At 49.4% G+C, this 70,220-nt stretch overlaps 2 protein-coding genes and 1 pseudogene across 5 annotated transcripts; 2 read left to right on the forward strand and 1 right to left on the reverse strand.

Annotated features, from left to right (window-relative positions):
• The first annotated feature begins 926 nt into the window (after nt 1-926).
• ZNF768 (zinc finger protein 768) lies at nt 927-3,497 on the forward strand. The gene is made up of 2 exons (XM_020281343.2): nt 927-1,226; nt 1,510-3,497. The coding sequence occupies exons 1-2, from the start codon at nt 1,139-1,141 to the stop codon at nt 3,147-3,149; spliced, it is 1,728 nt and encodes a 575-aa protein (XP_020136932.1). The 5' UTR covers nt 927-1,138; the 3' UTR covers nt 3,150-3,497.
• A 4,606-nt stretch (nt 3,498-8,103) lies between these two features.
• Nucleotides 8,104-46,502, reverse strand: ITGAL (integrin subunit alpha L). 4 transcript variants are annotated; one of them, XM_012764226.3, is made up of 31 exons: nt 46,304-46,502; nt 45,165-45,267; nt 44,498-44,592; nt 44,317-44,384; nt 42,576-42,693; nt 42,336-42,466; nt 41,165-41,310; nt 37,683-37,815; nt 37,371-37,521; nt 34,231-34,304; nt 34,000-34,132; nt 31,090-31,241; nt 30,587-30,724; nt 29,573-29,770; nt 29,303-29,433; nt 27,637-27,797; nt 27,380-27,531; nt 25,075-25,164; nt 20,697-20,750; nt 20,528-20,601; nt 20,030-20,171; nt 17,884-17,994; nt 17,392-17,471; nt 17,195-17,281; nt 15,658-15,733; nt 13,299-13,412; nt 13,019-13,075; nt 12,830-12,928; nt 12,355-12,450; nt 11,546-11,656; nt 8,104-9,417 (listed from the first exon to the last, which is right to left on the reverse strand). In XM_012764226.3, the coding sequence occupies exons 1-31, from the start codon at nt 46,356-46,358 to the stop codon at nt 9,235-9,237; spliced, it is 3,513 nt and encodes a 1,170-aa protein (XP_012619680.1). In that variant the 5' UTR covers nt 46,359-46,502; the 3' UTR covers nt 8,104-9,234. The 4 variants fall into 4 exon arrangements, with proteins under 4 accessions (XP_012619680.1, XP_020136933.1, XP_012619678.1 ...); XM_020281344.2 differs by having other exon boundaries at nt 20,697-20,753; XM_012764224.3 differs by having other exon boundaries at nt 44,498-44,652.
• Nucleotides 46,503-69,005: 22,503 nt separating this feature from the next.
• Nucleotides 69,006-70,220, forward strand: part of LOC105871083 (UV excision repair protein RAD23 homolog B pseudogene) — a 1,417-nt pseudogene continuing 202 nt past the window's right edge.

Raw genomic sequence — 70,220 nt, forward strand, 5'->3', positions numbered from 1 at the left:
TCTGGCTGACAGTGGAGGTGGAACCGGCCTGAGCGCCTCCAGCCAATCAGAAAGGTGCCTCGCGTTCCCTGGCGACCATTAACGCCTAGTAGTCCGTGGAGTTGGAGGAGGCGGGGCGGCGAGAGCACGAGCTCCATCGGCCAATTGCTGAGCTCCCTGGGAAGTTGGGGCGGTGCCTTTGGAAACCGGAGGCGGGGCTGTCTCCTTGGCAACGATCCCAGCCCTCCCGGTTGGGGGAGGGGTAGATTAGGGCAACCAAAGAAGGGAAGGGACCAGAAAGAGTAGGGGTGGGTGCGCCGGTGTAGGGGAGTGGAGTTCGAGGAGGGGGTCCCAGGCTCTAGAACCTCGATGAGGCCAAGGGGTAGTCCGTCCAGGTTCCCGAGGCGCGGCCGGAGCTGACCTGGAGGCCCGGGAGGGGAGGGGAGCTAGACACCGCCCCCGCTGGCGCCGGGAAGCGTCGCTCCTTCTCGCTGACCTTGGTCTCGCTTGTCGCCTCGCCCTTGGCCACACGCACTGACGGACGCATGGCTGGGGAGACGGACAGACAGGCCCTGGACTGATGGAGACCTAGGACATAGGCACATAAACTGCCCAGCCCCTCCCGCGGGCTCTGGGGCGCCTGGTCCTCTCCTACACCCAACGCCGGGGCCATCCAGCCCAGGGTTAATGCCAACGAGTTTCCACCTCCAGCGGCTCCTAGAGAGGCCGCGGCGCTAGCCAGTGGGGGGAACTGGCCGCGGACGGACACTTCCTGTGAGGGGGGAGGGGGTTGGACGCCGCAGCCCAGCCTGGGGCTGGGGGGCCAGACGGAGGGGTCTCGGGCAGGGAGCGGTGTCCTGGGGCGGCAGGGCGAGTCGTGAAGCCCCTCATCTCCGAGGCCACGACGGGTGGGCGCCCGCGAGGGCCACAGGGCAAGCCAAGACCTTGGAAGGGGGGCGGGGCCGCGGTAGGGGAGGGGCCCGGCGGGCCGGAGAGGCCCAGGGTCAAGACGTCCGGCCTCAGGGGCCGGGGCTGGGCAGCTGCGTCCCCTTGGTCGCGCTGAGCGGGAGGGTGGCGAGGGCCCGGGTCTCAGGGCACTCAGGCCAGGTCGCAGGATCGTCCGCCATCGCCGCCGCCGTTGCACTGGGAGCCGGCGGGGATGGAACGGGAGGCGTCGCCGTGGGTCCTGGAGCCCCAGGATGTGCAAAGTCCTGACGAAATGGGGAGCCCTGAAGGGTCCCTCAAAGGTGAGGAGGGACTGCCCCTCCAAGGAGTGTACCTGGGAGCGGGAGAAGGGACTTTGGTTCTTGGGAGGGAAAGAGGGCCCGGAGCTTGGACACCTGGGACTTGGAGGAGGTGGAGGCCAGGGACTGGGTGTTCTGGGTTGGCTGAGGTGGGCGTGGGAATTTCAGCACCTGCCCAAGGGCCAGCGACCCTGCTTGAGGGTGGGGGAGCTTTGTGGCAGCCAGTGGACCAAATGACCTTCCAGGCCCCCATAATCTGGGTTTCTGTAATTCTTTGATCCTGCAGGCAACATGAGTGAGAATGAGGAAGAGGACATTTCCCAGCAAGAAAGCACTGGGGACTATGAAGTCGAAGAGATACCATTTGGGCTTGAACCCCAGAGTCCTGGGTTTGAGCCACAAAGCCCACAGTTTGAACCCCAAAGCCCCAGGTTTGAGCCTGAAAGTCCGGGGTTTGAGTCCCGAAGCCCTGGGCTTGTCCCCCCGAGCCCTGAGTTTGCACCCAGAAGTCCTGAATCAGATTCTCAGAGCCCTGAGTTTGAATCCCAGAGCCCAAGGTATGAACCCCAAAGCCCTGGGTATGAACCTAAGAGCCCGGGTTATGAACCTCGGAGCCCTGGGTATGAACCCAAGAGCCCTGGGTATAAACCCAAGAGCCCTGGGTATGAACCCAAGAGCCCTGGATACGAATCTCAAAGCTCCAGGTATGAATCCCAGAGCCCGGGATTTGAACCCCAGAACCCTGGATTTGAGTCCCAGAATCCTGAGTTCAAAACCCAAAGCTCTGAATTTGAAGCTCAAAGTTCCAAATTCCAGGAAGGTGCAGAGATACTTCTGAATCCTGAGGAAAAGAATCCCTTGAATATCCCCTTAGGAGTTCACCCCCTGGATTCCTTCACTCAGGGGTTTGGGGAGCCGCCCACAGAGGGCCTGCCCATAGGGCCACCTTTTGAGATGCCCACAGGGGCCCTGCTGGCTACACCCCAGTTTGAGATGCTTCAGAATCCCCTGAGTCTGACCGGAGCCCTTCGGGGTCCAGGCCGGCGGGGTGGCCGGGCCAGGGCTGGGCAGGGCCCTCGGCCTAACATCTGTGGCATCTGTGGGAAGAGCTTTGGGCGAGGCTCCACCCTGATCCAGCACCAGCGCATCCACACGGGTGAGAAGCCCTATAAATGTGAGGTCTGTAGCAAGGCCTTCTCCCAGAGCTCTGACCTCATCAAACACCAGCGCACACACACGGGCGAGCGGCCCTACAAGTGTCCCCGTTGTGGCAAGGCCTTTGCTGACAGCTCTTACCTGCTTCGCCACCAGCGCACCCACTCTGGCCAGAAGCCCTACAAGTGCCCACACTGTGGCAAGGCCTTCGGGGACAGCTCCTACCTCCTGCGGCACCAGCGCACCCACAGCCATGAGCGACCCTACAGCTGCACTGAGTGTGGCAAGTGCTATAGCCAGAACTCCTCCCTGCGCAGCCATCAGAGGGTGCACACCGGGCAAAGGCCGTTTAGCTGTGGCATCTGCGGCAAGAGCTTCTCCCAGCGGTCAGCACTTATCCCTCACGCCCGCAGCCACGCTCGAGAGAAGCCCTTCAAGTGCCCTGAGTGTGGCAAGCGCTTTGGCCAGAGCTCCGTGCTGGCCATCCACGCGCGCACCCACCTGCCAGGCCGCACCTACAGCTGCCCCGACTGCGGCAAGACCTTCAATCGCTCCTCCACGCTGATTCAGCACCAGCGCTCCCACACGGGCGAGCGGCCCTACAGGTGTGCCGTGTGCGGCAAGGGCTTCTGCCGCTCTTCCACGCTGCTGCAGCATCACCGGGTCCACAGCGGTGAGCGGCCCTACAAGTGCGATGACTGTGGAAAGGCCTTCTCACAGAGCTCTGACCTCATCCGCCACCAGCGGACCCACGCAGCCGGCCGGCGCTGACCTGGGGCCCCAGCAGGGCTGGGAGGTGCGGGCAGAAGAGAAGGGGACAGGGAGCTGGGGAAAACTTTAGGGAGGATAGTGGAAGAGCTGGAGGAGAATGGAAGCATAGAGGATTCTGGGAAAAGAGGGCCAGGGTGGAGGAAGTGACATGCCCTGGAGACTTAAGGGAAATGCCCTATGAAGTGGGGTTGGAGGGAAGCCAGACAGGCAGCAGAGGCTCTGGGAGAGATCCAGAGAGAGGTCAGTAGAGAGCTGGCCTCAGAAGCAGCATGCTCCTTGGTGGGTGCCTGACTGGGCGGAGTGCTAGTGGGTGGGGGGAGGGCAGGGAGGGTTACTTAATTAGAGTGGGTAGCTTAGACTGGTAGCTGCTGAGACCCTTGTTTGAGTCAGGAGCAGGCAAAGGGGTAAGTGGGGTGGGGGAGTGGGGCCATGGGGTGGGCCTGGGCATCTGGGTGCACACCCCAGCCTCCCGTGTCTTCCTTAGGCTTTGGAGCCCCTGAGTTTGAGTTCAATAAAAACCTTTATGTGGTAAAAGACTTGTCCTTAAAATGTGTGTGTGGACAGTGCTGGGCAGCAGGAAATGCTAGTTATAACCATGATCAGCCAGTGACACCCGGGGTCTTATCTTGGAAGTGCTTTGTTTTGGTTAGAGACGGGGTCTGACTATGTTGTCCCACACCACACACGGCTGTGCCCAGCTGGAAATGTTTTTATATTCAGTGTTTCACTGGAATCTTACAGATTGAGGCTCAGAAGACATAATTTGCTCATATCTTCCCAAGTTCATATCCCATGCATTGAATCCTGCACAAACACAGAGGGGGCCCAGCGTGGGAGGTGTGAGAAAGCCCTCAACTTTGCAGAGATCCAGCTTCATAAACATAGAGGGTCTGTCCTTGGGCCAGAAAACAGACTGTGATTCTCATAACCAGGCATACAGCTCGTTTTCCCTCTCTCCCTGGCTCTTAGCGCCCAACTGCCCACCCCACCCAGAACTCCAGCTAACCCCCTGTGCAGATCCTAACTTGCTCTCTGAGATGGGAGGCACAGCGGGTGTCTGCAGTTCCAGCCCCACCCATAGCAGGGTGCATATTTGACCAGGCCCTAGGACCCTCCCCCAGACTGGGCCTGATTGCCACAGCTGTTTCCTTTCTGGAATCCCTGTCACTGTTTGTGGGACCACCTTACCGCACCTTAGTCTTGCTTTCCTTTCCCATCCAAGCCTTAGCCTTCTTCCCACCTGGCCCCTCAGGAATGGATGGGGAGTTAGTGCCATCTGGGGGATTGTGGAGTTGGCCTGTTGTGACCTTAGGTGAGGACAGGCCATCCCTTGGGGAATCTGCCCAGCACATTTTGAGATGAATGCCTACTAAGGGCCTGACAGTACCCTGTGGAGGTTTATTCATTGTATTTCACAGATAGGGAAAATGGAGTTCACAGAGCTAAGCCACTCACTGGAAATCACTCTGTGGCAAAGAGGCAGATGCGACATTCAGATCATATCTGCCTGGCTTTACCTCTTCCCAGCAGCATGGCTACCCAAGCATATAAGAGAGTTTCTTGGGTCTCTGGATCCTGGCATCATCCCCCGCCCCACACCCATCTTCAGGGTCTTATAACTTATAAAAAGCAAATAACCTCTCTGACCACATTTCAGTGCAAACTGTCATGATCTGCAAGCTCTGGAAGGGGCTTTATGGATCATCTAGTTTAATACAATTTGGTTGATTTAGTGGTTTTCAAACTTTAAATTATTTTTGGAAGCAGAACATTATTTTTCAAGTGAAATCTTACAGTGTTTTAAAGACTTTTGTAAACTTTATGCAGATTTTTCTACAGACACCACACATAATTTCAAATATTACAATACCCCAACTCCTACATTTAATGGAGTTTATATAGAGAGAGCTATATGTATGTTGACTATGTGTGCAATTGACTACCTGACATGATGTAACATATGTAGACATTTACTTAATCATTTTAATTTTATTTAATTTTCATATTTTGGAGATGATTTTTTTCAGTTCCCAAATAATGTCTCTAGGCTTTTGAAAGCTGAGAGGCCGTGGGCACAGTGCCCGTGGTGCTTCACTGATAAAGTGGCCTGTGTGCACAGAACCTCAGTGTACTACACCAGAGCAAATGAGAGTCGGGGCTCCGCTGCTTGAACCCACTCTTCTTTTCTATGATGCTCCTGAGGTACCTCCAGCACCCAGGTGGAGCAGACTAAATCCGGAAATGGCATGTATCTGCCCCAAGGTCACCTGAAAAGATAGTGGAAGAGCTACCCCTCCAACAGTAGGTCTCCTGATGGGTGGTCCAGCATGCTGCTCCACGCCACACCGTCCTGCACAAATGAGCCATGTCTGTCCACTACCCTTACCCAGCGTTTATGCACTAGGAGCAGTGCTAAGCAGTCTACAAGTGTTATCTCATTTACCGCTCAATGCTCACAACAGCTCTGACACACACACAGTTTTGTTTGTTTTGGTTTGGTTTTTGGAGACAGGGTCTCTCTGTGTTGCCCAGGTTGGACTCAAACTCCTGAGCTCAAGTGGTCCTCTCTGCCTCATCCTTCCGAGTAGCGGGGACTGCAAGTGTGCCAGTTTTTTGTTGTTGTTTGTTTGTTGAGACAGAGTCTTGCTTTGTTGCCCAGGCTAGAGTGAGTGCTGTGGCGTCAGCCTAGCTCACAGCAATCTCAAACTCCTGGGCTCAAGCAATCCTGCTGCCTCAGCCTCCCAAGTGGCTGGGACTACAGGCATGCGCCACCATGCCTGGATAATTTTTTCTATATATATTAGTTGGCCAATTAATTTCTATTTATAGTAGAGACGGGGTCTCACTCTTGCTCAGGCTGGTTTCAAACTCCTGACCTCGAGCAATCCGCCCCCCCCTCGGCTTCCCTGAGTGCTAGGATTACAGGCGTGAGCCACTGCGCCTGGCCCATGGTGCGCCAGTTTTTATCCCCATTTTACAGGTGAAGAAACAAGTCCCAGGGAGCTTAAGTAATTGGCCCATATCACACGGCTAGGAAGCAGAGCCTGGATTCCAACCCAAGGCTGACTGAGTTTTGACCATTTTTCTAACAGAACTAAGATGTTATTTACTTTTTTTGACTCTTTCTCTCACAAATACAGTGTTTTCTAGAGGCCACATGACATGTGATGACATATGTCATTACTCTGTGGGATTGGGTGTTCTTTTTTAATTTTATTTTTATTTAGAGACAGGGTCTTGCTCTATCGCTCAGGCTGGAGTGCAGTGGCACAATCGTAGCTCACTGCAGCCTTTTTTTTTTTTTTTTTTTTTGCGACAGAGTCTCACTTTGTTGCCCAGGCTAGAGTGAGTACCACGGTGTCAGCCTAGCTCACAGCAACCTCAAACTCCTGGGCTCAAGCAATCCTGCTTTCGAACTCCTGACCTCAAGCAATCCACCCGCCTTGGCCTCCCAGAGTGCTAGGATTACAGGCGTGAGCCACTGGCGCCCGGCCCTCACTGCAGCCTTGAACTCCTGGGCTCAAGCGATCCTCCTGTCCCAGCCACCACACCAAGCTAATTTTTTAATTTATTTTTTTTGTAGAAAAAATACAATGCAAACTCTCGCTATGTTGCCTGGGCTGGTCTCGAACTCCTGGCTTCAATTCATCCTCCAGCTTTAGTCTCCCAAAGTGCCGGGATAACAGGCATGAGCCACCATGACTGGGCTAAGGTAACATAGATTTTAGTGGACAGAAGAGATGGAACAGGGTTTGCTGGCAAGGGCAACAGCAAGTGCAAAGGCACAGAGGTGGGGAAAGGCAAGCAGGCATGTGAGGACAGGAGCTGTTAGGCGTGTTGAGATTCCTGGACACCATGATGGCAGCTCTCATGCTGGAAGGAAACTCACTTTTTTGGTTTCAACTTTGATGAAAATATTCACAATTTTTCTTTTTAGTGTCACAAAATATCACCTCATTAGAGACAGTTCCCCATCACCTATCTCCATCACCCCCTGAGCGATGATCCTGCTTTGTTTCCTTCACAGCCCTTATCACTACCTGAAATCACATTGCTCCTTGGTTACTGTTTTCCTTCTGCAACAAATGCGTCCTGAGGGCAGGGACTGGTCTCTCTTGTCCATCTCTGTGTCTTCAAGAGCCTAGAGCGGGATCTGACACAAAGCACTGAAGAAATACGAATGAATGAATGAATGAATGAATAGACGCTGACATGTTTCACGAAACCTACCAGTGATTTCATGTCCTTTTAGTAGTTCTGTGATATTCCTGACAGTTAAGCCCTTTTCCTCCTGTCTGGGAAAATGGGCCTCACTGCTTCCTTCTCGATGTGGCACTTGTGTGCCAGCCACACGATTCCCTGGCGCTGACCCAGAAGAGGGTCAATGAGGCTGGGCTTGGACACACTGTCTGTGGCTTGCATGCTACGCTCGGGAATGTTCCTGTCTCTCCTGGAGGCAGAAGGGGGCCATCAAAGATCGCTGCTGGGGACACCAGAATGTTGCTTCTCACCTCCAGCCTTCTCTCCTCTGCCAGAGCTGGACTGGAAGGTGGCCTTAGAGTCACCCGGGAACACTCAGTGTTCCCGGGGAGTCCTAATGACCACAAGAGGGCAGCAGTGACTGGCCCCCTCTATCCTAAAGGGGGGCTGAGGGCTTTGCTCCTTCAATCATTGTTTTAAAAACATGATTTGGAGGATCTGTACGCCCAGGATAATGAATTGTCAAATGTCCCCTAACCTTTTCCATGTTCTGTGCTTCTCTTTTGAGTGAACTCACAATGTCACACATGGGTCAGTACGTGAGGGTAGTCATCCCCCGAAGAAAAGAAAAGGAAATGAAGGAAGAAGAGCTGACTATTTGGGTGCCATTTACTGAAAAGGTTGAGAGGGAAATGTTCGTTTAATGGAACCAGGCTGGAATGTCGCACCAGTGCAAACGCATCACAAAACTAGATGGAGTTTCACATTTATTGGTTAAATGTGTGCAGGTCCTGTGCTTGGTGCTGGGGCTCCAGGTAGACAGACATGGTCTCCACTCTGAGTCACAATCTCCAGTGGGGGCCCCTGCACAGGTGTGACAAGTCCTGTGGGAGGCTGTGGAGCCTGAGAGGACTAAGCCCCGAAGGATGGGGACACCATGGGGCCATCCAAACCTTTTCTGTTTTCCACAGCCTCCGTCATTAATTCAACGAAACTGTGTCAAGCACCGACTATGTGCCCTGCCCTTTGATATCACCAGGGATTCCATGGTGAACAAGAGAGGTGTGGTCCCTACCCTCATGGAGTTCACGGTCAGAGGGACAGGTATTAAGTGCATAAATCATTAACCAGAGCAAATGTGACCTGTGGCCTGAAGGACAGGTGCAGGCTGGTGTACGTGTGAACAGTGTGGGAGCCCGGCTGAGTCGGGGTCAGGGGCTGCCCGGAGGAAATGACACGTGAGCTGGGCTGAGTGAGGGTGAGCTAGGAGAGCCGGAGGAGGGTTCCAGAGAAAGGCTGGTTTCATTGGAGCTAAGAGAGGGAGGTGGGATGTCTCTAGAAGTGGCTGTGAAGGCCATGGGGCCCAGTTTTGCCTTGGAAAGCCTATTAAGGAATTTGGTCTTTGGCCAGAGAGCAAGGCGTTGGTAGCAGTCGTGTAGTGACACCGATCACATTTGCTCTCTGGCAGCAAAATGGCATTCTGACTGCACCCCCGGCAAGAGAGAGTGCAGGGACAGGTTCCAGGAGTCTGTGACATCTGTGGACATCTAAGGGCAGGTGTGACGTCCGGGAGAGTCGCTAGGTCCTGAGACTACGGTTTCTCCAAAATTAGATCAGACATTCTCTTCCAGGGGAGGGAACTAAGAGAGGCTGGTGGAAGCCAGGACCATCTGATAATTACAAGGCCTCACCTCTGTAGCTTTCCTGGCCTGCTCCTCAACAGATTCCACTGTGAGCCTGCAAAGGGGGCAGGCAGCAATGAGCTCCATATTCAAGATAGGGAAACTGAGGCCTAGGGAGGGGCAGGCAGTGACTTGCCCAAGGACACAGTGAAATGCAGGTTGAGGCAGACAGGCCCCAGGCGTCCTGAGTCCAGACCCAGGCCTCAGTCCTTTTCATCCTTGCCACCTCCATCCTGGGCCTCCTCCCCATGCAGGGGCTCCAGGCAGCCTGGATCAGCGGCCTCTTCCCCGGACACCAGCTTCCCAGCATCTTCGCCAGGGATTCCATTTGGAACACCTACGTCAGCCTCCATCTTCTCCTTCAGGTCCCGCTTGAAGAAGCCAACCTGTACGAAAACAAAAATTGCATGAGCAAAGCGTCCATGGCGCACTTTGGACTGGTCAGCCCCAGGAAAATGTGAGGACACTTTTTCTGTTAATAAGCCCGAAGTGCCATAGTCACATGGTGTCTGCTCAGGCCATGGGGTTAGGGCATCTGCTGCTCTTGGTTCTTGGCAATATTTTCAAAAGCTTTAAGTTTAATAGTTCATTCTTTGGGCTCATCAAAATGTCATGTACCAATCTTTCAGGCAGGTGATTCGACACTATCTAATAATACTAATAGTAAAAGCCAATGCTTACGTAGTGCATGTTATATGCCGTATCCTCTCAAAACAAATAGATATGTAAGCTCAAAACATATCTATTTGGACTGGGCATGGTGGCTCAGACCTGTATTCCTAGCACTTCGGGAGGCCAAGGTGGGAGGATCATTTGAGGCCATGAGTTCAAGACCAGCCTGAGCAAGAGTGGGCTGTCTCTACTAAAAACAGAAAAAATTAGCCAGGCGTGGTGGTGCACCTGTAGTCCCAGCTACTCAGGAGGCTGAGGCAGAAGGATTGCTTGAGCCCAGCAGTTTGAGGTTGCTGTGAACTAGGCTGATGCCACGGAACTCTAGCCCAGGTGACAGAGTGAGACACTGTCTCAAAAAAAAAAAAAATATATATATATATATATATGCATGTGTATGTGTATATATATTCTTCTGCCCAGCAACTCCACCTCTAGGAATTAATTCTAAAGAATATTTGGACAGAGTGTACAGAGACTTGGGTAACAAGAGCCATTTTTTTGTCAAATTGTTTGACATGGATTAGAAACAATCTAAATGTTCAGCAATAGGGAACTTGTTAAATAAAAGATAGGGCACCCAAACAGCAGAAAACTAGTGAAATTAAAAAGCAAGATGTAGAGAGCTGATTGTGCTCACACAGAAAGATATCAAGATATAGTATTAATAAGCTGGAGATGGTGGCTCACGCCTCTAATCCTAGCATACTGGGAGGCCGGGGCAGGAGATCGCTTGAGCTCAGGCATTCAAGACCAGCCTGAAAAAGAGTGAGACGCCATCTCTATAAAAACAGAAATCTCTATAAAAACAGAAAAAATAGCCAGGCATGGTGGCATATGCCTGTAGTCCCAGCTGCTTGTGAGGCTGAGGTGAAAGGTTTGCTTGAGCCCAGTGTGTGAGGGTGCTATGATGATACTCTAGCAAGAGAATGAGATCCTGTCTCAAAAAAAAAAAAGAAAAGAAAAGAAAAGAAAAGAAAATTATATAGCATCAAGTGGAAAATACAAGTGCCTGAACAGTACATATATAGTATTATCCCATTTATGTTTTCTATATAGACACACATAAACTGACTTTCTATTTTTCTCTCTCTCATGCTCACATGTGTACACATATGTTAACAATAAAATTAGAACCTGGAGGAATATAAACAAAATGGTTGTTAATGACAACCCTCTAGGGGTGCAATAGGGAGAAACTTGGATTTTCTATGTTCTCTCTCTCTCTTTTTTTTCTCCCTAAGTGTTGGGATTACAGGTATGAGCCACCGCATCAACCTGTGTTCTCTTTTCTGTAATATTTGAGTTTTTTTATACATGGAATATCTGCCTTCTGATACTCTTCATCTGTAATTTCTACTTGTCCTTTAAATCCCAACTCAAATGCCACCTCTCTTGGGCGGCCTTCCCGGGCCCCTGCAGCCCCTCTGTTCTGGGCTCTAGTGCACACGGCTGGGGCTGTAGCTCTCATCGTGCTCGTCCCTTTCTGTCTTCCCCATTAGACTGTGAGCTCCACAAAGGCAGGAACCCCGTGTGTGGCATTAGCCTCTGCCTCCTGGTGCCTGGTGCCATGCCCGGCACCCAGGAGGCCCTTGATATGTGGCTACTTCCCTTTCTCTCTCCTGTCCCGGGACTCTAGTCCTGCCTCTGCAGGTGCTGGGCTGTGTGATGGGGGGAGTCTCACTTGCTCTGTGGGCCTTGACAGCCTTCTCGGTCACAGGAGGGAGCAGCTGAGCCCCCCCACCCCCAGCTTTAACGTTCCCTGGTCTTGGTGTGCTCCTCCCTGGCTCCTGCAATCCCCGGTCACCACCCCAAGCCATGCCTGCCACTCCCAGGTGCTCCCACCTTGTACAGCGCTATGAAAATCAGCAGCAGCAACAGCAGCCCCCCGATGCCGCTCAGCACGTAGAGATATAGCATGTTTTTCTCATACATGATGTCAACCTTCATGGTGACCTGGGAGAGGAGGGGGAGGGAGTGCAGGGAAGAAGCCTTTCCCAGCCCTAAAGTCCCTGTGTCCATCTCATCCCCCATCTCATCGTGTCCATCTGGACCGCGCCACAGCACCAGGCTCTGGCTCCAGCCCCTCTCGATCCAACGTGTTACCTGCTGCAGTCACTGAGTGACTTGGCCAGTGTGCACCATGGCCTGTCCTAGGCCTTTAAGTGGCTTCCCATGAATCCCAGGATCAAATGCCAGAATCTCAGCTCAGCATTCAAAGCCTTCCAGAATCTGGCTTCTGCCTGCCTTATAGATTCATCTTCCCTTCTCACGCTCCACCTGCCCATCGGACTGAACTTCCCGCTCTTTGGCACTGCCCTGCCCACTCCGCCGTGGTGGGCCCTGCACCCACTGCTCTCCGCTTACAGCCTCTTTTTTTCCTCACCCAGGGACTGAGTGGGGAGCCCTTGGCTAAGCTGCCATCAGATTGATCTTTACCCAACACATAAGATGACCACATCTCAGGTGACCTTGTGGTCAGTCACTTGCCCACCAGCAGTGGTGGGAGCTTCTCTAAGGCTGGCTCTTTGGAGAAGTTCTCACTGGTGGAGCCCAGACCTTTTCCTAGGAGGCTCTCCCCCCTCTAGCTCTGCCCCAGGCTCCTCGGCGCCCTCTGCTGCCTGCTCCTGGGGCTCCTGAGCGGGGAGAGATACCTGGGCCATGGAGGCGTTGCTGCCGTAGAGGTGGAAGTGCTTGCTGCTGTTGAAGGAGATGGAGAGGGAGCTGCAGAGGCTGAGCATGGAGGAGGCCTGTGGAGGGGACAGGGGTTGGGGACAGATATCAGGACCTCAACACAATGGGAGGGGCAGAGGCGCATGGGCCCCAGCAGGGGGCACCACCTCTACTCAGCTCTCTGCTGTGGCATCCTAACATGTCACTCCTAGTTAGAAGGAAAGTGTTCCTATAACGAATATGTCATAACTACCCATAGGCCCATGAAAACAGCATTGCAAATTTCAAACAAATAATGGATTCCCTTTCATCTGTAGCTGTGTAAACACGAGGGATTTTTCATCAAGATAGGGGAAAGAAAAAATGGAAGAGGACTGTCTGGTGAGGAGCCCACCCACCACTACCCCCAGACGCCTGGCCCCACGGCCACACCACGTCTGTCACAGCAGGCGCTACCTCAATCTCCCCCACCAGCTCCACAGTCCCGATCACTTGGATGAGGATCTCTTGCTTGAAGACAACTGGGCAGCGGAACTTGGCTCCGGAGAGACAAGGCTGGCGGGGGAAGGAGATGGGGGCTCAGGGAGGCCTGTGTGCCCCTGCACGCTGCCCGTCCCAGCCGCCTCGCAGCTCACGCTGCCATACCTCAGCCGAAACGGGCGGCCTCTTCGGGTCCTCATGATGGCAGTGGACAGGAGGCTCCTAGGAACGAGGGGTGGGGTCGTCAGCTAGTCAAAGCCTCCCCCCAGCCCAGATAAGAGCCTGGTATCCCAGTTCTCCCCACAACTGCACTTGCCAGGGTGAGTTCAGACATCACTGAGCCCACCATCCTCACACGCTTCCCACGCACCTGGCCCCGCCCTCTGCGCCCTGCACGTGCTCAGTCCTCAGGCCAGGGCAGTCCCGTCTCCTGGGCAGCACTCACCATCTGCACGCTCCACGTGTGTGTGATGGGCCCCTCGCTGAGCGGCTGTGGAACCCCAACCACGGCCTCCAGGATGGGCATGTTGTGGTCGTAGACGGAAGGCTGGATCCTCACCTGGCACAGAGGACAAGCGATTGCACAGCCCTTAATGCCAGTCACCCCAACTGCCGCCCCAGACCCCACGTGCTCTCAAACACCTCTTCCAGTTCTCATCGGTGAGTCCCGAGAGCCCCTATTCGCTAGGCTGTGTGTAATGACCACAGCCAGTTGGTCAAGCGCTCCAGGCCTTACAGTGTGGGTCTGTGCTCTTCCTCCACTTGGAACGCTCTTCCCCGCTTTCTCCACGGCACACCCTCACATGCCCTGCAAGGTCCTGCTTCGACAGCATCTCTGAAGGTCTGGATGACCCCCCGAGGACAAAGCAGCTCCCTGTCCTGTATTCGCACGCACTCTGAATGTCCCCAGCAGGACGGCACAGTGTCTGCCCAGGTGTCTGTATCTCCACTAGACCATGAGCTTCTGAGGACAGGAGCTATGTCCTATTTTACCTCCAGCTCCCTTTTGCTTCACACGGTACTTAGCACATGATAAGCCTCTGAAAAAGGAGTTTTTTGAATGAGTGAATGATATTTAACAAGAAGAGATGCAAAAATTATTTGCATAATGCAGGTTGGGAATGGCTCGTTTTGGCAACTACACTGAGTTAAGAAACATTTTCTGAGTGCATTTTATATAAAAAGAACTATCTGTGCTAGGGCTGGCAATGTGTAAGAAAGTGACACAAGAGTGGCACCAATAATGTCTCAGGGAGGCCAAGCAGGGAAATGTATATCTGATTTGAGGGGTTCTATTGCTCATTCAGTCAACAAACATTTGTGGACACTTAAAATATCTGTGAAATTGAAAAGGCCTAATGTCAGAGGCAGCATTTGAATGTAACTGTGAAAGATGGACAGATGTTAGGTGAAGGCGGGGGAAGGTGGCATCTGGAAAGAGAAGAGGCAGGGAGTAGGGCAGTGCCAGGTGAGTGACATGTGGCTGGAGGGTGGGTACCTGGGAAGGAGCCGTGGGAGACAAGGCTGGAAAGGAAGCTTAGGATTGGAGCTCAGAAGGCTGGAGGGGAAGGAGTCAGGGCCCCCTCGGCCAGGCAATGGGGAGTCATGGAAGGCAGCCGAGGAAGGCAGTGGCTCCGGGGAGGTCTGTTCACTGCAGGTGTGGAATGGAAAGAGGACGGGAAAGGCAGATCATGACCCAAGTGGGAGCTTGTCTCAACAGCCCAGTTTCAAGAAGGCAAGAAGTTGGGTCTGAGTAGTAGCAGGGGCCAAAGAGAGAGGGGGACGGCACAACAGGACGTGGGGAAGCAGCAAGATGGGCAGGAGGAAGGAGAAATTCACCCCAACTTGCAAGTTTTGCTTAAGGAAAAGATGGTGCCTTTAAAGGATTACAAGCAAGCAGAGGAGACACTGGCTTAGGGAAAATGACAAATTTGGTTTAGAATATGTTGAAACCAAAGTTTTGAGAGCAGCAATTGCACTCCTAGTGATGCTATGCTATACTATACTATACGGTACTATACTAACTATACTATACTATATGGTACTGTGCTATAGTCATCTTCCAAAGTGAAATGAAAATGCTCTTAACTTGGTCCATGCCCACTCCTCCCTCAGAGACTCCTGTTACAGAAACCTCAGCCCAGGGGGCAGCCCTTCTCCTCTAAGCCCCCGGAATGAAGGGCACTATTACAGCACTGACCATATTGCATGAGAAATGGCAGATCATTAATGCAGAGTTTAAACTCATGGATTCTGATGTTCAAGTAGGGCAGGTTACTGGCCTGTCTGTGGTGCAGATTTCTCATCTATCCAACTGGAATGACAATGCCAATCTTACAGATCTCACAGGGTGTCGTGAGAAGACAGGAGGTCGCATGTAGAAAGCATGCACTGGGCACAGAACTTGGGTGAGTGGGCAGGGTCCCCGTCTTATTTACTGCTGACCCAGCACCTAGCAAAGTACCTAGCCTAGAACAGGGGCTCATTAAATGTTTGAATAAAAAAAGTAGGTTCTCTTTCAGAGTCCTTCTTGTTCTCAAGTTCTACAGTGAACTTCTTGTTCTATATTGAACTCCTCCTCCTCATATATTAAGTGGAAAGGAGTTAGTCAGTACCTAACTCCCTGCTGCCGGAAGTCTTTAAGTACAGGCGTGAAGCCAGGGAGAAAGGCTTCTGGAACTAGGTGGAGGGCTGGCCCTGTTGACAATGGGGACCATGTCTACTTGGTGCCTGCATCCTCAGTCCTCAGGACAGGGCTGAATGAATGTGTGACCAAGAAGGACCTTTCACACAGGGGTTCATACCTGGTAGATGTGCTTGAATTGCTGGATCTTGGGACCTTTGGAGGTGAAACTGATATAGAGTGTGGAGTTTTTGTGGCTGTGGAGAGAGAAGAACAGAGATGGGAGGTCGAAGAGAAGCATCCCCGACTCCAGGGAGCCGCTGAGCTGCCAGCCACTGTGCAAGGGACCGCACAGGCATGACCTCATTCAGTCCTTACAATGACCTGCTGTTTCCCTTGGGAAACTATGGCTCCTGGAGGTGTCAGCCTCTTGCCCAAAGTCCCACAGTGGAGGAGGGACAGGACTAGAGCACAGGGCGATGTGCCTTGGGGGCTGTGTCCTCCCCATGATGTGCCACCTCACCAGTGTCTGAGCTGTCCTTTGGGCCCAGTTCATCTCCTGGATAACCACGACAACCTCTGACTCCCTCTCCCACCCATCCTTCCAACACACACTGCTGCCTGCTCTTCCTAACATCTCTCCCATCCTTCCGCTCACCTGCTCAGAATCCCTCCATGGCTCCCTGCTGCCCACGAGGGTCAGGTCCACAGCCCCCCATGTCCAGGCTGCCTCCCCACTGCTCCCCTGAACACACTTGCCCTCAGCTAAGCCTGTCCTCTCCCCACTCCCCAGATCTGCCCTCTGCTTCCTGCCTCCCTGCTTTCGCCTATGCCAAGTGAGCTCGCTGATGAGAGTGAGCCTGCCTCCTTCCTGGCTCTTATCCTCACGTCCCCACCCTCCAGCCCCAGTCCAAGCCCCACCTTCCCCATGCACACTTCTGTCTCTCCCCCAGCCCACACGGATCTCTCCTGGCTAATTCCATACCGATATCATTCCGTTTGGTATTTGTGTTCAAAAGCACTGGAGACCTGGGCTCAGACGCGGTCCCTCTCCTTATCTCACTGAGCCAATTTGAAAAAGCCACTCTGCTTGTCTAGTTTTTTTCCGCTTTAAGCAACACAACCCAACCAGCAATCCCCATGGGTCCTTCTTGCCACAGCACTGTGAGATTCACTGAATTTGGCCTTTCCAACTTGATCGTAAGCTTCCTGAGGGCAAGGGCCATTGTGACAACTTCTCTGCTGCCTCTTCTAGCACTGCTGGCCCAAGAAGGCAGAGAATTTAGCATGACAGAAACAGTCAAGAGCTTGGCTGGGGCTTTGGAGTCAGACACACTTAGGTTCAGACCCTGGCTTCAGCAATTCTGCACCATGACCTTGGGCAAGCATCTGCCATCTCTGAGCCTCAGTTTGTTCGTTAATTAAATGGAGAGAGGCACAGCTGCCTCAGAGGTGTAGAAGGCTCCAGGGAAAGCCAGCATCAGAGCACTGCAGCTGGCCCAGAGTCTGACAGCAGGTCAGCTTCAGATGACCGACTCAGAGCTCTTAAAGGTCCCTCACTCTTTGGAGAGTTGAAAACTGCTGGGCATGTGGCTGGAATCTGTTCTAATTACCCATGGGGTGGGGGGGGGGCTCCAGGAAAGGAAGGAGGCTCAGAAGGAGGGGCCCTGGGTGGGGAGGCAGAAGAGGGAGCAGAGGGTTGGCTGGGAAGGACTCACTCCTCAATGAGGACGTTGACAGGGTACAGGACTGGGATGCTGGTAGTAGCCAAGTTGTCCTTCAGGAGGCCTGAGTCCTCATTGTCACTGCAGTGGGGCAAGATAGAGGGCAGTGTCAGGAGACAGACTTGGCCGGGATGGCACGGCGGGCTAGGACAGGACAGGCATGCTGGCGGGCCTGCCCGGGGCCTGCTCACCACTTCACATGGGCGTGCAGCTCGACAAAGTCCCCCCAGGAGCTGTTCAGCAGCGTATTAAACATCACGTGGACAACGACCTGGCAGGGAAGGAAGGGAATGAAGACAAAGGGCTCAGGGGCAGCCTCAGCACCACCCGGCCCCCACACTTGATCCCCATAATCTCAGGGCCTCTTATCAAGTGCTCGCTACATTGCAAGTACTGCGCTGGATGTGTATCCCCATTGTACAGATGAGGAAACTGAGGCTCCAAATGATCAAGTCATGTCTATAAGGACACAAATGAATAAGCCCATTTCAGGTTTGCTTGATTCCAAAGTCCAGGCTCTCAAACATGACACAAAAATCTCCACACCCATTTCCCTTGGGGTAGGGGGTGACGAAAGCCCTCCTGCTGCAATCACCTGCTCCCTTCCCCAGAGCCAAGAACTCCCTCGCCTCCGCGGCTCATAGCCCTTGGCTGCTTGGCTCCAAGGAACCCGACACACTCACCGAGCTGCCTGCTTTAAAGATGGGAGAGCTCACATTGCAAGAGAGGGTCTTGGGCAGAATCTTGGACTCCTCGGGAAGCTCCTCGCAGCTGACAGGCATCTGGCTGTGGGGCTGGGAGTGGGAGGAGAGAGAGCAGGCTCACTGGTGGGCAAGGCCAAGCGCTCCCCCACCTCCTCCAGGGCTCGGTCCCTGCCACGGCTTGTTCTCAGAGACGCAGGGCCAAAGAATCAGGAATGCAAGCAGAGGTTTAGAATAAAGATGATCACTGCACTATTTATAATAGTAAAAAACTGGAAGTGACCAAACAGTTCAAAGAGATAGGAATGGTCCAATAAATTATGGTACAATCAAAGGAGAGAATATTGTGAAGTCTTTAAAATGTGCTGCTATATCTACACCTTCAGCAACCATTTTAAAAATGAACTTGATCCCCGGCTGAGCATTATGAAATTTGTCTTCGTCACAGTCTTATGACGGACATATTTCAGCCACAGTCTGTAAAGGGACACAGATAAGGAAATAGAGGCTCAGGGAGGTTAAGTGACATCCCCATGGTCAATGCAGGGATCTGGTAGGAACTAGAATACAGGACTGTGCGACATCAGATCTCAAATTCTTATTCTATTAGACGCCCCTTAAGTAAGCACTGAATGTTTCTGTATAAGAATAATTTGGCCGGGTGCAGTGGCTCACGCCTGTAATCCTAGCACTCTGGGAGGCTGAGGAGGGAGGATCGCTCAAGGTCAGGAGTTCGAGACCAGCCTGAGCAAGAGTGAGACCCCGTCTCCACTATAAATAGAAAGAAATTAATTGGCCAACTAGAACTATATAGAAAAAATTAGCCAGGCATGGTGGCGAATGCCTGTAGTCCCAGCTACTCAGGAGGCTGAGGCAGAAGGATTGCTTGAGTCTAGGTGTTGGAGGTTGCTGTGAGCTAGGCTGACACCAGGGCACTCTAGCCCAGGCAACGGAGTCGGAGTGAGACTCTGTCTCAAAAAAAAAAAAAAAGAATAATTCAAGTGTCCACAGACAGAGGAATGGGAAAATAAGATGTGGTATGTGTGTGTGTGTATATATATATATAATGAAATAAATATTATTCAACCTTAAAAAGGAAGGAAATTCACACACACTACCACATAGATAAATGTCAGAAACATCACGCTAAGTGAAAGAAGCCAGACACAAATAACAAATACTGTACGAAATATCTAGAACAGACAAGTTCACAGGGACACAGAAACGAGCTCAGAGGGCACAGGGCAGAGCGGGCTGGGATCGTGGAGGAACCGCCCAACGGGCACAGAGCTGCTGTCAGAGCCAGCGGCAGCTCTGCAAAGAGACAGTGGTGATGGCTGACGACATTGTGCATGTATGCAATGCCACTGAATTGTAAGCTGAAGAATGCTGAAAACGGTAAAATTTGTATTACATATATTTTACTGCAATAAAATTTTTTTGGGGGAAAAACAACCATATGGAGAGCAAAATGCCAGTTATTTAAAACAAATGTAGAATAAATACACTATTTAATGTGTGTGCATGTGTATAGATAAACAGATAATATGAATCTCTGTAACTAAGTACAGGAAATTAAGAAGGGTAAACACCAAAAGGTCCAAAGTAGTAATTGCTTTGATGTGGTCAGGGCTTTAAAAAAAAAGAAGCAGTATATGGGGGAAGTTGAAGAAGTATATGGGTGATTTTCTTCTTTAAAACTCTCTGATTTCCAAGATTCTGTGGTGATCATGTATTACTTTTATAATAGTAATTTAAACACAAAAGCTGTATGTAAAATAATCCAGACCATGCCTCAGAAACACTCTGGTCACTTCATGAGGGAGGTGACCCACCTCACTCACCCACGCACCTGGGCATCACCAAGCGCACCTGGGAACGGTGCGGGCCCTCTTCCACACACTCCATCTCACGTGACCCTTGCACTGAGCCCGTGGGTGTCCCCAGCCTGGCTTTTCAGTTGTGGAATCTGAGGCTCACAGAGGGTGAACCTTATACCTCAGATCATACAGCTCGAGGGTGACTATCCGACAGAGAACCCAGATGTGACCCTAAGACCTCTGCCTGCCTGCCTGCTCCTGCCACGTGTTAGGTCTGGCTCTGTGGACACGCCCTGCCTTTGGCTCACCTTGAGCACCTCCACCTTGCGGAAGGAGAGTCCCCGGGAGACGGTCAGGCCCAGCTGCACCCAGTAAGCATCTTCCGCCAAGTTGCTCAGCGCCAGCTCCACAGAGAGGCTGGCAGAGGGGGTCAGACGCAGGGCTCTGGATCTGCGGGGAGATTGGGGGGGGGGCGGGAAGTTATGGAGTCGAGATGAAGGAAGCAGGACCAGGGGGAGGGATTGCAAAGCTGAGGCATACAATAGGCCAGAAAAAATAAATATAAAAAATAAGCTCCTATGCTCAGGCTTTAAGCTTTGCAATCTCATCAAATGCAGAGAGGGGAGTTCCACGAAGTTGTTGCATTTCTCAGAAGAGGAAACTAAGGCCCGGAGAGGGAAGTGGTGTCCCCAGATGGCACATCTGGCGAGTGGAGGGGGGGTGATGACTCCATGGCCAGCATTCTTTCCAGCACACGGGGGCTGCCTCAGAGTGGACAGGAGGCCAGGGGTGGACGCCTCACGGACCTCACAGGGGAGAAGGACAGCTGCAGGTTGGCCTCACATTTCTTGTCTTCCCCACAGTTCTTCTCAAAAGGGATCTGAAAGGCCAAGAAGAAAGGACCAGGAGACTCAGGCCCCAAACCCAGAGGGGGCTGACCCCAGGTCACTCTGCCGGCCCCTCCTCCCCTCTTACCTCCCTGGTCTCTGAGTGTGGTGAGGGTCGCAGGATGGGCTGTATGTCCTTGGCCTGCTGAGCACGGAGGAAAGATCAGCTGAGGCAGGAGAACTCATGAGGGAGCGTTGGAGGGGCAGGGACTCGGGGCTCACCAGGGCTGGCTGCCGTCTGCCCCTCCTAGGTGCCAGCTTCCTTCCGAGAGCTGCCCCTCTCCCTGTCACCTGTGCAGCCCTGCTCTGCGGGCATCTCCTAGATGGGAAGCTGAGGTTCAAGGTGCCCCATTCGTTCTCCCAGACATTAGACCAGGGCCATGACAAACAGTCCCCACGATTCCTGCCTGGGCAGGACCTCCTGGCTGTACAGCCTGCAACCCACCTCCCTGTGAATAGCTCTTTCACCGTGGTTCTCCTCCATTAACCCCAGTTCCCCCTAGAACACCTCTCCATCTTTTATCAGATTGAGGCCAATTTTTTTAAAAAGATGATCTTGCTCTGTCACTCAGACTGGAGTACAGTGATGTCATCATAGCTCACTGCAACCTCTAATTTCCAGGCTCAAGCCATCCTCCTGCCTCAGCCTCCTAGGTAGCTGGGACTACAGGCGAACACCACCATGCCTGGCTAATTTTTCTTCATTTTTTATACAGACAGGTGTCTTGCTATGTTGCGCAGGCTGGTCTCAAACTCCTGGCCTCAAGCAATCCTCTGGCCTTGGCCTCCCAAAGCGCTGGGATTACAGGTGTGCCAATTTTTTCAACATTTCCTGAGCTTCTACTCTGGGCTAGGCCCCATGCTAGGCACTAGGTATACACCAGAGAACAAAACACAGGTACTGCCTGCCCTCCCATTCTGGTGAAAGAGGTGACTCAGCATTTTTAACAGAGTGGGTCAAATGTCATGATGGGACAAGTACAGGGTATCTGCAGAGCACGTAGAAAGGACTCTTATCCCAGACTTGGGGATCAAGGAAGTTTCCTGAAGTATGACATCACAACTGAAATCTCAAGGAAGAGGAAGAGGGAGCTAGTTATGATCTAAATGGAGAGGGAGGAAGAAAGAACAGTCTATACAAAGGCCCAGAGGCCAGAGAGAGATTGTGTGTCAAACAAGGAGCAAAGTTGCTCGTGCCGGCTGGAGCACTGTTCGTTAGCAGGGGCAGAGATAAAAGCACAGTCCAGATGCCGCTGAGCCTTGCAGGCCATTTTAGGGGGCTGGGATTTAATCCTAAGGGTAATGGGGCCCTGGAAGAATTTTATGGGTTATCAGCTGTATGTTCTAGAAAGATTCCAGCCTCCTCTGCTTCCAGATCACCTACCAAGCAGGCGCCAGACTCTTCCTTCAGGGGCTGAGGTCCTTGGCTTCTGCTGACTGCTTGTCACCTACCCTCAACATTTATACACAGATGCCTACCACCCTTCAGACCACAGCCAGGCCCAGATGGGTGTCCAGGGCCTCTACCCTGCTAAGCCATCTTCCTGCCAGCAGCTACGCCCAGCTCCCCGTTTCCCTTGATTCACCGCTATGCCTTTCCTCCTCGCTCCACCTACCCAAAGTCTACTCATTTTGCAAGATCCAGAACCAGTGACACCTCCCTCAGGAAGTCTTTTTTTGACAACGGTGATCTCAGGTCTCTTTTCCCCATACCACATAGTTTGGTGTTTAATTAGTGCTCATAGCAGAGACATATCCTTTCTTGCCTTCTGCCTTTAAGATAGAGCCTAACCAGGCTTGACCTTCCCTTAAAAAAAAAAAAAAAAAAAATACAGCCTCCACTGTTTATCTGGTGGCATGGCAGTGTGGGTAGAAGACTACTTTTCTCAGCTTCTTTTTTAGCTAGATGTGACCACGGAGCTGTGTTCTGACCCAGAGATGTAAGTGAATGTGCTATGTGGCTTTGCAGAGGGAGGATATTCTCAAGGGGAGGGTGTGTGCTCTTCTCCCACTGCCCGAGGCCAGGTGCAGACATGGTTAGAGCTTTAGCAGACAGCTGTGGCCACAAGAAGGTACACAGAGGATGGAGAAGCAGCAAGATCAGAGCAGGGGTAAGCAAGCTGTGGCCAGAAGGTCAAATCCAGCTCCCACCTGTTCTGTAAATAAAGTGCTATTGGAACACAGCCACATTCATGTCTTTACCCACGGTCTCTGGCTGCTTTGATGCTACGATAGCAGAGTTGAGTAGTTGCAACAGAAGCCACATGGCCTGCAAGGCCAAAAATATTTACTGTCTGGCCCTTTCCAGATAAAGTTTGCCAACCCCTGATTTAGAGGCTTGGAATTGCCACCGTAACTTCAACCTGCCTTTTACAGGAGAGAGAAAGACTTTTCTTGTTTTTAAGCTAATTTTAATTTGAATCTCTGTTGTTTGCAACTGAGTTCATCTAACTGGTACTTTGCCCTTGCCTCGAATGACTCACAGGCCCCAAAAGCAGCAAGTCTAAAGCTGAACTCACCAGCTCTGCTGTGTCCCCTCCAGTGATCCCTGTGTGGGGAGCGGCTCCACCATGTACCCAGAGCCAAGCCAGAGATGGGCGTCATCTTCTGCCTCTGTCCCCATGCCTCTGCATTCGACGATTCTGCCTCTTCCATCTCTCTTTAATGTATACCCTCCTCTCCGCTCCCACAGAAACTGCCTTGGTTTAGGCCTTAGCACCCCTCAACGGGGTCATTATTACAGCCTCTGGCCTCCAGGCTCACATCCTTGCAAGCTGGCCTCCATGTCGGTGCTGGAGTGAGCTTCCTAAGATATATACGTGACAGTAGAGCCGTCTACTCCCCCATCTACCCTGCATGCCTGGTGCCACTCCAAGGCTAGCGGTAGGCATCTGACCCAGGCCTGGGCCAGGGGTTGGTTCAGGGACGTGAATATGGCCCAGGTCACAAGAAGGAGGAGGCTTGCCCAGTGGTGAGGATAATGGACAATAACACCAACAAAAGGATAAGAAGCTAGGATGTGAAGAGAGGCCAGTTTCTGATGGCCTTGTTTGGGTTCCCAGATGCAGACATGAGTAAAGCCAGGATCCTCCCTGGGTCTCTTCGGAGTGAACTGATTCCTTTTTGCTGAAGTCAGGATTGAGTTGGATTATGGACACTTGCAACCAAAAAAGGCCATCATATGTAATATTTCCTTCCTCTGCACAGAAGTCCTTTAATGGCTCCTCAGGGGAAGGACCAAACCCCTTGGTCCACAGAAAGGGCTGCTCAAGGGCAACCCACCCACCCCTGCTACCACCTGGTGTTTAAAAGAAAAGAAAAGGAAAAAAAAGCAGCCAACCTCTCTGGGCTTATTCATTCATTTTCTCTCTCTCTCTTCTCATCACCCACCATCTCTGGCATCCTTACGTCTGTGTTCGCATGATGCCTTCTTTCTGAACGTGCACCCTGCTTCTCCACTTGGGGACTTCTGGTCACCTCTGGGATAGGGGACAGCTCTCCTTACCCAGCCTGACTCTCTGGCATAGATTGTTGCCACCCTGTCTCTAACTTTGTCACAGCATTGTCACTGCCAACTTCTCCAACTTCTCCAACAGCAAATGGTGCCCTTAAGGGCAGGTACCATGTCTTTGTGCCCCAGTGGAGCCGGGGCCCATCAACTTTCCTCCAGCGCATCTGAGCACATGGCGGGCAGGGCTGCGTTCTGGGAAATGCACCACTGTCATCTCAGGGGGGCAGCATGACGGGCGGGCTGTGCTCACTGCCACTGCCAAAGCCACCAGCAGGAGTGAGAGGCCTCATGGGCTGGGACTCATTTTATAGACTGGGAAACAATCTCAGAGAGTCCCAGAGAACCTGCTCATGCTCGTACCAGGCCCAAGTTCTTTCTACCAGACACTGTTGCCTTCGGACAACCAAACCACCAGCTCAGTGTCAGGGATTTCAGAAAAAGAAATCAGGCTTTGGATGCTGGGAGGAAAGCATGCAATCTGGTCAACTAGGATAGGTATTGTTTCCCCCCTTCTTTTACATAATAACAGCACCTCTATTTGGTTTTGAGGGAATGACCTGCCCCAGCCGAACACATGGGTAAGAAAGGGAATCAAGGCGCCCTGTCCTTCCACCAAGAAGGGGCCGTGCTGGGCCTGGAGCATGCACCTTGAGCAGTGCCAGAAGCCTGACGAGGTTGGAGCAGATGCACAGCAGGAACCCAGAGCAGGTTCACCCATCATGGCCTCTTCTTGAGAGCCCCCAGAGCCACCATCCTTGCTCTCCTTCTTTCCAAACTTGGTTTTTCAAATTTCCCTTCAATTTGAACTCCCGTGTATGCCTTTCCTGCGTGAGTGAGCCATATTTCGCTTCTGGCGCTTATAGTCAAAGACTCCTGCATAGCATAGTCACTTCTTGCCAAATGGAATTTCTGCTCTGCCTGTTCCCATCAACTCCCCTAGTCGATCTCTCCTTACCGCCCTGTGGTCCCTCGGTGTCCCTTCTTCCTCCCAAAGAGAGAAATTCAGGGAGACGTTGATGGGGGAGATGAGGTCCTGAACGCACACCTGAGGGTGATAAGAACACAGCCTGTCATGAGTCTAACCTTTACCGCACTTCTGATTAAATGCATATCTTGTATGCATTTTATAACGATGAAACTCTAGCAGTTTGTTGTCTACGACCTTAGCAGCAGCGAAAATACATTTACTACTTGTCAGGTGTTTGTAATCTGCCCAGGGTGCCTCTCTGCACAAGTGTCACTCCTCAGGCCCAATTCCATGGCACACATCACGCATCAGTCACAACGCTTGCTCCCACTGAGTCCTAATGGAATCTCTGAATTTTCATCTTAGGCAGCCATTGTCAAACATTGTCCAAGAACATTCTAGAATAACTAGAATATCCTACTTCTAGAATTCTGTTCTTTGAGAACAGGGATGGGTCTTAGTCTTTTGCTATGCCTGATGCTGCACTTTGTAGGCACCCAAATTGTTTTTCATCTCAAATTCCTACTGCCCTAAGAGATAGGCATTATTATCCCTACATCCAAAATGAGGAAAATCAAGCCTAAAAAGGGTGACACAATTGTCCTAAGTCTAGAATTAGGAGTGACACAGCCCAGATTTGAACCCAGATGTCCAAATCCAAAGATCTTTCTACCGTGTCACTAGGCCTTCTTCTTTGGCAAATTTATGTTTAAAATTTCCAAATCTTGTAAGGGGAGGGGGTGGAAGGAGGCAGAGGAATACTGAGTGGAGGTATGAATAAAATGAGATTGAGAGATAATAATTGTTGAAATAGGGGCACGAGTACCTGGGTGTTCATTAAACTATTTTTTCTAGTTTTGCATGTTTCACATTCCCCACAACAAAAAATTTAAAACAAACTTCAAAGTCTTATAACCTAGTCATATACGGAGACTTTCATGGGATATTTAAGAGTATAATTTGATATTAGTCCCATTTTTACACAGGACTGCTTATAAGCAAACTGAATCTGGGTGTTTCAGCAGTTGTTCAAACTAATATTTATTTATTTATTTATTTTAATTAATTAATTTTTTTTTTTTTGAGATAGAATCTCACTCTGTAGCCAAGGCTGGAGTGAGTGCCATGGTGTCAGCCTAGGTCGCAGCAACCTCAAACTCCTGGGCTCAAGCAATCCTGCTGCCTCAGCCTCCCAAGTAGTTAGGACTACAGGCTTGTGCCACCATGCCTGGCTGATTTTTTTTTCTATATATTTTTAGTTGGCCAATTAATTTCTTTCTATTTTTAGTAGAGACGAGGTCTCACTCTTGCTCAGGGTGGTTTCGAACTCTTGACCTTGAGCTATCTGCCTGCCTCGGCCTCCCAGAGTGCTAGGATTACAGGCGTGAGCTACCACACAAACTAATATTAAAAAGAAAAACAAAAAACTCTTTCTGGGATGGGTGTTAATAATAAATGACCATACGTACCTGGCAAATAATGATATACCATGATGACTGAGTATTCTGTAGCCTTTAAAAATAATTATGAGGCCGGGTATGGTGGCTCACACCTGTAATCCCAGCACTTTGGGAGGCTGAGGAGGGAGGATCGCTTGAGGCCAGGAGTTCGAAGCCAGTCTGGGCAACATAGCGAGATCCTATCTCTCTAAAAAAAATATTAGCCAGGTATGCACCTGCAGTCCCAACTACTTAGGAGGCTGAGGCAGGAGAATGGCTTGAGCTCAGGAGTTGGAGGCTGTAGTGAGCTATGATCAGGCCACTGCACTCCAGCCTGGGCATCAGAGCGAGACTCTGTCTCTAAAACACCCTTCTAATGATGAAAGCTGCATAGCATCATTAATGTATGATGTGTGAAAATGGAAGGGAAAAAGGGTGACTGCATTGCAATTGCAATCATGTTAAAAATGTATTAAAAACTACTAGCAGCTGAGTGCAGTGGTTTCATGTTGGTGGTCCCAGCCTACTCAGGAGGCTGAGGCAGGAGAGGATCTCTTGAACCCAGGAGTTTGAGGCTGTAGTGTGCCATGACTGCACCTGTGAATAGCCACTGTACTCCAGCCTGGGCAGCATAGTGTGACCCCACCTCTAAAAATGAAACGAAAAAAAAAAAAAACACTAGAAGAAAGTATGCTAATGGTGTTATTACTACTGTTGCAGAGGAAATGACACTCCAGAGAGATCACAGTGACTTGTCACCAGCTGGACAGCAGCAGAGCGGAGCCTGCCCAGCGCTGCCTAACTGCAGTCAGCTCACCCTCCCCTTCTCAGAGCGCTAGTGCTGGCTCCCTTACCGGGAAGTGAAACCAGAGATCAGAGCAGGACTCGTCTGAGGTGACAGCTTTGTTCCCACTGAGTTCGTGTCTCCCTCCTGGGAACAACCCCCGGCTTCTGGTCCGATGGCCATCCAACTGCAGGGTGTAAGTGAGATTGGCAACCAGACGACCTGCGCAGGGTGGAAAAGGCAGGTGATGAACGGTGGCGGGTCCCAGGCCCCAGGCCTGGCTGTGGGGCAGGCAGCCTCTCTGGGGAGCGGGAGGACAGCACTGACCTTGGAACTCAGGGATGAGAGGCTTGATCTGGAAACAGAGTGTGATGTTAACTCCTTCCTTCTTCCTGTCACTGGCTGAATAGGAGCATTCCACTTCATGCACTGGGATCTCAGCCGGGGAGAAGGACATCCGAGTGACCACATCCACCACGGGCCGGGAGCTGCAGGGCAGAGAACAACCAAGTCTCTCCTTCAGCCTCCTCTGCTCATCCCCCATCAGATCAGACCTGGGGCTCACACGAGCAGAGTCCAGAGGACGCTCCTTCACTAGAGTAGACTGCACCTTCACAGTCTGCTCTCAGTGACGCTAATGATGTAGTAGGGCCCCCTCCAGCAGCCTGCTGACCCGTGAGCTCTAAGAAGAGAAATCATACTGAGCTGCTTCCATGCCTATAACCCTTCAACGATGCTGCACGACATCATAGTAAAACCCAAGCTTTAGGCCGGGCGCGGTGGCTCACGCCTGTAATCCTAGCATTCTGGGAGGCCGAGGCGGGAGGATCGCTCAAGGTCAGGAGTTCCAGAACAGCCTGAACAAGAGCGAGACCCCATCTCTACTAAAAATATAAAGAAATTAATTGGCCAACTAAAAATATATAGAAAAAATTAGCCGGGCATGGTGGCACATGCCTGTAGTCCCAGCTACTTGGGAGGCGGAGGCAGGAGGATTGCTTGAGCCCAGGAGTTTGAGGTTGCTATGAGCTAGGCTGATGCCACAGCACTCTATCCAGGGCAACAGAGTGAGACTCTGTCTACAAAAAAAAACAAAAACCAAGTTTTCTGCTGTGCTCACTGGGCCACCGCTTCTCCAGTCTTATCCGCTGCTCTGCGACCTCTTGGCTGATACAGCCACACTGGCCCTCTCTCAGTCCTTGCACACATCAAACTTTTACCTGCCTTGCAGGCTGGGCACATCCTGGGCTTCTATTAAATACATAAAAACCTCTTACCCTGATGTCTGCAAACCCGGCTCCTTCTCATCTTTCAAGTCCCGCTCAAATATCACCTCCTCACAGGGGCCTTTCCTGGCTACTCAGTCTAGAGCAGGTCTCCCTTGCTGTCCTTTCTTGTGGTACCCTGTTCGTTTCCTTCACTGCTTATTACAATTTGTAATTAACTATCTTTTGTTTAATTTTTTATTCTCTGTTTCTCCACACGTAAACTCTGTGCCCAATGCCTGGTTCAGTGTTTAAGACATAGCAGGTGATCAATAAATATCTATTCCCTACGTGGTGCTGTGTGATTCTTCCAACAACTCTGAAGATATGGGTAAGGCGAGAAATGTCACCACTTTAAAGATGAGGAAACTTGGGTCCTGAGAAGCTAAGGGACTGGGGTGAGACGCCTCAGAAGTAAAGGGCAGATGTTCCACTTGAATCCAGGTCACCCTGTTCTAGACACATTCCTTCACCCACCACGGGAGGCTGCCTCTCTACGAGATTTCAGTGGCAGATAGGCCTGGGTTCACGGCCGGTTCTGCCACTGATGGCAGCTGTTTAACATGGAGTATGATATGAGCCTCTGTAAACAGAGGACCTGTCACACCGGGCTAGGCTGAAGACCACTGAGCTCACGCCTACCAAGCATTTAGGTGGTGCCTGCTCACCTCAACTACTCCCAGGACAAGAGCTGAGGTTGTTGGGAGGACTCAGGGGTCCCATCTTACCTCAGCACGACCACTCGGCCCTCAGCCCCCACAGCCACATCTGCCAGGCCATCCCCTTCAAGGTCCTTCACCCCGTGGATGGAGCGTCCGAACCACCGAATTCCTGAGAACAGCCGGGTCCCTTCTATCCGCTGAGAGCAAGACAGAGATCATGCTGAGCTGGAGGAGGACAGGATGGAGGCCGGGAAGGGCCAGGCGGGGGAGTGGGGTCTGGGCGAGGCGGCTTCAGGCCCTGGGCCTGGGGTTGGGTTGGCAGGCAGAGCTCCTCACCTGGCTTGGCCGGGGGCTGAGCCCACCCTGCCGCCCGTTGAAGATGTACACAGCCCCCTGCTCCTCCAGGGGGGCTCCCACAGCCACATCCGTCAGCCTGTCCCCGTTGATGTCTATCAGGGCAGCGATGGCCGCTCCAAAGCGCCCCAGGGGGTAGCCGTGATCCCCCTGCAGTTCTGAGACCTCTTCAAACCCCAGCTAGGAAGGAGCAAGGAGACAAGTCACACCGTGATCACTCAGTGGTCATTCACCTTGATCACTCCGTCACAGCACATGGCCTTGTGAAGGACAACTTAGTGAAGAATACTAAAGAAACGTAAGATATGACAGGCATGGTGGATCACGCCTGTAATCCCAGTACTCTGGGAGGCCAAGGTGGGAGGATTGCTTGAGCCTGGGAGTTTGAGACCAGCTTGGGCAACATAGCAAGACCCCGTCTCTACAAAAAAATAAAGATTAGAAAAATTAGCCAGGTGTGGTGACACAAGCCTGTAGTCCCTGCTACTCAGGAGGCTGAGGTGGGAGGATTGCTTGAGTCCAGAAGTTCCAGGTTGCAGCGAGCTATGGCCATGCCACTGCATTCCTGCCTGGGCGACAGAGTGAGACTCTGTCTCTTAAAAAAGAAAAAAAAAAAAAAAACAAGAAATAAAGAAATGTAAGATGTGGTCCTCACAGACTTGGAATGGTGCTGCAAACTAACTGGGTTCAAGTGCCAACTCCACCTCTTCCTGTCCACGTGCCCTGTGGCTTTGGGAAGTTATTAATACCCCGCCCCGCCAAGCCTCGGTGTTCCCCTTTATAAAGTACAGCTTGTAGGATCTCAGGAGGTGGTCGTGAGATCAAATGAAGTCATGTCCATAAAAAGCTGGTAGCTCCCCTCCACCCCCTCCTACACAGCCTTCTGTAGTGAGGAGTAGTTATTGTCTGTCAGTCTGTGTTGTTCTAACAGTTTAATTAGCCCAGGATCAGACAGAGAAAGCCCTTTAGCCCTCAGCTCCATGTCCCGGCGCCCACCTGTCTTCTCTGGTAGACGAATACCCGGCCTCCTCTCTGCTCCCCATAGAAGAGCGGGGCTCCAACCAGCAGCAGCTCCACCTCCCCATCTTGGTCCACGTCCACGCCACACAGCTCCCCACCGAAATAAGAGCCAACCTGCGGGGAGAGGCAGGTGTCTGAGGAGGAGCCTGTGGGGACACAGGGGCAGGCAGGAGCCTCCCTGCCCTTCAGCTGCACCATGTCCATCTTATTCCACTGCCTCAGGTGCAGGTTCAAACCCTGGATCCGCCCTCAGAGCCTGCATGAATGAAGACAAGGTGGGCTCTTTGAGGCTCAGTTTCTGAAACTGGACAGTGGAGATGCCAAGGCTTACCTCAGAGGGTGCCGTGAGGGACAAATGTGATAGTGTTTGGCACAGGGCCTGGCACAGGGGCAGTGGATGAGGGCTCAAAGGACAGCAGGGAGCGTGCCGCACGTCACGCCAGCCCCTGGTCTGCAGATGCCCCACGGGCGGTGCGCACCTGGATCCCGTCTATTTTCTGGACCTGGCGCCACTGTCCGCTGTCATCTGGCTCTTGGAACAGCAGCACTCGGCCCACGTGCTGATATCGGGGGGCTCCTGCTGCCAGCAGCCGGGTGTTCCCCTGGGAGGGCAGCCAGGTCACCGTGTAACCTGAGGGGACAGAGTGAGAGGACTGGAGTTAGAAACACAAAAGATGCTGGAAGAAGGTGACACACAGAGGGAAAGGGGCAGAGGGCCAGCGAAACTGGGTTACTAACAAAGACACATTGAAACAGCCAGAAGACCTGAGAAAAGCAGTCATCGCTCTGAGCAGTGCAAACAGTGCCATTTGGCCCAAGGCTGCTACATTCCCCAGCTGCATAGTCTTGACAATTCACTTTGTGTCTCTGAGCCTCAGTTTTCTCATCTAGAAAATGGGAACAGTACTAACCTCATGGGGTGGTTTTAAAGATGAAATAAGTCCATGAATATAAAATGCTTAGCACTATGCTTGCGATGGCTAAACTAAGATCTAAAGGAGAGCAGCATAGTAGACATCTAAGATGATATTTATCTCTCTCAGTACATATATATCTACACATATGTATATAATATGTATGTGTATATAGTGGGGTGGGGGCCTAACTAGAGATTAAACTTTAGAGTTATTTTCTCTTCGTCAATGAGCAAAGTCTACCTTTTTTCCAGTATACCAAAGGACAGAAAATCACCCTAACTAAAAAATATATAAAGAGAAAAAATTAGCCGGGCATGGTGGCGCATGTCTGTAGTCCCAGCTACTTGGGAGGCTGAGGCAAGAGGATTGCTTGAGCCCAGGAGTTCAAGGTTGCTGTGAGCTAGGCTGATGCCATGGCACTCTAGCCCAGGCAACGGAGTGAGACTGTCTCAAAAAAAAAATATATATATATATATACACACACACACACACACACACACACACACACACACATATATATATATATATATATATATATATATATATATATATATATATATATATCGAAAAAGAGCCAGGCACAGTGGCTCATACCCATAAACCCATCAACTCAGGAGGCTGAGATGGGAGGATTGCTTGAGCCCAGGAATTCTTTTTTTTTGAGACAAGAGTCTCGCTCTATCACCTGGGCTAGAGTGCCATGACATCAGCCTAGCTCACTGCAACCTCAAACTCCTGGGCTCAAGCGATCCTCCTGCCTTAGCCTCCCAAATAGCAGGGATTACAGGCTTGAGCCACCACACCGAGCTAATTTTTTCTATTTTTAGTAGAGATGGGGTCTCGATCTTGCTCAGGCTGGTCTTGAACTCCCGACCTCAAGCAATTCTCCTGCCTTGGCCTCCCAGAGTGCTAGGATTACAGATGTGAACCATCACACCTGGCCTGAGCCCTGGAATTTGATATCATCCTGGGCAACATAGCGAGAACCTATTTCTAAAAAATTTAAAAAATTAGCCATTTGTGGTGGTGCATACCTATAGTCCCAACGACTCAGAGACTGAGGCAGGAGGATCACTTGAACTTAGGAATTGGAGGTTACAGTGAGCTATGATCATGCTACTGCACTCCTGCCTGGGTGGCAGAGTGAGACCCTGTCTTTTAAAAAAGAAAGAAGAAAAAGAGAAAAAAAGAGAGAAGACAATTACTACAGTAGACTCCTTTAGAAGGGTAGATGCAAGATGAATAGCACCAATTTTCCGGAGGGAAAAATTAATAAGAACATTTTGTGTTCTGAGTTTAACAAAAGAGTGACCTGCTCCCATACAGTGGTCACAGATAAGGCAGGGTGGAAAGATGGTGGCTCTGGATCCATGAGAAGGTGGAATCTGGAAGCAGTCCCAGCCCAGAGCTCTGGGAGCCAGCTCATACCTCGGGGCAGGCTCATTGTATGAATGTGAACTAAAAGAGCTGTAACCTCAGAGCACAAGGGTGAGGCCCCACTGCAGCCTGAGCCTGGCATCACCTCGGTGAACAAATATCCACAGAACTATGCAGGAAGCGATTCAACAGCGACACCATGAGGCAGAGAGAAGCAATAGCAATTGTGGATGGACTAAACTCATTTCCTCTATGCTTGGCATCAAAAGAACTCTCGAGACTGAATAAAACCCTAGAGTTCTCGGACAAAATCGAGAGGAGGAAGCCTCAAGAAGTCCTCAAGTGGTCTTTCTACTAATGAAGCAGATTGCCCTGAAACGTATCTTGGATTTAATTTATAGGTATGACTGAACGATGACACGGAGAGAGGACACTGTTGTTGAAATAAATTTATTACTCACAGCTCCCCAGAAGCAGGAGCCAGTGCAGGCCATGCAGGCCAGATGGGGAAGCACCAGGTCAGCGAGAGGCAAGAGTGAGGGAAGAGTACAATCCAGAGCTCTTACTGTGGTTTCCGTGGGAAGGATGGTGAGGTAGGGTAGGCAAGTCTAGGATTGCACAGTTTGAATAATTTTGGCAGGCTCTGGGCTATAGTGTTGGTCTCTAGTTGGCTGGTACCTGGCCCTGGGCTGATTTAGGGCAGAGGAAATAATAGCTTGGTGTGTAAGAGTTGGATAAAGGAGGTAGTTGGAGACACAGGCTCATGATTGGGGGTTTGCATATAAAAGGGGTGTTCACAGGCAAGTTGTTCACTATCTCTAGGAATTAGCTAGCTCTGGGAGGGGCAGTCTCTCCAGGATTAGCAAGTCCTCAAGATGTCAAAGCATCAGAAAATACAGAAAATAAAAAACATGATCAATACACAGATGAGGGGCTATATTAAGAGAAAAATTAAGAACCTTATAACCAGACTTGAACTCTCAGTTTGTTCATGCTGGTAGCTTAATTGCTTTCATTATTATTTTGAAAGCCAGACTGAGAGACCCTCTGGCCCCTGAAACCAGAAGAAACCCGGCAGAAAAGAGAAGTACTCACCCAAATATCCTGCTCTCACTTCTGGTGTCAATGGTTGGTTCCCAACAAATGTGTCACTCTGCAGGTCTGACTTCAGGTCTAGGAAGCCCCCAGCCCAGTCTTTGGCTCCAACTGCCCCCACGACTGCATGGCCCTGCCCAGGGAAGAAGATGAGTGGGGTTGGCTGCCTTCCAGGAGCCAGCTGTGTCCCCGTGCCACCCCACCGCCCGTGGCTTCAGGCCCACCACGCACCCTGCTGAGGTCAGCGCTGATCCCACTGGAGGACAGCTCCATGTTGAAAGAGGTCAGATCCTGTTTGCTTGTGCCTGGGGGACAGAAGGGGGAGGAGAACAGACAAGACTAAAGAAGCAGTAAAAACAGTGACCCTCATGGAAGGGCAGAGGAGGAAGAGCAGCATCTGTCTCTGCATGAGAAAGGCAGACAGACCGGGAAGGGGCTTAATGCTCAAAGTCGGGCCGGGCGTGGTGGCTCACGCCTGTAGTCCTAGCACTCTGGGAGGCCGAGGCAGGCAGATTGCTAGAGGTCAGGAGTTCGAAACCAGCCTGAGCGAGACCCCGTCTCTACCAAAAATAGAAAGAAATTAATTGACCAACTAAAATATATATACAAAAAATTAGCCGGGCATGGTGCCGCATGCCTGTAGTCCCAGCTACTCGGGAGGCTGAGGCAGGAGGATTGCTTGAACCCAGGAGTTTGAGGCTGCTGTGAGCTAGGCTGACGCCACAGCACTCACTCTAGCCTGGCCAACAAAGTGAGACTCTGTCTCAAAAAAAAAAAAAAAGAATGCTTGAAGTCAGCTTTCTGGACTTGAACCTCCAGTCTCTCCCCCTTGGCAAGCCCAAGATGTAGCCCTTGGTTTCTGCTCCTACTCGGGCCTCCCACTTCAGTGACTGGTACCCCACCCTGCTAAGGAGCCACAGTAGGAACCAGAACCCTCTGGAGTCCTCCCTTTCCCTGTCCTATCTCCAACACATGTATCACCCAATCATGAATGAGTCTACCTTCAAAATACACTGTCCGGGCCGGGCACGGTGGCTCACGCCTGTAATCCTAGCACTCTGGGAGGCCGAGGCAGGCGGATAGCTCGAGGTCAGGAGTTCAAAACCAGCCTGAACAAGAGCGAGACCCCGTCTCTACTATAAATAGAAAGAAATTAATTGGCCAACTAATATATATATATATATAAAATTAGCCGGGCATGGTGGCGCATGCCTGTAGTCCCAGCTACTCGGGAGGCTGAGGCAGGAGGACTGCTTGAGCCCAGGAGTTTGAGGTTGCTGTGAGCTAGGCTGACGCCACGGCACTCACTATAGCCTGGGCAACAAGCGAGCTCTGTCTCAAAAAAAAAAAATACACCGTCAGCTTCCCTGAATGACGGGTTCTGCCACCTGGAAAACAAAGCCATCTCATCTCTGGCCCGACCAGTGCGAAAGCTCGCTAATGTGGTCTCTGGCTCCTTTCTTCCCAGCTTTGTTTCCACAGAGCAAGTCTTTCTAAAAATCACGCATCAGACTGTAGCTTTCCCTTTCCTCAAAAGCCTTCGTGTCTTGCCATTGTTCTTTGCACTAAAATCCAACTTCCTCTCAAGGGCCTGAAAGGCCCAACCCCCCCCCCCCCAAGGCTCACTCCTCAGACCACACTGTGGTCACTCTGATCTTTTCTTCTGTTTCCCCAACATGCTAAGCCCGTTCCCCTAGCCCAGCCTCTGCAGTTGTGCCTCTCTTGGACTGGAATGTTCTCTGCCCACATTCCACATTCCTCCCATGGCTGGCTCACTCTTGTCTTTCATGTCTCAGCTCAAAAGTCACTTCAGAGTGAATTTAATTGTCTTTAATTATCATGTTTGTTTACTTGTTGGCTGTCTCTCCTTATTTATCTTGGACATGAGCTCCATCTTTGCAGTATCCCTGAGTGTCTTATTCACAGTCAATCAATAAAATGAAAATAATATCACTAGGCCAGGCGCGGTAGCTCACGCCTGTTATCCTAGCATTCTGGGAGACCGAGGCAGGCGGATAGCTTGAGGTCAGGAGTTTGAAAGCAGCCTGAGCAAGAGCGAGACCTCGTCTCTACTAAAAATAGAAAGAAATTAGCTGGACAACTAAAAATATATAGAAAAAATTAGCCAGGCATGGGCGCATGCCTACAGTCCCAGCTACTCAGGAGGCTAAAGCAGAAGGATTGCTTGAGCCCAGGAGTTTGAGGTTGCTGTGAGCTAGGCAGACGCCATGGCACTCTAGCCCAGGCAACAGAGTGAGACTTTGTCTCAAAAAAAAAAATATATATATATATATAAATAAAAAGAATGCTGAGAGAAATTAATGGAAAGTGCCTGTTACATGTATGTTTTCAAGACACATGGCAATATATTATGATGATTGGTTCACTCATCAAATAAATATGTAGAGTAACCAAGTATCTGGTGCCAGGTCTCTCCATGGCAGACCTCATGGCTTAGTGTGGGGCAGGGACACTGAGCGGATAATAGAATGCAATGTATACAGGTCTGTGACAGGGAGCATACAGTGGTGACAGCAGCACACAGGAAAGAGCACCTAACCCAGGCTTGGGGCAACAACTCAAATTTATACAGAGAAAGTGACATCTAAAAACTTATAATCTCCAGACATTGAGACAATAAATTTCTGTTGCTTTAAGTCACCTAGTTTTTAGCATTTTGTTACAGCAAACTCAGTTGAATCTTACACATCCCTGTCAAACTGGTGTTATTATCCCATTTCACAGAGGACAATAAGCCTCAGAGAGGGAAGTGACCTGGCTGAGGTCACACAGCAAGTAAGAGGCAGAGTGGATTCTCGGGCAGGTCCGCCTGGTTGGATCATATGTGCCACAGTGTTTCTTCCACTGAACTGGACACCAAGGCTGTGTCCTAGCAAAGGGGACTTCCCTGTGGAAATCATGTATCTTTCAGCAGACTAAGCTTCTTTGGGGAAATGCCCTCCCATAGCCAATCCTCCGGTGACCACAGTAAAAACTTCCTCTTATTCTAGGCCGAGAAAGAGGGCTTGTGGCCCCAGCCAGCTTGCCCATCTTAAGAAATGTGGAGCCTAGGAGAAGTGAAAATGAGAGAGTTGAACAAGAAGAGAAAGGAATTACTGTCAATCTGCAGGGCTTGGATGACACCAGAAAGACATAGGTCAGTCCTGGGCTGACCCGGGATCAAGCTGAGCTCCAAGAGGAAGATGGAATTTCAGAAGAAATATCAGGGGCTGCTCCTAAATTCTACTAGAGGTTTTTGTTTAGTACTTAGTAAATGCTTGTTGTTATTATTCAGCGTGTCTCTAATCTGATGTCCTGGGTGAATTTCTGCATAAGGCCTCCCGAATTCTCTCCCAGGGTCTGTCACTCACCCTCAATGACATAGATCTTCTTCTGTAGCTCAGTGAATAGATCTTTAAGCTTCTCAAATGTATCCAGAATCTTTACAAACTCTTCTATGGGTTTGGAGGCAAATTTGTGGAGTGTCTCCTGACTTTCCTTGGTCTTAAAATGCTTCCCAATCTATGAGGGAGTAGAGAGTGAAGAGCTGACATCCCCCAAATCTCAGAGCACTTTTTGATTATCTTCACAAGAGTCTAGCCCCCCAAAGGAAAGGGACTGGGGTTCAGGAATAGGAGAGGGAAGACAAGGCATAAGAAGTGGCTGGGGTCTGGGGCCCATACCCCGATGACGTAGCGGATGATGTCTTTGGCTGGGTCAATGTTGCCGCTGTCAGTGGCCTCCCCATCTGTGATGATGATGAGCACTTTGGTGGCATCTGGCCGGGCCCCCAGCTCTTGCCGGAACACCTGTTTCCTGTGTCCAGGAAAGGGGGATGTGAGAGTCTCTTCCCAAACCATAGTCTCAGGTCTCCCCACCCTACTGGTTTAGTCACTGCCCTGCCGATTAAGCAAAAGCCCTCTTCCCCTCTCCCAGACAGGTGTTCCAAGCCTTCGGCGGTCCCTCTGAACCACCCCCCATTCCACCCTTGCTTCCCCCCTCATCCTCTGAACCAGTGGTCTTCACACTGCATTTCTGGGCAGCTTGGAGGGGGTCCCAGAACCCATGGGCTAAGAGGGGGAGGTTTTGTGACGGGTGGACTCTGGGCTTCCTGCCCTCCATTGCAATCACATGGCAACCACCTTCAACCAGTTAGAGATGTTGATCTAGGTGAGGCTTCAATGGGAATAAAGGGTTGCACAGCCAAAGAAAATTGGGAAGTTGCTCTTCTAGAGCAAGCTCACACAGCACCTCCCGACCACCCCTAGGCTGCCTATAAATCTCTACTACAGCACTTAACTGAGTGAATTGCAGGGACTTGTTTCTGTGTCAATTTCCCCTATACACCGCAAGGAAAGGACCGTGTTTGATTTGCTGCTGCAAATCAAACTCCCGGCACAGAGTAAGCGCTCAGTGCACGTGAGATGAAAGAAGGGAGAACTGAATACCAGGCAGGCCACAGCCGCCTTCTGGGCAAGCTGGGTTGACCACAGCTCTCACTGGAACAGCAGCTCCATGGCAACCACCTGACCCATGCATGCCTCATGTCAAGACCTCTGGTTTGATTTTGGATGCAAAATGTTTCTCCAATCTCCATTCACACAGACATGGGCCTATCTCGGGTCCTGTTCATGGATTTCCACGCTGGTTCAAACTACTGTCACCTCCCACCTGGATTTTTAAGTAGCCTCCTAACTGGCCTCATTGCTTCCATCCTTACTCCCTCTACAGTCTCATGTCAACCCCACAGCCAGAAGAATCCTTTTAGACACATACATCAGATCATCACCCCTCTGCTGAAAACTTCCAGTGACTGCTCATCTTACTCAGAGGAAAAGCCAAAGTCTCCACTATGGCCTCAAAGTCCCTAACTCATGCGGACTCCCAGTGTCTCTCTGACTTCATCTCCTGCTGTTCCCCACTCACTTATTCCTCTCCAGCCACGCTGGCATCCTAGCTTCTCTCCAATGTCCCAAGCACATCCTTGGCTCAGGGCCTGGACTGTTGTCTCCCTGGAATGGTCATGTCCCCATCGCTTCCTCGTCTCCAACAAGTCTCTGCTCAGATGTAATCTTTCCTGATCTTCCTATTGAATACTGCTTTATTTTATTTTATTTTATTTTATTTTATTTTATTTTATTTTATTTTATTTTATTTTATTTTATTTGAGATGGAGTCTTGCACTGTTGCCCGGGCTAGAGTGCCATGGCATCAGCCCAGCTCACAGCAACCTCAAACTCCTGGGCTCAAACAATCCTCCTGTCTCAGCCTCCTGAGTAGTTGGGACTACAGGCATGCACCACCATGCCCGGCTAATTTTTTTTCTATTTTTAGTAGAGATGGGGTCTCACTCTTGCTCAGGCTGGTCTTAAACTCCTGACCTCGAGTGATGCTCCCGCCTCAGCCTCCCAAAGTGCTAGGATTATAGGCGTGAGCCACAGTGCCCAGCCAATACCACTTTATTTTTCTTTATAAACTTACATCTTTGGCTGCATTATTTAATTTACTTATTGATCCTGTTTATTGTATTTCTCTCCCCTACTGAAATGTTAAGCTCTGAGAGGGCAGATGTTTTTTTTGTTTGTTTGTTTCATTCAATGCTACATTCCCAGGACCTAGAACATAGTAGACCATAACCTTCAGGCCACATCCAGCCTGTGGCTTATTTTTGTATAGTCCATGAGCTAAGAATGGCTTTTATATTTTTAAAAATTATAAAATCAAACAAAGAATATGCAACAGAAATCATATGTGGCCAGAAAAGCCTAAAATATTTACTATCTGATCCTTTATAGAAAAGAACTGCTGACTCCTGACCTAGAACACTTACAAAGTAGGTGGGCAAGAAGTATTATGACAAATATTTGCATGACTGCTTCTTTTTGCTCTCATAATTGACACCTTTTAGGGTGTCTTCTTATCCTGCAGTGACCTCTTCCTCTAAGAACTTAGAGAAGAACATTTTCTAAGACTGAGTCAGCCCCAGAAGGCAAGATTCAGAAACAAATACACACACACACACACACACACACACACACACACACACACGAAGTCTTGAAGAGTGTACCACATGTTCCTTTACCTTATGCAAATTCAACTACGCATTCTTGGCAAAGAAAAGAAAATGAGAAAAATACGTGAAAAAACAAAGGAGATCCTTCCTGCTATTTCACTCAGTTTGAGGCTATGCCCAGAGGGGCACATGAAATAGATCTAAATTCTCTTGTTCCCCACACTGGTCTCAGTTCCCATGGCCACTCTAATCTTTAAAGGTAGGTATTTCTAAAATATACAATATGAGACTGGGCACAGTGGGCACCTGTAATCCTAGCACTCTGGGAGGCAGAGTGGGAGAATCGCTTGAATTCAGGAGTTTGAAACCAGCCTGAAAAAGAGCAAGACCCATCTCTACTAAAAATGGAAAAAATTAGCCAGGCATGATAGTACCCGCCTATAGTCCCAGGTACTCTGGAGGCTGAGGCAGGAGGATCACTTGAGTCCAGGAGTTTGAGGTTGCAGTGGGCTAGGCTGATGCCACGGTACTCTAGCCAGGGCAACAGAGTGAGACTCTATCTCAAAAAATAAATTTAAATAAAATAAAATGTACAATATGGCTTGTCAACACAATCTCACAACTTTCAACTTAAACACAGCAATCTGATCTAACACTGGGGGAAAAATTCTGTATTGGATTTAGGAAATCAGGATACTGTAGTTTCCAATGTGGGACTTGAATATATTGAATTTCTTGAATAATTCAAGGAATTCTTCAAAGATAACTTTGACCATATGAGATTTTTATTCATGTGCTGGGCTCAAAAGCTGATCCCGACCTAAGATGTGACTCCACTGTGCCTGCCATGCTTCACGATTACTTTCTAAGTCCTGGTTCTAGTTCCTCATGAGGCCTGGAAATACTTCCTGTTCCAGGGGTTCACGAGCCATCCTTGCATCCTCTCAAGATTTCCCTTTTGGATTTAGTTAGTATAGAGTAGATTTCTGTTACTTACAACACGAACTGCCTGGGCTGAAATTGCTTCGCTTGAATTCATACGATAAACCACCCCTTGCTGTACCTACCTACCGAGTTTCTATACCCAGGCACTGGAGGAAGCTCACACAGAGCAAGTGAATGCATGTGCTCTCTCCTGCAAAGGGGACTCACGCAACATAGTTGATGGCACCAAAGGTGTTGGTCAACAGGAGCATGTGTTGTACGTTGGCTAGCAGAACATCAGGGTCCTTTGTTTTAATGTACTCTAAGAAATTAAACTCTGTTTTGTAGGTCGAGGAAAACTGAACTGCAGCAAACTAGAAAAGGAAGGAAGAAATGACATGTGGTTACACATTTCCTCCTGCTTGTCTCATTTAACCTCTACTTCTTATGCAGGACATAGGCAACCCGACTCCACATCCCTGCCTCAGATTTTTCTTTTGAAAATGAGGCAATATATAAGTAAACACTGAAATAAACTTCTGCGTCTTGCTGTAGTGATATCTGTTGAGCTCCTGTTCTCTGGGCCTGCCTATCTCACAGTAGGGATGGCCTCCCAGCAGCCACATTTCTGCTGAGTGACCCACTAGACTGGATGCAGTCAGCCGGGCCACAGATGGCCACCTGACAGAGGTAGGCCAGTCAGAATCTCTTCCCTGAGAACTTGGAATTTGCAGAGGGAGGGCTTAGTTGAGAAGAAGGTAGAAAAAAAAAACCCTCCTGGAACTTTTTTTTTTTTTATACTAGGACATTTCTTTTTAATATCCAAAAATTATTAAAGCATTAAGGATATATATGTTTATGTGATGGATGCATGTGTATGTATATATGTGTATGTAACACTTTTTAATTAACTTGATTTTTTTTTCAGCATATTATGGGGGTACAGATTTTAAGGTTTCAATAAATGCCCATTTTCCCCCCTCCCCCCAAAAGTCTGAGTCTCCATCATGACCATCCCCTAGATGGTGCACATCTCACTCATTATGTATGTATATACCCGCCCCCCTCCCCCCTCCCACCTGCCCAATACCCTATTACTGTCCTCCTGGAACTTTAACACATGAACTTCGGAGCTTTCCACAGGCCCCCATAATCCAAAGATGCTATGGGGAAACTGTCTCCAGAGAAAAGAAGAAAAGAAGGAAACAAAGGCATAAAAAGAAACAGAAATGAGAACCAGAGAGAATCTTAGTTGCTTTCCGCTCCCTGGCTCTTGTCCCTCCCAGAGGTCTAGCTACAGCCAAGCCCATAGGTTCTGGCTTTGGTGGCTTTGGTGGTTCTGGCTTGAGCCTTTGATGGCTCAAGCTACTTCAGGCAGGCATCCAGTGCCTGTATTTACCTGGTAGGAAGTGTTGCTGAGTTTCCTCATCACATCCTTCATGAAGTCCAGGATTTTCTGGAATTCATCTTTCTGCAAGCTCCCCGAGCCATCAAACAGAAATACCAGGTCTACATTGCCCTTTATACATTCTGCAGAGGCCAGAGACAAAGAGACCTGGTGAAGTGTCTCCAGTGTTTGGTCCCCACGTAGGGGTAGCCGCTCGAGGTATTCTTGCCCACTGAGTCCCCAGTTCCTTACCCTGATAACCAGGGCGCCCTTGCAGCACAGGATCCTGTAGATTCTGGCGGAAAAGGTAACACAAGCCACTCAGGTAGGTGTTCTGGTCACATGTCCGAGACAGCCCAGGGTCACAGGCCTAAAGGAAGCAAAGGCATTGCTATGTGTCTTTTGAGGCAGCATCAGCCAAGAAGAACCTTCAAAGACCTTGTCCCCCCCTCCCACCCTCCCTCCATCCAACTGGTTACCAAGGCAAGCTGACACTGCCTCCATGAGTTTCCCACAGCCATTTCTCCATGCTACCAATGCTCTGTGCCAATGGACACCTGCTGTCTACAGGATGAAGTCCAAGCTCCTTACTTGGCATTCGTATCATTTATATTTGGGCACTATCCGACATTTCCAGACCCATTCTCTCCCATTTCCAATCTCACATTCTGTGTTTAGGCTAAATCAAATATGAGTCCCAGAATATACAATGCCGTTTTTTTCATTTATGACTATCTTTCCTGCCAGATTGCAATTTTGAAAGTCAGGGCTCTTGTCATGGTCACCTTTGTCTCTCCCTCCCCCTCCCCCATCAGAACCTAGCACAATGCCTGGCATGTAATAGTAGCTAAGTAAATAAGCTCCAATTAAATACTGGGTCAGTATTTCACTCAGCCTTTTCTCTCGTGCAGGACGATGCTGGTTGGGATAAATTGGAGAGAGTAACGAACTTAGAATCAAATGAGAATTTGATTCAAATCCTGGCTCTACCATTTTGCCACCATGTGACCTTGGCCAAGTCTCTTAACTTTTTGGTCCTCTTTCCTCATGTGTGGAATGTGTATACTGATCTCCATCTCACCTGTGTGTCTTTTCTTTCTTTTCTTTTTTTTTTGAGACAGAGTCTCACTTTGTTGCCCAGGCTAGAGTGAGTACCATGGCATCAGCCTCGCTCACAGCAGCCTCAATCCTGGGCTCAAATGATCCTACTGCCTCAGCCTCCAGAGTAGCTGGGACTACAGGCATGTACCACCATGCCCAGCTAATTTTTTCTATATATATTTTTTAGTTGGTCAATTAATTTCTTTCTATTTTTAGTAGAGAAGTAGAGGGGTCTCGCTCAGGCTGGTTTTGAACTCCTGACCTCGAGCAATCCACCTGCCTCGGCCTCCCAGAGTGCTAGGATTACAGGCGTGAGCCACCACGCCCGGCCTCACCTGTGTGTTTGAGGGTTAAAAGAGATAAGGTAGTGTTTCCCAAACTTTAGGCATTTGTGTAATACTTCACAATTTCTGCCACTTGAGTATACTATTATTTACCTAATATTTTCCTTTAAATTTATTTTTTCTTAACTTTAGCCTCTTCCTAAGCAATAAGATCCAGGAAACAATGAATATGCTTATATATTTATGCATATATAATATTGCATATTATATATGCAATGAATGTGCTTATATATTTTTCCTATTAATAATAAGCCAATAAATAAATATATAACTATTAAAACATTAGAAGCTTATATACCACCAAAAATCATATTGTCTATCAATGGTTGTAGATATTTCATATTTGAAAAGAACCCGAGGTAAGTAAGGGCATGAAAATAGCTGGCTCATAGTTGGTTCTCAGTAAACACTGATGGAATCTGAGTTTGTCTGATGCTCTTGACCTTCTATGGGATCCTTTACCCACATTTTTTCTTCCTCTTTTCAATCTCTTGTTCCTAGCATTGAGCTTCACAGGCTCTGATATCACCATTCCACAAAATTCTTACCAAAATGCTTCCACCTGTGGGGTCTGTTGCCAGGGTCATTCCCAAGTACTTGGAGGTATAGTTGGAACCTGTAGGCACCAAAAGTTTCGTCTAGAGGGACTTAGGCAAGCCAGGCTTGTTGGGGCCTGCCTCAGTTTCCCTGGAGACCCCATTCTTCCCATTTCCCTCTCCGGTTACTCACCACTCAGGCTGACTGGCAGGCAGTTTCCAGTGCCTGGCTGGCACTGATAGAGGTTTCCTGTGCTGTTCCCCTCACCTGGAGCTCCCACGACAACCCTGATGAGAAATCTCACCTGTGAGATGGAGTTGCCCAGATCTTCACCCGCCCACTGCTGCCTATTAAGGAGGAATCACAAAACAACGCAGCCATTCCCCTTCAGGAAGGTTCCTCAGCCCCTACCTCTTCCCTATGGAATCCCAGAGAAATAATTCCATATGCCAGAATTCTAGAAAGTTGAGGAGCCTTTCCATTTACAGTGTAGAAACACTGAGGCCCAGAGAGTAATCTGCCAGAATGTCATATTACGAGCCCATTGGGTCAGTCCTCAATTCAAAATTCCTTTATGGCTTACTTTGTGCTAGTGTCCAGGTGTGTTGGGATGGTGATGTTTCCCCTATTAGGCATTTGAGTGGTGCCCTAATGATCGGCCTCATCCTACTGTTTGATGGCCTTGCTCCTGTCTGCCGAGAATTCCCACCGACAGACTCCTCCAGACGGGATGTCCTGGAGACCCACCCCGTCTCATCGACCTGCCCACCTGGGGTGGGTGAGCCCTGGCCGCAGGGACAGCCCTGGGGGACACCAGGAGGGAGACCTGCGGATGGAGGTTTAGGGGCTGACAGCTCACCTGTTTCCGACCTGCAGGACGCGGTACCCAAAGTGCCTCCCGGCTGGCGCGAAGGAGAAGCTCTGCACATGCCGCACGTCCAGGTTGTAGCTCCAGGAAGGTGCTGCGGGAGGCCAGCGCCGTCAGCTGCTTCCACTGGACCGCACGTGCCCAGCGGGCGGCTGACCCCGGCCTCCTTGCCCTTCCGCAGGCGGCCCACACGCCCTGGACTTCCCCTCCAGGGCCTTGACTCTGGGGACATGGAAGCAGCCACTCCCTGTCACCCAGAGCGCTGAGAGCTTTTCACAGGGCCTGAGAAGGACACACTTCTCATTTGGCCACTGGACAAAGAAGGAAGAATGAGAAGGCGGAGGCCACGAGGGAGGAGGCCCGGGGGGCCCAGAGGCCTAGGGTGGCCAAGTTCCCAGGCAGAGGCCAAGATGGGGATGCCCCAGGACAGGAGGGCAGGATGTGCCCACCCACACACCACTTCTCCTGTGGGCATGAGGCCTGGGCGCCCCAGAACTCAGATGCTGGGCCTTGGGAGGAGGGCTTCCTGCCACAGACGTGGGGGTTCTAGATGCTCTGATCCTGGGAGGTGGGCTCCGGGCTCCCCACCCCTCTAGAGCCCCTCTGCGTGGCCCCACCTCAGGCAGCTTGCCCAGGGCACATCCCACACTGTCCCATCCCGCCCTGCTTTCCTCCCGGCACCAGGCTTAGTGGGCAGCATCCTAGGATGTCAGGGGCAGGGTGCCTGTGCCTTCATTTGTCGAGATGAAGGGACTGACGGGCCAGGGAAGGGGAAAGGACTTGCCTAAGACCACACAGACAGCTGGTATCATGGGTGGCGCCAGAACCCAGCATTCTCCTCACAGCTCTAGGTGCCCATTAGCCGGCAGCCTTTTTAAAGAACACCCCCCCCTTCCCCCATGCGCTACCTACCTTGTCTCCTTCCTCTGTCTTTCCTTGCACCCCATCTGCGCCTGGGGCTCTGGCTGGCTGGCTGGCTTTTCTCTTCCCGCTCTCCCTCCCTCCAGGATTCCCTAATACCTATGGCCATTCCCGCCTTGCCAGCAGCTCCTTGTTTACTCCAGCCCCCCAGAGCCCGGTAGTTCCCTGGTCACAGACATGTGGGCCTCTCCTGCCCCTCCCTTGCTTACTGAAGAGACAGGTCCCGTACAGCAGCAGAGTGTTCAGGACGACGCAGGAACTCATCTTTGCAGCGCCGGAGGGACCCAAGGACCAGGCTCAGTCTCAGCCGGCCCTTGGGATTTGCTGGCAGCCCAGACAGGGTGAAAGAGGGAAATGATGATGCCTTGGGGCCTCCTGCAGTGGAACTTTCTCACAGAGGCGCCAGGCTGGTGACACTGGGGAGGGGCGGCTGTGCCTGTAGGGGTTGTGAAACCGCATGGGTTCAGAGAGGAAGTGTAAGCAGGTTAGAGACACTTCCTGTGCCTACTTGTGTTTTCACCTCATCCAAGAGCAGACAGCATGGTGACGAGATGACAGCTTCTCCTGCTCAAGGGCTGCTGCATCCGCCTCTCACTAACACACCAGCCAAAGACACTCTGAAGCTCAGGAGAGGACCAATCAAATGAACTGTGGTAAAACCATAATGGAAGGCTAGGCAGCCATGCAAAAGAATGAGGGGGGAGAATAAGATAGGGGGAAAAAAATGAGGTAGCTTTCTCTTGACATTGAGATCCCTGTGATATGCTGTTAAAGAAAAAGAGCAAGTTATAGAACAGTGTCTTTAGTAACTAATTTTAGTTCTAAAAAATAAAATCCAGTCCGGGCACGGTGGCTCACGCCTGTAATCCTAGCGCTCTGGGAAGCCAAGGCAGGAGGATTGCTTGAGCTCAGGAATTCAAGACCAGCCTGAGCAAGAGTGAGATCCCATCTCTACTATAAATAGAAAGAAATTAGCCAAACAACTAAAAATAGAGAAAAATTAGCCAGGCATAGGGGCACGTGCCTGTAGTCCCAGCTACTTGGGAGGCTGAGGCAGGAGGATTGCTTGAGCCCAGGAGTCTGAGGTTGCAGTGAGCTATGATCCCACCACTGCCCTCTAGCCTGGGCAATAGAGCGAGACTCTGTCTCAAAAAAAAAGAAAATTCTAATAAGGGATTTGTATCCAGAATATATAAAGAACTCTTATAACTCAACAATAAAAAAACAACCTAATTTTTAAAAATGAACCAAGGGTTTGAATAGATATTTCTGTAAAACAGATATGGAAATGGCCAATAAGCGCTGAAAATAATGTTCAACATCATTAGTCATTAGATAAATGCAAATCAAAACCACAATGAGATACCTTTCACATCTACTAGGATGGCTAGAATTTTTTTTTTTTTTTTTTTGAGACAGAGTCTCGCTTTGTTGCCCAGGCTAGAGTGAGTGCCGTGGCGTCAGCCTCGCTCACAGCAACCTCAAACTCCTGGGCTCAAGCAATCCTACTGCCTCAGCCTCCCAAGTAGCTGGGACTATAGGCATGCACCACCATGACCGGCTAATTTTTTCTCTATATATTAGTTGGCCAATTAATTTCTTTCTATTTATGGTAGACACGGGGTCTCGCTCTTGCTCAGGCTGGTTTCGAACTCCTGACCTCGAGCTATCCGCCCGCCTCGGCCTCCCAGAGTGCTAGGATTACAGGTGTGAGCCACCACGCCTGGCCGGATGGCTAGAATTTAAGAAAAAAAAGAGAAAAAGAGTGTTGGTGAGGATGTGGAGAAATTAGAACTGTCAACGGAAAGAAAGCCAAACTCTGCAAGATAATTTTAATAAGATTTATTCTGAGCCAAATTTGAAGACCATGACCCAGAGCCACACCCAAGAAGCTTTGAGCAAGTAGACTCCATGTGGCTGGGTTACAGTTTGGTTTTATACATTTCAGGGAGACAGGGGTTACAGATAAAGTCATAAATCAATGCGTGGGAGGCATACATTGGTTTGGTCCAAAAAGGTGGGCCATCTCGAAGGAGGAGTGCAGGAGGGCTTACAGGTTCTTTGGCTTGTAATTGGTTAAAGATCAGAAGCTTTGTCTAAAGGCTTGGAAGGTTTGAAGACATGGAGCTGTTTATCAGCAGCCGCTGGACATGTGTTTGTTGTGTAAACTGAGGACCTGCAGGTTTATCTTGCACAGTTTTAGGCCTGTTAATGGGTTACAAAGGATGTTTCCAAGAACAGAGGGGGCATGATGAGGCATGTCTGGCCTCTCTCCTGGTAGCAGGCAATTTAGTTTTAGGATATCCCCTTGGTTGAGAGGAGGTCCATTCAGTCAGCCAGTCGGAGGTGAACCTTAAGATTTTATTTTAGTTCACAGAACCCTGGTCCATTGCTGGTGGGAATGAAACATGGGGCAGCTGCCGTGGAAAACATTTTGATAGTTCTTCAAAAAAGTTAAACATAGAATTAGCATATGACCCAACAATTCTTCTCCTAGGTATATACCCAAAGGAATTGAAAACATGTTCATACGAAAACTTATGAATGAATGCTCATAGTATTACCCACACTAGCCCCAAACTGGGGACAACCTGCAAGTCCATCAGGTGATGAATGGATAAGCAAAATGTGGCATATCCATACAACATAGTGTTGTTCCCCATAAAAAAGAACAGAGTTTGGTACCTGCCTCACTCTGGATAAACCTTGCAAACATGGTCAGTGAAGGAAATGAGAGGCACAGAGGCCGCATGTGGTATGATTTCGTTAAGCTAAATGTCCAGAGTAGACAAATCTATAGAGACAGAAAATAGATTAGTGGTTGCCAAGGAGAAGGAAATGGAGACTGGGTTGTGCCTACTAATGGGTATAAGGTTTCTTTTTGGGGTGATGAAATGTTCTAGAAATAAACAGTGGTGGTGATTGCACAACTTAATGAATATATTAAAAACCACTGAATTGTATGCTTTAAAATAGTGAGTTTTATGGTATGTGCATTAAGGTATCTCAATAAAAAATCAAATTGTATGTGTGTGTGTCTCTAAAGAAAATCTGAAAGGGTGTATAACCAAACTACACAGTGGTTACCTCTGCAGAACGAGGTCTTTACATTTCTATATGGTCTGATTTGTTTTTTACAATGAAGATGTATACCTTTACCACTTAAAAAATAGAATGGCCATGAAAAACATAAAAATAGTAAAAACACAACAGAATAAAGAAACTGTCTTTGTTTCTGGGAGATTGGGAAGGACCTTCAGATGCTCCCTGTGCTGTGAGGAAATGCTACCAGGTCGGTACTTCCAGTGTCACCGCCCTGGGGAAGGCTTTTACAGACAGATTATCTATAATCTCTACTGCCACACAGCTACCACAGGACAAATTGGCGCATGGTAACTAGGTGAAGTCAGACGGTTAAAATCAGATAATTCAGGCCCTTTCTTTGATTCTCTATAGAGCAGTTCCAATTTACATCTAACCAAATTCTTTTGTTTTGTTCTGAAATCACAAAAAGAGTATACATTCTTAAATGCAAACACTACAGAAGTGTATGAAGAGAAAGGATAAAAACTCCTTTAACACGCACCCCCATTCCTAAATTCCAACGGTAATCATTGTTAACAATTGGAACCATACATTCTCCATGAAAAAAATTGAGTTCTCCTAGTTAACCATACAGGTTTGGCTTGTTTGGATAAACTGCAATTATCTCACCACAGAACATCTAACCCAGAATTTAATAGTCAAATCAATCATCCCCAGTGTGAAGATTTTCCTTCAGGCCATCTTCAAGCTTTAGATACTTAAATTAGGGATAAAGTTTCAGCAGACAAGTTTTTATGTACTTATCATATTCTGGTTTCAGATTTAAAAACACAAAAGAATAATACTGCCTTGGTTTCTTTGGGCCGCTACAACAAAATAGCTTAGACTGGGTAATTTGTAAAGAATGGAAATTTATTTCTTACAGTTCTGGAGGCTGGGAAGTCCAAGATCAAGGTGCTGGCAGAGTCAGTGTCTGATGAAGGCTCTGTTTCAAAGGTGGCATCTTCTCACTATGTCCTCCAAAAGGTCCCATCTCTAAATACTATTGCATTGGGGATTGTTTCAATATGAATTTTGGAGGGACACAAATATTTAAATCACAGCATTTGGCCCCTGAACACCCAAATTAATGTTCTTCTTAGTTACAAAATACATTCATTCCCAATAGCCCCAAAAGTCTTAATTAGATCCAGCATCAACTTTAAAATCTAAGTCCAAAGTCTCATTACCACTGCACTCTAGCTGGGGTGACAGAGCCAGACCCTGTCTCCAAAAAATCAAGAATAAAAAAGTCAAAACAAGGCCGGGCGCGGTGGCTCACGCCTGTAATCCTAGCTCTCTGGGAGGCCGAGGCGGGCGGATTGCTCGAGGTCAGGAGTTTGAAACCAGCCTGAGCAACAGCGAGACCCCGTCTCTACTATAAATAGAAAGAAATTAATTGGCCAACTAATATATACAAAAAATTAGCCGGGCATGGTGGCGAATGCCTGTAGTCCCAGCTACTTGGGAGGCTGAGGCAGGAGGATTGCTTGAGCCCAGGAGTTTGAGGTTGCTGTGAGCTAGGCTGACGCCACGGCACTCATTCTAGCCTGGGCAACAGAGTGAGACTCTGTCTCAAAAAAAAAAAAAAAAAAAAAAAAGTCAAAACAAACAAACTGAAACAGGAGAAAGAAATTCCCCTGAAGAATCAGGCTGCAAAGATCTCAGGCTGGGACCACATGGGGAAGTCCTGAGGCAGGATGCATCACACAATCTCTGTCTCTGTCTCTCACACACACACACACACTTCTTCCTTAGCCACAGGTACTGGCTGCCTTCATAACTCAAAATGTCAGTTCTCTGAGGATCCAGGTCCTCTGAACTATCTCTCAATTCCATTCCTGTTGCTCAAACTTCTACCCATTCTCACCGGAACTACTGGCTGCTACCACAGCTTTTCCTCCCCTCAGTCTCCCCCGCCATGAAATTCTACCTCCTAGGTACTACCAAATTAACCTCGAGAAACCTGAGCATGTCTCCCTTGTGCTTTAAGACCTCTGATGGGCCAGCATGGTGGCTCACGCCTGTAATCCTAGCACTCTGGGAGGCCGAGGTGGGTGGATTGCTCGAGGTCAGGAGTTCGAAACCAGCCTGAGCAAGAGAGAGACCCTGTCTCTACTATAAATAGAAAGAAATTAATTGGCCAACTAATATATATAGAAAAAAAATTAGCTGGGCATGGTGGCACATGCCTGTAGTCCTAGCTACTCGGGAGGCTGAGGCAGGAGGATCACTTGAGCCCAAGAGTTTGAGGTTGCTGTGAGCGAGGCTGACGCCACAGCACTCACCCTAGCCTGTGCAACAAAGCGAGACTCTGTGTCAAAAAAAAACAACCTCTGATGATTCCCCTTTTGTATGCACAAGAGCAAGTCCAAGCTCCTTGGCATAGCTTTCAGGGGCCTCATTCATTACTTTTCCATAACCCACACTCTAGCTGTGCCAGATATCTCATCAGCGTTCAAGTAGGCCAAGTATCCTAGAGAGCAGTTTGCGGAACTCAGAGTGTTGGCCATCCTGGGGACTGCTTTCCTTCTGGGGCTTGCTAGGGTAGAAAGCTTAGTAGGTGCTCACCGCATGGGTGGAGAAAGATTTCTCACGCAGAAATTAAGATATATCAAAGTTAAAAGTTTATTTATCTTTTAGAAGGACAGAGAGAGTGAGTGGGGGGGAGCAGAGAGATGGTGTGGTCTCTCAAAGAAAGAAAAGGCAGATGCCAGCAGCCAGGCCAAGTGGCTGTTGCTTTTATGGGGACAAAGAGAAAAATAGTAACTGTTGCGAAGTCATTAGCAGGCAGTCACAAGTTGTCAGTCTTCCTTGTTTCTTCTGTTCCTGGAGACTTGGTTATCTCTGAAATGTAGTCAGGCCTATCATAGGGGGTGTGATTTTGCCCCTTAGATATGGTTGCGGGCAGGAAACAAAGGCCTGGAGTTTACTTGCTGCTGTCCCTCTCAGAGCTTCTCAGGAACACCTGGAGGATGTAGAAACAAATTCTAAAGGCTGTGAGCTGGGGAATGTCAAAGATGTCCACCAAGTCTTTTGTGACCTTTGTGAGATAAAATGATCTTGATTGGTCAGGTGTGGGCACGGTGGCTCACACCTGCAATCCTAGCACTCTTGGAGGCCGAGGCAGGTGGATTGCTCAAGGTCAGGAGTTCGAGACCAGCCTGAGGAAGACCGAGACCCCCATCCTACTAAAAATAGAAAGAAATTAATTGGCCAACTAAAAATATATAGAAAAAATTAGCTGGGCATGGTGGCGCATGCCTGTAGTCCCAGCTACTCGGGAGGCTGAGGCAGGAGGATCGCTTGAGCCCAGGAGTTTGAGGTTGCTGTGAGCTGGCCCGGACAACAGAGTGAGACTCTGTCTCAAAAAAGAAGAAGAAGAAGAAGAGGGCTGAATTCCCAGAGACCAGGCATTGAAGAATGCTTTGGTTCTACTACCAAGGGAGAGCAGTGTCTGTGACTGTGTGTGCCTGAAGAGGCAGTCCTGGGGGACAGAGTGTGGAGGTCCAGAGACAGAACCCCAGACCCTTGGCTTTAGAGGCTGCAAAGGAAGTCCCAGTGGCCAAGCTGGGCATGAAGAGAGGAGAGTAGAACTTACAGCCTTAAGTCCTTTTTTTTTTTTTTTTTTGAGACAGAGTCTCGCTTTGTTGCCCAGGCTAGAGTGAGTGCCTTGGCGTCAGCCTAGCTCACAGCAACCTCAAACTCCTGGGCTCAAACGATCCTTCTGTCTCAGCCTCCCAAGTAGCTGGGACTACAGGCATGAGCCACCATGCCTGGCTAATTTTTTCTATATATATTAGTTGGCCAATTAGTTTCTTTCTATTTATAGTAGAGACGGGGTCTCGCTCTTGCTCAGGCTGGTTTCGAACTCCTGACCTCGAGCAATCCGCCCGCCTCGGCCTCCCAGAGAGCTAGGATTACAGGCGTGAGCCACCGCGCCCAGACGCTTAAGTCCTTTTATAATTGGCCTTGGTCTATTCATGACGGTGGAGCACTCATGACCTAAACGTCTACCTCCCAACAGTGCTGCACTGGGGGTTAAGTTGCCAACACATGCTTTTGGGGGGACACACTGAAACCATACCATATGGTATGTAGTTGTTTATGTTTGGCTTCATTCGCTTCTCATACTGCTATTGAAATTTGTCCATGTCGTCGCGTGTCCAATAGTCTTTAACAGTCGTCCTGAACACAATTGTATTATCCATTCACCAGCTGATGGACATTTGGGCGTTTCCAGTTTTTAGCAACTATGAATAAAACTGCTATAAATATTTGGGGTTTTATGCGAACATATGTTTTTACTTCTCTTAGATAAATACCTAGGAGTGGGATTGGTAGATCATACAGGAAATGTATATTTCACTTTATACAAAACTGCCAAACTATTTTCCAAACATCTGTTGCATTTTGCATTTCCACCAGCAATGTGCGCCCCAGGACTCATAAATTACCCTAGGAAAGTGGGAGAGTGCCCGAACATGACTGAGGTTGTATTTCCATCCATGGGTTCATGGGGGACTCAACATCAGACTTAATTTAGAAAGATCAACTAATTCTTTTCTACCCAAATGTTTCTCACACCTGTTATACCTGCAACAAGCGTCTTCAACTTCAAAGACCTTGAGAGACAGCCAACAGGCCTGCTGAATGCTGACTCATATTTCCAAGCTCTGCTCAGATGCTGTCTCCCCTGAAAAGCCTTCCGTAGGTTCCTTTGTTCTCTAATTTCCCCTTCACCCTTTGTTCTTACCTCTTGTATTGTACTGTTGTACACATCTGTCTACACTAGTGGCTCTCAAACTTGGGAGTGTATCAGAATCATCTAGAGGGCTTACAAAAGACATTAGTAGATTGCCATGGCCCTCCCCCAAGTTTCTCATTCAGTAGGTCTTGGAAGAAAAGCCCAAGAATTTTCATTTCTAACAAGTTCCAAGGTGATGTTGCTGCTGTGGTCCACACTTTGAGAATGGCTAACCTAGACAATGAAGTTAGAGCTATGTTCATATCCTAATGCTGACACTACACTTAATAGCTGCAACAGTGGGCAAGTTCAATTAATTTTCCAAGCCTCACTTTCTTTATCTGCAAAATGGGAACAATATCTCAAACTTCAGTTAAAAGGATTAAAGGACATCATGAATTAGAAGCTCCTGACAGACAGTGGGTGCTCAGTAGATGTTTGTCTTAAGAAATAGGCTACACTGGGCAGGGCGTGGTGGCTCACACCTGTAATCCTAGCACTCTGGGAGGCCAAGGTGGGAGGATCATTTGAGCTCAGGAGTTCAAAACCAGCCTGAGCAACAGTGAGACCCTGACTGTACTAAAAAAAGAAAAAAAAAAGAAAGAAAGACATTAGCTGGACAACTAAAAATATATATTGAAAAAATTAGCTAAGCATGGTGGCACATGCCTATAGTTCCAGCTACTCGGGAGGCTGAGGCAGGAGGATCGTTTAAGCCCAGGAATTTGAGGTTGCTGTGAGCTAGGCTGATGCATGGCACTTTAGCCCAGGCAACAGAGTGAGACTCTGTCTCCAAAAAAAGAGAAAAGAAATAGGCTACACTGATATCTTCATGTGAGTACTCCCCCCAGCAGAGGGTTCTTCTGGAACTTTCATTTTAGAAATCTCCTTCTGCAGAGCTTTGCAAGATTGAAGCATAGGCTATCTGACCAACTACTGGGAATATTGTTGATGAGATTTGAGATTTCTTTTAGGGAGATTTAAGGGGGTGTGGAAGGGTAGCTAAAAGCTTACCGGGAGGCCGGGCGCGGTGGCTCACGCCTGTAATCCTAGCTCTCTGGGAGGCCGAGGCGGGCGGATTGCTCAAGGTCAGGAGTTCGAAACCAGCCTGAGCAAGAGCGAGACCCCCGTCTCTACTATAAATAGAAAGAAACTAATTGGCCAACTGATATATATATAAAAAATTAGCCAGGCATGGTGGTGCATGCCTGTAGTCCCAGCTACTCGGGAGGCTGAGACAGAAGGATTGCTCGAGCCCAGGAATTTGAGGTTGCTGTGAGCTAGGCTGACGCCACGGCACTCACACTAGCCTGGGCAACAAAGCAAGACTCCGTCTCAAAAAAAAAAAAAAAAAAAAAGCTTACCGGGAGGGTTACAGGGAAGCAGCCGGGCAGCTAGAGGTGGACTGGGAAATGCCTCTGAAATCCACCCCTCTGCCCATTCCCACCCTCTACCTTGGTCCAGGTCCTCACTAACTTTCCTGTGTTGTTGCAACAGCCTCCCTACTGGTGAGGCTCTTCTGCACCACTCAGTCATGCCTGCTGCCACATCCCTCTTCCTGAAGCAGGGAAGAGTCCCAGAAATGCATGGACTCGGGGCCTGACAGAGTCCGCTCCTCTCTCGCGGAGGGCACCAGATGGATGACTTCAGGCAATTCTCTCAGCCATGCTCATCCTCTCTTTGCTCGACTGTAAAGTGAGGGCCAGAATGCCTGGCCCTTGAGGACAGAGAGTAAGTGCTTGATCACATCCACGCCCTTTCTCCTCCTGTAAACACAGAGCCAATTACATCATTCATCCTGTCCACAGCCCTGCTGAGCTCCCCACGGTCTCGTCATTATTTTGTACTTATACCCACTAGAAAGTAAGGCAGACACTTTCTTTGATTTATTTATTGGAGACAGAGTCTCACTCTGTTGCCCGGGCTAGAGTGTCATAGCACTGGCATCAGCCTAGCTCACAGCAACCTCAGACTCCTAGGCTCAAGCAATCCTTCTGCCTCAGCCTCCTGAGTAGCTGAGACTACAGGCATGTGCCACCATGCCCGGCTAATTTTTTCTATATATTTTTAGTTGTCTGGATAATTTCTAGTTTTTTAATAGAGAGAGAAGGTCTCACTCTTCCTCAGGCTGGTCTCAAACTCCTGACCTCAATCAATCCTTGCACCTGGGCCTCCCAGAGTGCTAGGATTACAGGTGTGAGCCACCATGCCTGGCCAAGACAGTCTTTTTTTTTTTTTTTTTTTTTTTGAGACAGAGTCTCACTTTGCTAGGTGTCAGCCTAGCTCACAGCAACCTCAAACTCCTGGGCTCAAGCAATCCTCCTGCCTCAGCCTCCCAAGTAGCTGGGACTACAGGCATGCACCACCATGCCTGGCTAATTTTTTTGTCCTAGATATATTAGTTGGCCAATTAATTTCTTTCTATTTATAGTAGAGACGGGGGTCTCGCTCTTGCTCAGGCTGGTTTCGAACTCCTGACCTTGAGTAATCCGCCCGCCTCGGCCTCCCAGAGAGCTAGGATTACAGGCATGAGCCACTGCGCCCGGCCAAGACAGTCTTTTTTACAGCACATCCACAGCACCTGGCTTTGTTAATCAGTATTTATTGAATGACAAGACCAGCCTGAGCAGCACAGCAAGATCCCCCAACATTTAAAAATTAGCCAGGCAAGGTGGTGTGTGCCTATAGTCCCAGCTATTAGAAAGGCTCAGGCAGGAGGATCGCTTGAGCCCGGGAGCTTGAGTTTACAGTGAGCTATGATGACGCCACTGCACTCACGCATGGGTGACAGAGAAAGACCTTGTCACAATAAATAAATAAAATATGTTGAATGAATGCCTGCCTATAAAATAATTCCAAACTCCAGCACTGGCCTGGGAGGCCGTCCACAGTTTGGCCTCTCACTTCTGTGAACTTAACACCCATGGCTTTCTGCTTCTCAGCTCCTGGTTCTGGCAAACGAAGAGTCCTTTGACATGTCCAGGGCTTTCCTGTCCTGCTCCACTTTTCCTCATGCCATTCCCTCTGCCTGAAGTTCCCTTTTCCATGTATTCATGTCAATATCTTGCCCACCCTGCAAGCTTCTGTCCAGATGATACATCTCCACGAGCCATCATGCACTCTCTTCAACCCTCCGCCTTCAAGCCACGAGTGCCAACCTCATGGCACTTGGCACTCTCAAAATTTTCTTACTTATTATTGATAAATATGTCCATCTTCCAACTAGCCCAGTCTCCTTGAGGTCAGGGGCCTGTTCTTATTCCTGTGCCTCTCACTATCTTAGCACAGGCCTGCCAGACAGCAGGTGCTCATGAAGAAGTAGCTGCCTTACTTTACTTTTAACAAAAACTGTCCGACCCGAAGCTGCCTGCTCAGAGACACAGGCCCAAGCTGGTTTTTGCACAGGGCTAGTTAGAGATTGGCTTAGACACAGGCATCTAACTTGAGTGTTGGCCACATTTAGTCAGCAACCAATGAGCTGGACTGGCCTGGAGGGCCTGGCCAATGGGGTGGTGGGGAAAGGTAAGCCCATCAGGCGGCTCCCGCAGAACCACAGCTGGGAATCAGAGGGGACTGCCCAGGGACATGAGGGTGAGGGGAGAACAGTGCGGATATGCAGAGAAGTAGACACCACAAGAGATCAATCATGAGGGCTACGAATAGAGACGGGGTCTCACTCTTACTCAGGCTGGTCTCAAACTCCTGAGCTCAAGCCATCCTCCCGCCTTGGCCTCCCAGAGTGCTAGGATTACAGGCGTCAGACACCAGCCCCGGCCTCTGTGGCTCTTAAATGAATAAAATGTTGAGTAAGCAGGAGTGTTGGCAGCAGGGAGCCTCTCAGTTCTTGGGGACTAGTGGGCCTCTGACAGAAGGAGATGGCCACAGGGCTCTGGCTGGAAGCGCAGGCTGGGGCCTCCTTGCCCCGCACTGTGTCCGCCAGGCCTGATCGCCCACAGACCCAGGGATAAAGGTCTCTCTTCAGAGCCACACAGAAGATTTGCTACTGCAGATGCTCTGCTTGTTATCAGCTGCGACTTCCTGGCCCGGCTCCTCACCAACCACTTCCTCCTGGGTGCATGACTCAGGCTGCTTGGTCAGGATGGCTCTGACAGAGGTGGGTGGGTCACCACAGTGCCCCTTCCACACCTCCCACCTGCCAAGAGGTTAAGAGGCTGGGCCTCAGGGACAGGAGGTCACTAAGGCCCCAGCGGTGAGGTTAGGGTAGGGTTCAGAGTGGGTGATGCTTAGATGCCACCACCCTATTCCAAAGTCCTTGTGATCTCCTGGTAGGTGGGCCTGGGCATTCTAAAGTTCTAGAAGCTCAACCTGGATTTTCCAAGGGAGGGCTAAGCTGAATACACCACAGGTAGGGATTGTCTAAGAATCACAGCTTTGGGGTATTCACATGCAGTCCATGACCCCATTGTCACTGGGTGACCTCACTCCAGGGGCTTCCTTTCCAGCCTCTAGGTGTGTGGTTAATTTGTGTGTATGTGTGTGTGTTGGGCCAGAATAGCATAAAATTCAGGGCCAGAGACCTGGGAAGCAGTTACAGGAGATATTCTCTTGCTGTGACGTGGATGAACATTTTCCCCTCGCTGTTTAAAGCTCAGACGTCTACAGGACTCACTGATCTGTGAGTTCAAACAGGATCATATTAGCTTCATAGCCCCATATTGTTGCCTTAGTATGACCACCTGCCAGTCCCAGGTCTCCAGGGTCCTGCAGATCCCCCGTGCTGCTGCAGAGAGCCTCTAGCGACATCTCCCTGGTGCTCCACTCCCTGGGGTGTGAGCTGCTCTGGGCTTCACACCTTGGCTGCTGTTCTATAGCCAAGTCCTTGGGCACAGCAATTCTCCTTGACATTGGCCCTGATCCTGGAAGTGCCGGAGCTGAGGAGCGCTGTGGCAGAGTTGGGAGAATAGCTGTCTCTGCTTCGATTGTATCATGGCGAGGGTGATGTAATTAACGCTTGGGCTTCAGAACGTACAGGCTAGTGAAGCAGCTCAGTGTTTACTGATACTCTGGTGCTTCTCTCTCTCTCTCTCTCTCTCTCTCTCTCTCTCTCTCTCTCTCTCTCTCTCTCTCTCTCTCTCTCTCTCTCTCAGACAGGGTCTTGCTCTATTACCTAGGCCAGAATGCAGTCGTGTCATCACAGCTCACTGTAACCTCAAACTCCTGGGCCCAAGCCATCTTCCTGCCTCAGCCTCCTGAGTATCTGGGACTACAGGTGCACACCACCACAGCTGGCTAATTTTTTCTATTTTTGGCAGAGGCTAATTTTTTTTTCTATTTTTGGTAGAGATGGGCTCTTGCTCTTGCTCAGGCTGCTCTTGAACTCCTGACCTCAAGTAGTCCTGTCAACTCAGCCTCCCAGAGTGCTATGATTAAAGGTGTGAGCCACTGTCTGGCCCCTCTCTGTCTCTCTCTCTCTCTTTTTTTTTTTGAGACAGCATTCTCACTGTGTTGCCCAGGCTAGAGTGCTGTGGCCTCAGCCTAGCTCACAGCAACCTCAAACTCCTGGGCTCAAGGGATCCTCCTTCCTCAGCCTCCCAGGTAGCTGGGACTACAGGCAGTGCCACCATGCCCGGCTAATTTTTTTTTTCTATTTTTAGTTATTTGGCTAATTTCTTTCTATTTATGGTAGAGATGGGGTCTCGCTCTTCCTCAGGATGTTCTCAAACTCCTGAGCTCAAGCAATCCTCCGCCTCAGCCTCCCAGAGTGCTAGGATTACAGGCGTGAGCAACCGTGCCCGGCCCCTCTCTGTCTCTTAAACCCAGATTTATTTATGTTCAGGGGGCTGAGCCAACAAATACTTGAATCATAGCCACTATGCATGGGAATGATCACTCCTCTGTGCTGACCACTAGGACTTTGATCTTAGTCAAGCTCATTCTAGTTTGAGTCCCATGCCCTACCAGAAGCTCCGCAGCTCCCTCTCAAAAACTCTTCTATGGGGTGACCTCATTAAATCTCCATACATGCCCAGTCATTCTGGAACTTCCAAAGGGGCCGAAACCTAAGCCTGGCCTGCTATATGTGCAGTGGGGTTTGAGTAACCCCTGCCGGTTTAATCTTTTTTATCCAAGGAACATGAACTCCCCACTACCACGCTCTCTCAATGGGAAAAAGGAAAACATTCGCTGTCTTCTGACCAAGTAGCTTGAGACTATCCAGAAAACAAATCAAACAACACCTGCAGGGCTTGTTACTGAATGAAGCGTTTGCGATGCGTGATGAGGTGGAGTGATGGGAAGCAACATCTTTCCTCATCATCTCTTATTTATTTATTTTATTTTTTTTATTTCGGCATATTATGGGGGTGCAGATTTTAAGGTTTCAATAAATGCCCATTCCCCCCCTCCCCCCACAAGTCTGAGTCTCCAGCATGACCATCCCCCAGATGGTGCACATCTCACTCATTATGTATGGATATACCCACCCCCCCTCCCACCTGCCCAATACCCTATTACTGTAGTACCTATGTGACCACTTAGGTGCTGTTCAGTTAATACCAATTTGCTGGTGAGTATATGTGGTGCTTGTTTTTTCATTCTTGGGAAATTTTATTAATCCATTCTTGGATTGATGGGCACTTGGGCTGTTTCCACAGCCTTGCAATTATGAATTGTGCTGCTATAAACATTCGAGTGCAGGTGTCTTTTTTGTAGAGTGTCATTAGATCATTTGGGTAGATGCTCAGCAATGGGATTGCTGGATCAAATGGTAGATTCACTTGTATCGCTTTAAGGTATCTCCATATTGCTTTCCACAGAGGTTGAACTAGTTTGCAGTCCCACCAGCAGTGTAGGAGTGTTCCTCTCTCTCCGTATCCACGCCAGCATTTATTGTTTGGAGACTTTTTAATAAAGGCCATTCTCACTGGAGTTAAGTGATATCTCATTGTGGTTTTGATTTGCATTTCCCTGATGATTAGAGATGTTGAGCATTTTTTCATATGTTTGTTGGCCATTCTTCTGTCTTCTTTAGAAAAGTTTCTGTTCAAGTCCTGTGCCCACTTTTTAATGGGGTTATTTGATTTTTTCTTCCTGATTTTTGTGAGTTCTAAGTATATTCTAGTTATCAGTCCCTTATCGGATTCATAGGATGCAAAATTTTTCTCCCATTCTGTAGGTTGTCTGTTTACTTTCATGACTATTTCTTTGGCTGTGCAGAAGCTTTGTAGTTTGATCATGTCCCATTTATTTATTTTTGTTGCTGCTGTGATTGCCTTTGGGGATCCTCATCATCTCTGATAACATCTCTAGCAGCTACATGGTCAGGAAGGCCACCTGCTGGTCCCAGTACCCACTGACCTCTTCTCAGCCGCTTCTGCCAGTCCTCTTCCAGCTGAATATTCCTGAAGCTCCTTGGGGAGGTGTAGCTGATGCTCTAGTACTTTATTTATTTATTTACTTATCTCGAGACAGAGTCTCACTTTGTTGCCCAGGCTAGAGTGAGTGCCGTGGCATCAGCCTAACTCACAGCAACCTCAAACTCCTGGGCTCAAGTGATCCTACTGCCTCAGTCTACCAAGTAGCTGGGACTACAGCCATGCACCACCATGCCCGGCTAATTTTTTGTATATATATTTTTAGTTGGTCAATTAATTTCTTTCTATTTCTTTCTATAGTAGAGACAGGGATCTCACTCTTGCTCAGGCTGGTTTCGAACTCCTGACCTCGAGCAATCCGCCCACCTCGGCCTCCCAGAGTGCTAGGAGATGCTCTAGTACTTTAGAGCGTCTTGGCCACAGCTCATGTTGTGACCAGTAATAGGTGCCCATGTGAGCTGGCTAAAACCCAAACCACCAATTTGATTAAGGGACATCACTCGGACCCGCTGGTGGCTGGAAGAGGGCACATCTCCTCCTATCCCCCTCCTCTTTCCACAGGTCACCTTTCTCCACCCGTGCAGGGCGGAGATGGCTGCCTGTCCCTGGCAACCTCAGTGCCCCACTGTGCATATACTTTGTTGAAAGACCATGCAGGCTAAAGTCTCGATCTCCACATTCTCAGGAGGGCAAAGCTGGTTGATCCAGCTGCAGTCAAATGTCCACCCTACAGTAATCTGCTGTGGCCAAAGAAACAAGGTCACATCCTAAAACAAACCCAGCATCTGGCCACCACCCCCGGGTGAGGAAGTAGTTCTCACGTGCAGTTCCGGGCAGGCAGACGCACCACAGTTATCTGTTACCTGGGAGAAAGCGCCGCCTACTGCATACCTCGCCCAGCCTCTCCCTGCAGCCTCATGTCCTGCTTTCCTTCTCCCATCCCTGGTCTGTCTACCCCTTTGCCTGGAAAGCACACCCCGGTCACCACTTGCCAAAATATTCCCAAGACATCATGACAACATCTCTGTGCCATAACTTCAACTAAAAGTGTAATAACAAAATTTCAGATTTGAAAGAGGACTCCCAAATATCACCTAATTCCATCATCTTCCTCCACCTCACACAGTCCCTTCTATATTATCTCCTACTAAGTGTCCTGCTTGTATACCTCCAGAGACAGGATGCTCACGACTTCCCAAGAAGATCCATTGCATCTCCTGCAGCTCTGCCTGTAGGAAAATGCTTTCTTGTATCATATACCAATTAGCTTCCTTGTGACTTCATGCTTTAGAGATGGTTCTGCCCTGTGGAAATGCCCAGGACAAGTCTCTTCCATTCCATACCTGGAAGCTCCTTCAGAAATTTGGATAGAGCTCATGTCACCCCTTAGTCTTCTCTCTGCCAGGCTAAACACCCTCAGTTACAGCTAATATTCCCCATAAGACAAATTCTGACCAACCCAGAAGAAACACCTGCTTCAATTTCCCTCCTAAAATCTGGTACCCCAAAATAAATGCAACAAGTGTGTTCAGGGAAATTTTAAAAAGGGGGGGAGGTTTCCAGGCATGGTGGCACACACCTGTAATCCCAGCATTTTGGGAGGCTGAGGCAGGAGGATAGCTTGAGGCTAGGAGTTTGAGACCAGCCTGGGTAACACAGCAAGATCCCATTACTACAAAAAATAGAAAAATTAGTCGGGCATGGTGGCCTTGTGGTGTATGCCTATAGTTCCAGCTAGTCAGGAGGCTGAGGTGGGAGGATCACTTGAGCCCAGGAGTTTGAGGTTGCAGTGAGCTATGATCACGCCACTGCACTCTAGCCAGGGCAACATACACTGTCTCCAAAAAAAAAAAAAAAAAAAAAAAAAAAAAGGAAGAAGAGAAGAGGACATGAATGAAATGTCCAGCAATAAGAAGTTGGTTAGGCCGGGCGCAGTGGCTCACACCTGTAATCCTAGCACTCTGGGAGGCCGAGGCGGGTGGATCGTTCAAGGTCAGGAGTTCGAAACCAGCCTGAGCAAGACCACACCTCTACTAAAAATAGAAAGAAACTAATCGACCAACTAAAAATATATATAGAAGAAATTAGCCGGGCATGGTGGTGCATGCCTGCAGTCCCAGCTACTCGGGAGGCTGAGGCAGTAGAATCGCTTGAGCCCAAGAGTTTGAGGTTGCTGTGAGCCAGGCTGATGCCACGGCACTCACTCTAGCCTGAGCAACAAAGTGAGACTCTGTCTCAAAAAAAAAAAAAAAAAAAAGAAGTTGGTTAAATCAATTAAATATATCCATTTTATAGAATACTATTTAACCTTTAACAAAACATGGTAGATTTACATGTACTAGCATCGAAAGATTGTCATAATGGAAGTAGAAGAAGATTGTCATTTAATGTAAGTAGACAAAAGGCAAGTTATCAAACTATGTGTTACATCTTATTTGTCTGCTAGGCAGGAAGTCTATCTTTCTCAGCCTCTCACCCCCACATCTCTGCAGCTTAGACAGTTGTTAGTTAAAACAAATATTTACTGAACTCTGCACAGTTGTTACTTCCAGACTCTAGAGATGTCTTGTTATCTCTAGAGTAGAGAAGGTGAAGTTTGGGGGAACTCCATGTGCTATGATATTGATACTGGTATATACAGTTGTCCCTTTGTATCTGTCAGGGAGTGGTTCCAGGACCCCCCCATACCAAAATCCATGGATGCTCAAGTCCTTTATATAAAATGGCATCATATTTTAAAGTACACGCTCATCCTCCCCTATCTTTTAAATCATCTCTCAATTACTTATAATACAATGCACATACTGTATTGTTTAGGGAATAATGACAAGAAAAAAAGTTTCTCATGTTCAGTACAGACACAACCATCCATTCTTTTTTAAATCTGGTTTTGATCATGGTTGATTGAATCCATGGATACGGAACCCAATGATACGAAGGGCCAGCTTTGTATATATCTCTGTAACGTTTATTTCTTTTTAATAAAGAGCACGTTTCTTTTATAATAAGAAAGAATAATAGGCTGGGCATGGTGGCTGACACCTGTAATCATAGCACTCTGGAAGGCCGAGGTAGGAGGATCACTCGAGGTCAGGAGTTTGAGACCAGCCTGAGCAAGAGCGAGACCTCGTCTCTACTAAAAATAGGAAGAAATTAATTGGCCAACTAAAAATATATAGAAAAAGTTAGCCGGGTGTGGTGGCGCATTCCTGTAGTCCCAACTACTTGGGAGGCTGAGACAGGAGGATTGCTTGAGCCCAGGAGTTTGAGGTTGCTGTGAGGTAGGCTGATGCCACGGCACTCTAGCCCAGGCAACAGAGTGAGACTCTTGTCAGGAAAGGAACGGGAAGGGAAGGGGAGGGGAGGGGAGGGGAGGGGAGGGGAGGGGAGGGGAGGGGAGGGGAGGGGAGGGGAGGGGAGGGGAGGGGAGGGGAGGGGGGGGGAGGGGAGGGGAGGGGAAGGGAAGGGAAGGGAAGGGAAGGGAAGGGAAGGGGAAGGGAAGGGAAAGGGAAGGGAAAGGGAAGGAGGAAGGAAGAAGGAAAGAAAGAGCCGGGCGTGGTGGCTCATGCCTGTAATCCTAGCTCTCTGGGAGGCTGAGGCGGGCGGATCGTTTGAGCTCAGGAGTTCGAAACCAACCCAAGCAAGAGCGAGACCCCGTCTCTACTATAAATAGAAAGAAATTAATTGGCCAACTAATAGATATAGAAAAAATTAGCTGGGCATGGTGGCGCATGCCTGTAGTCCCAGCTACTCAGGAGGCTGAGGCAAGAGGATTGCTTGAGCCCAGGAGTTTGAGGTTGCTGTGAGCTAGGCTGATGCCACGGCACTTACTGTAGCCTGGACAACAAAGTGAGATTCTGTCTCAAAAAAAAAAAGAAGGAAAGAAAGACAGAGAGAGAGAGAGAGAAAGAAAGAGAGAGAGAGAGAGAGAGAGAGAGAGAGAGAGAGAGAGAGAGAGAGAGAGAGAGAGAGAGAGAGAGAAAGAAAGAAAGAAAGAAAGAAAGAAAGAAAGAAAGAAAGAAAGAAAGAAAGAAAGAAAGAAAGAAAGAAAGAAAAAGAAAATAAAGGATTTGCAATGCTTTGGTGAGCTCTGAATATTAGAGTGTTGCTCTCTTCCCTTATTCACCTTCTTTCCATTTATTCATGCAACAAACACTCTCTAAGGCTTTCTTGCACCAGACCCCGCACTGGGCCAGGGGCTCAGGAAGCCCAGTGAAGCACGGTTCCAGCTGCAAGGAGCTCACAGGTGTCAGAGAAAACTTGGCATGGTAGACGCTAGAACAGAGGAAAGGCCAGGGTCACAGGGGGAGGGCTTCCTGGAACCTTGAAGACAATTCTATTTGCTGGGCAGAGAAACAGCCAGGGCAAAGGGCTCTTGGACGCTTGACAGCAGCCTCTGTGGAGGCCCAGAAGCAGGGGAGAGCTGTGCCACCTTCTGTCCCCCTCCTCCACCTCACTCCACCCTAGTCTAAGCACTGCCACCCTTCACTGGTCCTCTGCTGTCCCCTGCCCCTCCAGACTATTCTCCACCAGGTGGCCAGAGTGACCTTCAAAAGCACAAATCCAACTGTGGCTTTCCCCTACTTAAAACCCTCCTGTGGCTTCCTCTTTCTCTCAGGATAAAAAGTCCAAAAATTCTTCAAACGACCCATCAGATCTTGCAGCCAATCCCATCAGGAAATCCTGTTGGCTGTACCTTCAAAATATATCAGAATCTGACCACTTCTCACTGTCTCCAGTGTAACCACCCTCAGTCAAGCCACCATGGTCTCTCCCGGGGATGTCTGCAGCATCTTCACTGTCCTCTACTTCTGCTCCCCTCACCCCATCCACCCTCACCCAGCAGCCAGAGTGATCCTGCCACTCCTCTGGTCTAAAGCCTCTGGTGGCTCCTATCTTACCCAGAGTCAAAGCCCAAGGCTTCACAGTGGCCCCCAAAGGCCCACACAGTCTGACCCTTCGGTGCCTCTCTGGCAGCACCTCCCCCTTCTCTCCAGGCTCCCTGGTCACCAGCCATATTGGCCTCCTTGCTGTTCCTCCAACACAGCAGGCTTGCCCCAGTTGGGGGGAGGGAGGGTGTGCCTGGCTGTTTCTCTGCCTGGAATGTTCCTCCCCCAGATTGTCACATGACTCTCTCCCACACATCCTTCAAAGCCACCCTCTCATTCTCTGTATCTTCCTCCTCCATTCCCTGAGTTCTCCATCTGCCATTACTGAGTCTCTTTCTCTCCTTCCTCTCTCTCTTGTTCTCACGGCAGAAGCGACGTACTAGGGTTTCTCACATTTGCCCCAGATACAAAGTTAAAGCTTTCTGTCACTTGGGATGGTGGAAGGTGGTAAAGGTGCAAGGACTGTGGCCATGGGTGTCACTGCTCAAGTCTTCTAAGACAGAGCCTGTTGCTGGAAGTTCTATGGGTCAAGCCCAGAGGAGGTGGGGGATTGGAACTGAGACCATGTTGGGCTTGGGTCGGGCCCAGGTCAGGGACTGGTCGTGGATGCTGGGCCAGGATGGAGGGGCTCAGACTGGTGGGAAAGGAACTTCAGAGGTTCTGGACCTTGAACTTTGCAGATTAAAATCTATAATAATGTCAGATTACGCCCAGGCGCAGTAGCTCACACTTGTAATCCTAGCACTCTGGGAGGCTGAGGTGGAGGGATCACTCAAGGTCAGGAGTTCGAGACCAGCCTGAGCAAGAACAAGACCCCTGTTTCTACCAAAAAATAGAAAAAATTAGCTGGGCATGGTGGCACATGCCTATAGTCCCAGCTACTCGGGAGGCTGAGGAAGAAGGATCCCCTGAGCCCAGGAGTTTGAGGTTGCTGTGAGCTAGGGTGATGTACCACAGCACTCTAGCCCAGGCAACAGAGTGAGACTCTGTCTCAGAAAAAAAAAAAAAAAAAATAGGCCAGGCACGGTGGATCACGCCTGTAATAGTAGCATTCTGGGAGGCCGGAGTTGGGAGGCGGATTGCTCAAGGTCAGGAGTTTGAAACCAGCCTGAGCAAGAGTGAGACCCCGTCTCTACTATAAATAGAAATAAATTAACTGGCCAACTAATATATATAGAAAAATTAGCTGGGCATGGTAGCGCATGCCTGTAGTCCCAGCTACTCAGGAGGCTGTGGCAAGAGGATTGCTTGAGCCCAGGAGTTTGAGGTTGCTGTGAGCTAGGCTGACGCCATGGCACTCACTCTAGCCTGGGCAACAAAGCGAGACTCTGTCTCAAAATAATAATAATAATAATAAAATAAAATAGAATCTATAATAATGTCAGATTATGTTAGTCCTACCATGACCTAGAGGCCCTATGTCATGTGCCACCTTCCCCCACCTTGTCCCACAACTGTCTGGTGTCATCTTACAATTCTAACCCCCCACTCCCTATGCACTAGTCCCCCTGGCCTCCTGTTTCCTAGAACAGCCCAGGCACACTCCTGGTCATGGCCATTGCCATCCTCTTTGCCTAAAACGCTCCCCCCGACATCTGCAAGCTTATTCCTCATTTCACTCGGGCTTTTACTTAAAAGTCACCTACTCGGTGAGGCCTTCCCTGGCCTCAATCACATATCACACACTCACAGGCCACGACCCCTCCCTTCAGCCTTCAGTTTCCTCCCTAGCCTCTACCCCTAACTGACAAATGGTTGATCTTACCTATTGGCACCTCTCTCTGCTAGTATGTCAGCTCCACGGGGACAGGGATTTTTGTCTTTTGTAAGTTTTATCTGCTTTATCTCCAGTGCCTAGCACAGCGCCTGGCACAGAGGAGGAACCCAGATCATTTTTAGCTATTATTTTTATTTTTCACTACAAATAAATGAGATGATCCCAGCTTTGCTTTAAAAAAGAAAAAGTGTTTGTACACACACAAAGCAGTGTGCTGCTCCACCCAGGATGGAGGGGTGGAGAGTGACAGGGCGCCACCTGGAGTTCAGGGTGAGGTGGTGCCCCTCTAGATACACAAAAGAAAATTGTCTAAAATATCATCCACTAAGGCAGCAGTCCCCAACCTTTTTGGCCCCAGGGACTTGTTTCTTGGAAGACAGATTTTCCACAGATTGAGGGGGATGGTTTTGGGATGATTCAAGCACATTACATTTATTGTGCAGTCAAACGTCACTGCCCATGACAATGTGTATTTGCAGCCACTCCCCAGCGCTAGCATCACCACCTCAGCTCCACCTCAGATCATCAAGCATTAGAGTCTCATAAGGAGCGTGCAGCCTAGATCCTCCCATGGGCAGTTTACAGTAAGGCCCATGCTCCTATGAGAATCTAGTGCCGCTGCTGATCTGACAGGAGGCGGAGCTTAGCGGTGATGCCTGCGATGGGGAACAGCTGTAAATACAGATGAAGCTTTGCTTGCTGGCCTGCCACTCACCTCTGCCACTCACCTCCTGCTGTGCTACCCGGTTTCTAGAGCCATGGACCAGTACTGGTCCGAGGCCTGGGGCTTGAGGACCACAGCACTAAAGCGTTAATAGGGCTTCTCACCGGGAAGTGAGATTTTAAGTTATTTTAACTTTCCTCCTTTTTGCTAAACTACACTTTGTGATTTTCTACAATGACAACATAATGATTTTGTAATAAGAAAAAATTGGAATTAAAAGTGTACTGAAGGCTTCTCCAGCCCGGCCCCATCCCCCAGGTTTTTCGGGTGGGGGAGGGGGCACGTCTCGGCGAGTCACCATGATGGCGGCCACCATCCTGTGAGCGCGAGGAGCGCTGGGGACCGGGCCTGCCAGGCCACAGACCCCGCCCAGCGGCCAAGACCCGGCGCAGGCCCGGCAGCGGAGCTGCGCGGAGGCACCATGCAGGTCACCCTGAAGACCCTCCAGCAGCAGACCTTCAAGATAGACATCCACCCAGAGGAGATGGTGAAAGCACTGAAAGAGAAGATTGAATCTGAAAAGGGAAAAGATGCCTTTCCAGTAGCAGGTCAAAAATTAATTTATGCAGGCAAAATCCTCACTGATGATACTGCTCTCAAAGAATATAAAATTGATGAGAAAAACTTTGTGGTGGTTATGGTGACAAAACCCAAAGCAGTGTCAACATCAGCACCAACTACAACTCAGCAATCAAATCCTGCCACCACTACACCAGTTACTTCCTCCACAGCAACAACTGTGGCTCAGGCCCCAACCCCTGCCCCTGCTTTGGCTCCCACTTCCACACCTGCGCCCATCACTCCAGCCTCAACGACAGCATCTGCTGAACCTGTATCTGCTAGTGCAACTAAACAGGAGAAACCTGCAGAAAAGCCAGCAGAGACACCAGTGGCTACTAGCCCAACATCAACTGACAGTACATCAGGAGATTCCTCTCGGTCAAACCTTTTTGAAGATGCAACAAGTGCACTTGTGACAGGTCAGTCATGAGAATATGGTAACTGAGATCATGTCAATGGGTTATGAACGAGAACAAGTAATTGCAGCCCTGAGAGCCAGTTTCAACAACCCTGACAGAGCAGTGGAATATCTTTTAATGGGAATCCCTGGAGATAGAGAAAGTCAGGCTGTGGTTGACCCCCCTCAGGCGGCTAGTATTGGGGCTCCTCAGTGTTCAGCAGTGGCGGCAGCTGCAGCAACTACGACAGCAACAACTACAACAACAAGTTCTGGAGGACATCCTCTTGAATTTTTACGGAATCAGCCTCAGTTTCAACAGATGAGACAAATTATTCAACAGAATCTTTCCCTGCTTCCCACGCTGCTACAACAGATAGGCCGAGAGAATCCTCAATTACTGCAGCAAATTAGCCAGCACCAGGAGCATTTTATTCAGATGTTAAATGAACCAGTTCAAGAAGCTGGTGGTCAAGGAGGAGGAGGAGGTGGAGGGGGCAGTGGAGGAACTGCAGAAGCTGGAAGCGGTCATATGAACTACATTCAAGTAACACCTCAGGAAAAAGAAGCTATAGAAAGGTTAAAGGCATTAGGATTTCCTGAAGGACTTGTG

Source organism: Microcebus murinus, chromosome 19 (genome assembly GCF_040939455.1).
Source record: "Microcebus murinus isolate Inina chromosome 19, M.murinus_Inina_mat1.0, whole genome shotgun sequence".
Classification (NCBI taxonomy): Eukaryota; Metazoa; Chordata; class Mammalia; order Primates; family Cheirogaleidae; genus Microcebus; species Microcebus murinus.

What these genes read in the sequence shown, in the direction of transcription:
- ZNF768 (XM_020281343.2), top strand. Translation starts at nt 1,139, where the DNA reads ATGGAACGGGAGGCGTCGCCGTGGGTCCTGGAGCCCCAGGATGTGCAA. An exon ending in CCCTGAAGGGTCCCTCAAAG is followed by an intron (nt 1,227 to 1,509) that starts GTGAGGAGGGAC and finishes TTGATCCTGCAG; the next exon opens with GCAACATGAGTGAGAATGAG.
- ITGAL (XM_012764223.3), bottom strand. Translation starts at nt 46,358, where the DNA reads ATGAGTTCCTGCGTCGTCCTGAACACTCTGCTGCTGTACGGGACCTGT. An exon ending in CCACAGGTGGAAGCATTTTG is followed by an intron (nt 42,694 to 44,316) that starts GTAAGAATTTTG and finishes TGCTTCCTTTAG; the next exon opens with GCCTGTGACCCTGGGCTGTC. An exon ending in TCGTCTACCAGAGAAGACAG is followed by an intron (nt 29,771 to 30,586) that starts GTGGGCGCCGGG and finishes GCTCCTTCCTAG; the next exon opens with CTGGGGTTTGAAGAGGTCTC.